We start from the raw sequence: 72,089 nt of genomic DNA, 5'->3' as shown, positions 1-72,089 counted from the left end.
GTTTTCACCTTCTGCCATGATGCCCTTGTGAAGTGAGCATAGAAAGATAATTCTAAACATATTCCTTCGGGTTTTTTTGTCCCTAACCATTTTAGGTTTGAAGCAAAAAGAATGAATGATGATGACTCAAGGTATGTCCAACCAATCATCATGCAACATTGAATCACATCCATCCAAACTTGACTTTGTCGTGCAAAATTCAAGCCTGGGGGATGGGCTTCTCTGAAAAATCTTATGTCATGTTGCTAATTCATCTTGGTTGTCTCTACCTTTAAATCATAACCATGATTTTTCACCTCCAATTAAATAAATCTCTATAATGCTTTCATTCTACCTTTGTTTACTATAGTATGCTTAAGGTTTGGAGTATGTTCATACACCTTTTTAATTAGGCATGGTGCTTAGTTTAAGCTATTTTGTTGAATTAAATTAGACATGGTGTCTAGTTTCATTCTTGAACCAAAAGGTGTGCTAATTTTACTTCCAAAGGTTTTTAAATTAAGCATGGTGCTTAGGTTAAAATGCCTTCCTAAATCAAATTAGACATGGTGTCTTGGTTGATTTTTGAGCCGAAAGTATGCTTTAGTAGATACTAGTTATTTTGTTGGACTAACCCCTACAAAAACTCTAAATTCAATTAGGGTAAATCATGAGATGAATTCAAATCAGAGATGAAGCAATGAACATGATGAACTCCAATAACATTGTGCAAAGAAGACAACTCATTCATGGTCATTCGCTTTGTCTTTAGCTGCAAGTTACCTTTGACTTGAGACATGCCTGTATAGAACATGATAAACAAAAACTATGCTAAAATAATTCTAACACCATCTTTTCATTAGCATAGAGGGAAATTACAAAATCTTGGACAAACAACCCGTGTTTCAAAATTATATATTCCTTCGGGTATGTATTGTCCACTAATCCTTTGCAGGCATAAAACAATGAGTGAGGAAAAAGGTCTAACAAGGTGTTAAAAATTGAAGAGTAGAAAGATGGCATGACAAAAGGATGAGAAAGAAATGGTGCAATCTAGGAGACAAGAAACTCATGAACAGCTCAAGATTGGAGGCTAGCCAAAAAAAGAAAACTTCAAGCAAAAGGGAAGGACCATCACGAGTCATATGGTGACATCACGCTTCAATGACAAAGGTAACCTCCTAAGGTAGATGGTCATCATTTAAGAAATTTTTTCCTTGATTCTGGTAGGCACACAAATAAGAAACAAACATGTTTGAGTTACAGTTCTACTTGATCCAACCTGATTAACTCAACGTGTTTAGTTCTTCAAGCTTGTTCCTAGCACCACTCTCTTATGACCATAGTCTTAACCAAATAAACTAAAAAAATGCACATCCTATCTCTGGAAGCTAATAGTCATAATCACGTAAAGATTGATACATTATGCACAGATAGACAATCCTTCCATGGGTTAAGCAACTCAATCTTTTCTGCCAAATGAACTTAAATGCTACATTCACGCTCAACCTTCTGATCTTACTACCTATGTTATAATTCAACATAGCACTTAACATCAACTTCATCTTGTTCAATGTGCCTAAGGTTAGAGAAGAATAAGTAAAGTTTTGGTTCTATTGGTGTTTTCCCACCAACATAGCCCATGCACTTGATCTCTACCTTGTTTTATAGCAGGACACACTTCAAGCAAAATGTGTTGGAGTTAGTCAATTCCCTAATTTCTACAAGTGAAGGTCCTAAACCTGTCAAAATCAAGATAGGTTTGGCGAAAGAAGGTGACATCACCATTAGAGGCATCATCATAAGAATCTTCGTCTTCAGAACAAACCGAGGTATCAATGAACTTCAGAAGGAGAAGTCTGGCTCGAAGGACTTATAATACTGAACCCTCACCGAAAGAGCTAGCTTGGGGGAGAAGCACCTCCGTGTATCTAGGTAAGTATTCTTATCCAGGTAAGTATTCTTTCCCTTTTTAGTTTTAGTTTCTTTTCAATAGTTAAGAAAATGATAAAAGAAACAAAATAAAAAGTTATCTTTATAATAAATATATATAGCTAAAGTAATAATGTGTGATCTAGTAAAATTAAAAACAAAATAAAAGGTGTGTCTAGTTTGCTTTAATTTATTTTTAAGAGTTGAATAAATAATGAGGATTCAGAATAATCTCTTGGATGGAAATGATGAATAGTTGCTCTGTTGTAATTCCTTTTAAGTACCTAGTTTTTAGCCTTGAATTCTCTCGAGTTTTGGATAAGATTGTTTTGATATAAGGATTTGCTCTGAACTTGAAACTCGTGGGTAGCATATGCTTTATCTAAATCTAGGTAATTGACGGATATGATACGAGAAGGTCTGAGCTGTTGTTTATCTTGTTCCAAGTGACACTAAAGTTCTAGAGATTTATCTTTTGAAAAACACAAAAATGCTACTTGATGAGTTCCTGTATCACAAAGCTTGAATTCCCACCAGAGCCATACATGTTATTTAGGCTAGGAAACTTCCACATATATGCTACTTGCTTTTGCATTGAGTTTTGTCAAGCTTTGTTGACCCTTATGAGAGGTTTATCATGCTCTTAAAATCAAGATCGTGTAAACACCACCCACATATGCACTACTCCTACACTAGAGGTAGGCGCAAAAACATGCCTTCCATCAAGATCCACCAGAAAAGTTCTACTCCTACACTGGGGGTGAACACAAAAACATGTTTATTAGGTTTTCCATCCACCAAATAAATGCTCCAAATTCTTGTTGCTATCTCTCAAAAGTTTTGATGCAGAAAAAATGCATGGGGCTATGCAAAAGTTATTCATAAAAAAAGGAAAGAAAAGGAAAAAAAGAGAGTTGAGAAAAAACGGACAAGTGTGTGACAGAACCACCCAATTTATACAAGATCACGTACAGCTGTCCCTGCTAATGCGTTGACACACGCATACTTTCACTTATATAAACCTAATAGTTCGCCGAGTGTCACAAAGGACCTCGGTAAATCAACATCACAACCAAGATCATATGATCAATCAAATACACATCACATATGCAGAGTTGCAGTAGAAATAATACTACAAATGAGTTCACAAATATTAGTACAAGTTTGGGGTTCAATACCGATTAGTGAAAACAACATAGCTTTCAAATGATTACATTAATATAAGTTCCAAATACATTGATAGCATAAGTGACATCTTCTGATAAAAGCATGTAGATGAGAAATAAATATAGAGTCACCGAGCCCACCGGCGGTTAGCCACCATCTTCAACAGGCTAAGAACTTCACCTACAACATGGTGGGACAAACCCTGAGTACTCGAATGTACTCAGCTAGACTTACCTATCATAAACCAAAAATAAAGTGACACCGAGGGGTATGCAAGGCTTTATAAGTGGAGGTAGCTTGGCAACTTTTTGCATAAAAGCGATTAACTCAGTTATACAATTATACTTTGGTCATCAAGTTAATTATAGCTATTCATCTCTAGATTAGCAACTATCATGTGCCAAACATGTGGTACATCATTTGATAACATACAATAGTAACCATAGCCGGTGTAGTAATTCCATGTTTATACGAACCATCATATTCCATAATACAATTACTATGATGTTGGAGCTAGCCAAGTTTCTCACTGTCCAGGAGAGACGATGATTTGAATCAATTTCAACCAACTGGGAATTTATTCCTAACATAAACCCAAACATACGTGCGCCATGGTAGTCTTAGGTCACCTTTGGTAAAACTCAGGTACACATTTCGTGGGTTCACCCAGTGCCGCACAATCAGGGACTGACGGTAGCCAGGTCGCTCAAGCAATGCCTGCCCACGGTCCTAGACTAGGTCGCTCAGGTCATGCTTGCCCATGGTCTATTGATCCGCTCCCCACACATCCTTACTTCTATCTAGAGTGCGGACTTTTATAGAACGGGGCCCGACATGAGTTGAGCTACTCTGCTTTGTGGTCAAAATGAGTTCTCCATACAGCTAAGTGAGAGGCATGCCTTCAATCTTGTCAGAACTTCCAACAATGGTACTATCCTTAACTGACACAGATGGGGATAGATCCACACCCAAGACCTCCATGTCTTGTTGCTTCTCTATTAACATCCCACCCGGTCTCCATTCATTATTAACACATGGTTATTTCCACGATAGCAAATATAGCCAATCGTGCTTTGGTATCCACCTATATCTCGCAGGTGATATGAAATCACCTGACTTCTACCGGTCTGAGTATTACTAAGCATACATTCAATCCTAGACCTATATAGGGTTCAAGGTATATTTCTGGGCAAGGTAGTTCTATGCATCAAGTGGTCCCAATCAACTCTTATAACCTAATTCATCAAACATAAAGAACTCAAGTGATATTTGTAAAAACATAGAAGGCTTAGAATGCTCTAGGGCTTACCTATGATCCAACACTAGGTTAGTGTTTGTTAGACGACACTCGCTTGGTGAATATCTTGCATCTTAGCACTTGTTCAGTCCTTCCATCTTTAGGATAGGTCCTCCATACACTATCTTTGGATTTGGCTCCAACATCACATCCTTCACATGGTTCATCTAGCGTACCTAGATGAGATGCAAGATGCAAGTGCATGAATATGAAGAATGGTAATATGAGATGCATCACATAATAGCTTTCAAGGTAAACATAAGATCATGCAAGACATAGGCACCTCGAGTTATTTAACTAAACATCACACAACATATTATAGAGGGATAGCAATCATATTAGGCATGGCACACAAGTGAACATAAGTTCAGATATTGCACACATGCATCGATCAAGAACTAACCAACATGTTTAGCCAAAACAAGAGCAAGCTAAAACAATCACCTAGCGCATGTATAGAAATCTGGACAGTAGCACATCAGTCATTTGTTTTAACCATAACTAGAGACATAAGCATCCAACATGGGTGATCCTAGACTTTCTGGAAAGTTAATGAAATTTCCTACAACATTGTTAGTATCACCAAAAGCTTATTCCAAAGCTAACCTGGTCAAACATGCCAACATTTCAGATCTACACAAAACTAGGATAGAAAAGTAGCAGCAATTTCAACAAAGCATAACTAGAGTTATGGACATCAAACAAGCATGAACCTTAACTTTCTAGAAAGCTTATTAAATTATCTAAAATGTGCTTATTATCATCACTAGGTGATTCCTCAATTAACAAGGTCAATCAAGCACAATTGAGAACATCTATCTAGACTTGGACAGATTCTGCCATGCAAATTCACAAGCTTATAACTACAGATTTAGACTACAAAAAGTTGTGATATTTAACAATTTAGAAAGCTCACAAAAAGCACTACACTTCTTTTATTATCTCCAAGACATGATTCAAAGCGTAGCTAAGTCAAACAACACAATCATTCAGATATGTACAGAGAGCATCCAAAATCTGACAATGAACTTACAAAATCTATAGCTCCTAAATTATCAAGCCTAGGGTTCTGCAATTTGAACACAAGTAATATTATGAAATTATCTACAACTTTGGTATTCACTACAACCACAGAAAACATTATTTCCACCATGAAAATAATTGCACAAGCAAAACTACACATGCAGCCCAAACAGCAGTGGTACAGAAAACTGATAGGAACTTCAGAGAAGCATAACTGGAGTTCTAGACCTCCAACAATCATGAATCATAACTTACCTACAACTCTATTATTATCATCTTAAGATGATTCTACAGCTAATAAGGTAAATTAATCCAATGAATGCATCTCTACCAAAACATGGACAAAATCTGACATGCCACTTTAAATAGCTATAACTAGAGTTATACATGTCCAATAAATGTGGTACTAGACTTTTTAGAAATGTTAGCAAATTCTAAACAACTTTGTTATAAACACCTAGAGCTAATTATACTAATAAAAAGGCTCCACAGTACCAACAAGTTAACCCTATCTAGGTTTGGGCAGAAACAACCACAGAAATTTAAGCAACAATAACTAAAAATCTACTGAACCAAAAATTATGCTATTTAGCTTTTTGAAAATCTTAAGAAAATTAACAACTCATGTATTGTCATCAAGGTATGATTCATAACATAACTGATCCAATTAATTCAAACATGCAGGCCTATTCAGAATAGGAGCAAAGCAACATAGGGTATTTGTTATTTTTATAGCTCTTAAACCATGACGCTTAAACTCCTAAAATTTTTACCAGACAACATCCATCACCTGATTAGAACTCCAAAAAAATTTCCCATTTATTTGAGTACCACAACTACAGTTATAAAAAAGACAAGACATAACTAGTATTAAAAACCTAACTGTATTTTTACAGCAAAAGCTTTATACTAAATTATGCCATATTATAGATCTACTGCATATATAATTTCACATTGATTCCAAAAAGTCCTCATTTACTATTTTATGACTTTTCTACTAATTACTATGAATTTGCAAATTTGATCATCCAAATCTGCAAAAAAAACCAAAGAAAAGGGATGTAGATCTTGCATCAGGGACCCTGCAGTTTTCACAAATTAAACTTGAACAAAAAGATCCTTTCTGGCACTATTCAACTGAGTCACGGTTTTGTACTTAGACCCTTCTCTTCTCTTGAATTCAAGCGCGAGGTCCTCCACGCGGGCAAAACAGAGGAAGCGGAAGGGGGGTCACCAGGGCCGCCCGGAGAAGGCTCATCGGTGGTGGGGGATGGGCGTCGGAGCACTAGGGGGTCCACGCACATCTGATAAGCCGCTCAGCCTAGCTCACGGTGGCCCGAGGTGGCTTGGCCATGGCAGCGGTGGGCTTGGCCCACCTCAGCCTTGGCGACAGCAGCCTGCTCACATAGGCATCCAGGAAAACAAGGACAGGGAAGCGAGCGAGTGGGAGGGAGAGAGACACAGCGTCGGTCCTCCATATTGGTGAGTAGGGGTGACCTGGCGAGCGGCGTGTGCATGGGAAGCCACGCAGTGCCTAGCTCCTGCACATGATCAACTACACCTATTGCTCAAGCTAGTTCAAAAACACCTGAAAAAACAACTGAACCCCCATTTTCTCGCCTCTCTATCTCCTAAACCGTTTAGTTTTGACACCTGAGGTAGTAACAAATGTTGTAGAGCTATATGGGGACTACAAATTTTCTTAAAGGTTCTTGGTCTAACTTGGATTATATTGGAAGATAGAGATCTACAAAGTACGGCTCATGGAACTAAAAATTCAGTTCCCAGACTTAGTAAAATTTTAAGTACTGAAAATAGCTGTAGATTCCAAGTTTGAGCCACCGATCTAGCTCTTGGTCCAAAAACAAAGTTTGTTCTACTACACTGAAACTTCAACTTTGATTTAAGGTGCAACTCCATGCAAGTACTGTAAGCGATTGGTCAACACAGGTCAAAGTAGCATCACGGTAAAGCTTAAATCAGAGTTTTAGACCGATTGAGGCATTTTCTTGACCTCTGTTAAACACGAACCCTTCATGACTTTTGTTGTAGAGTTTAGTTAGAGTCATTTGTGAAAGGTAGCAAGGTTTGATCTACATCTCATATTCCCATTTACTTAATAAAGCATTCCAAGAAAGATTATAACTTATCATTTCATGTGACTTCTTAATTCCAAACTTCATGAAACTTTTCTAGTGACCCATATAGATGGTAGAGGATGTGAGGCACATGGAATAAGCATGTTTAACATTACTCAATCACATGCTCAAAAAGGGCAATCACCATCAAATTAGCTTTGCTCATTGTCTCCCAAATAGTTGAGTTGGGCCTCATTTTTAGTGAGTTGAAGTTAACACCTTGTCACCTCTTGCAAGACTTGAACTAGAGCCCCTGATCATCATTAATATGTCATGATTGAGCTCACACCCACTGCTTAATTGGTGACAAACACCTAGGTTGTTACAACCTCCCCCCTTACGATAATCTCACCCCAAGATTCGGTGCGAAAGATTTTTAAGGGAAGAGAAGCATGTCATCCATTTTCCAACATCAGTGATATCCTTAGGCTACTTAACTCCATAGTATCAGAGAAGCTAATTTGGTCTAGACACTTTCTAATACTTGCTCTTCATAGTAAGTTTTGTCGAAAGAATTTCCTTCATTGACTTTCGTGAAGCATTGTTACTTTGGGAGGAATCCACGTCAGCACAACACTTCATTCTCGGGATATGGAGAGTACTATGGAGCATAAACTAATTACCCACAATCTCTATTTGCCTAGTGAATATAGCATGGACCATGGAAACTTTGCACTAGACTACAAGCTTCTGAAAACTAATCATTACAATGGTTTAATGTTCATTCACAAAATTCGAAAAGCAGTCCTCTACCAAAGTAGCTTGAGTACAACCTTTCAGAAGAGCGGGAAATCTATCAAGGTTTTATGGCACTCCACAAGTTAACTTAAGCTTGTGATTAGTGGCTCAAACATGGTTGAATTCACACCAAACTTGGTGATCTCATTCCTCGCTTAAGGTACTTCGATGTCTTAAGTTGGTTGGAGGATTGGTTGATTAAAGCATCGGAATAGAGAGATGTTTTGATAGTTTTGTCCTAAAATTTTAGAGCAAAGCAGTTTTGGTAGATGAATTGTTTGGATAGTCAAACAGTGTCCGTATGAGCTAAATTTTGGTCAGTCATTAAAGGACTCTTGGATCTAAGTATGTACCAAAATTTGTTCAAAATGGAGCAATAGTTTGCAAGATGTGAATGGATTACCGAGAGGTACAGAATCTATGATTTCTCTGCTGACTACTATCATCCCTCATATTAGAAGGTTGTGTTGTAGCTCAGGTCATGTTGGCAATGTAATAATTGTTAATACTTTATATACCCTAGAGAAGACTCCTTGAACCCCTTTTGTGCCTTACTTTTGCCCTCTCATATCAACAATACTAGAGCAGTCGAGGTGTTCTACAAGTTAATTATGCCATTACAAGCCAAAAACAATTTGAAAAGTGTCAAACAATAGATTTCAGATTTTGCTTATGAGTTGTTGATTGATAGTAGAAAGGAAGCCTCAATGTCAAAAGTAGTCCAACTAGGCTAATTTTGTGACAGTGCAAGTCAACCCAACTTACTACGCCACTACACCATGAAGGCAAATTGTGTTCAACCTGCTTAGTAGTGTACTATTTTTCTAGTCGATGTATACTTGCAACTTTTGTTGACCTTTAGACCTCGTTGTCATCCTTTTTCAGCAATGTTTTCCAAGGCAGACTTGTTCTTTGGTACCTTCCATGTGTTTTACCCAAGAGGTTGCCTCAAATTCAACCTAGATAATTGTTGCTGCTTGGATACAAAGATTCCCTCAAAATAATGCTCGTCAAAAACATTGAGTCAACAGAGTCAGCTATTACATTCACTGCTCACTCAATGGACTAAGACAATACAGTATTATCATTAGAGAAAGAGAACTACACATATGGAACATTATGTAGTTTTCCATTGGTTGGCATCTGAGTGTTTGAACGGTTATGACTAGCATAGATATTGTTTGTTGGTTACTTGGTTTCTCCTAATTCAGAGGATGTTTACCCTGTCTATGATCTCATCCCTTATGAAAGGTTGTACTCAAGCTATTTTGATAGAGGACTGCTTTTCGAATTTTGTGAATGAACATAGAACCATTGTAATGAGTAGTTTTCAGAAGCTTGCAGTCTAGTGCAAAGTTTCCATGGTCCATGCAATATTCACTAGGGAAATAGAGATTGTGGGTAATTAGTTTATGCTCCACAGTACTCTCCACATCCCGAGAATGAAGTGTTGTGCTGACGTGGATTCCTCCCAAAGTAACAATGCTTCATGAAAGTCAATGAAGGAAATTCTTTCGACAAAACTTACTACGAAGAGCAAGTATCAGAAAGTGTCTAGACCAAATTAGCTTCTCTGATACTTAAGTTAACTTGTGGAGTGCCATAAAACCTTGACAGATTTCCCGCTTTTCTTTGCTTCACGCATTTTGGAGTGTGTTCTGCACTCTCTAATTCTCTTTATAACCACGGTAGCTTTCTTGCTGAGGATGGAGGCTAGGGTTTTCCTTACATGCCTCTTAAGAAACAACCTCAACCATTGATTTAGACACCAACTCAACAATGCACAAGCACTAGACTTGTGGGCCATTTTGCAGGGCACAACGCATACTTCACGTGGAGGGGTAGTCCTACTAGATAAGGAAATGTCTCTAATTATCCTTCTATACTCCCTCTAATACAGTCCTGAACAAATCCTTTGATAGCACCATATACATAATGATGCTGGCCAAGACTAGGGACATGCTTTCTCTAGCTCTTTACTTAGCCGATACAACATCTTGCACTACCCACGCGATTGTCCAAGGTGGACTTGACTTGACGACACAGGGCCTAGAGAAGAAAGCAGTACTGGCATCGCTGACTGGCTTTGCTATTTCTTCGTGTACATTGTTTTGTGAGATCTAGGTTTCGTAGTTACCAAAGAGTTGTTACCTAACTGGAGACTAACTTTCCTACTAGCAACTAATCAGTTATCTTAGGATACTTAAAAAGCTTCAAAATTTCTTTTTGACGGCAACAACTATAGTGGATGTGCAAACAGACAATCACCTTGGAAGTCAGCAGAAAAGGGGCGACACCGAAGAAAGTCGGTTTGTCTACATGATCCTTATGCACCTAAAGATTGAGAACTTGGATAGGAAACTCATGAGTATCAGGTGACCTATTACAACACATAATATCCTAGTCCATTTATCATCCGACTGATAACTTGTTCAACCTTAAGTGTGGTGCACCTTTTTGATCCAACAAAAATGACATAAGTTGCTCACTAGTTTACTGATGTCATTATAGGGACAGTCAAGTAGGGTCACTTGTCTACCACCTCTTGTAGTCTATTTATGTTCATGTCAGTGACATGTTCTTCATTGTTATCCTTTGGATGACTTCAGAAGGGAGTCCTATTGCATCTGGTTTGACATATAGATCTTTTGACAAGATAAGGAGAGATAACCAAGGAAGAGCTCATGTGAAAATAACACCTTGGTGCAGTTCTGCAATGGATTATAACTAGAAACCTCGATACCAACACGCACCCACTAGACAGCCACAAGGAGGTCCTAGGTTCTATCGTGTCACCGTAGTTGCTACTCATAACACCATTACTGAACACACACCCAAGTGAAATTTCAAGTTGCACAGATTGGGTTGGATGACCAAGCACTATGCAAAGGAGGGATAGCAAGCAAAGGTGGTCACAAGGTTAGGAGTCAACAATCAGGTGATTTGAAGATCAGAATATAGTGCAAGAGAACATAGCCTAATTACCGAAGACAACTAAGTAGGAGACTCTTGCCTAATTTCCATATACGTCTTGTGTCCACCAAAGTGATTACTAGATAATGATTATCTTGTGATTTGGTCTTGCCGAGCAGCAACATGAGATCAAGACTGATAAACATCTAGAGACTTGAGAGAGTTGGAGACAAAACAAATGAGATTTGAGGGACAAAGCCAATGCACTGACTAGGGATTTAGTTGATAAAGCAATGACATGATCTGTGAGGAAAAGATTCTAAAGCCAGGGTAGATAGCAATTACTAGCTTGGCGCCAGATTATCAGTAGGAGAAGGAGTAATGAGGCCCGACAAGGAGTTTTGAGCAAGGTCCTCCCACACAGGAGCAAGACAACCATGACACATGCAAGCATTCAAGGGAACTAAGCTTGGGCCTAAGGTCAAGCAAAGGCATGAATAAAGGTCTTCATAGCGCAATGTTCAAGGGCTAACAACCATGTGTACAGGCTTAGGCCCCTAAGAGAGAATTTAATTGGAGACGACAACCATGAGATTATCAAAACTTAGACGCTATTCTAGGATAGCGCTCTTCAACACTCGTATGCTTACCGAGGTCAAAAGGGGTGGCAGCTATGGCACTACCTAGATAATGAGCATCCACACCCACATCATGGTCTTAAGCGAGCATTTTGAAATACTCAATCCAATGAGCTTAAGCAACTATTACTAAGCACAAAGCTCGCATCTAACAAGTAGTCACCTGTAGTAACACTACTACACATATCATGCAAAACATGGTAGTAAGGTACTGTTATCTTTTATTTCCTTTTTACTGAGTAGGCGGATATCTCTATAAAACAAGTTTTTCTTACATTTAGCAATTTAGTTTTCAAAGGGGAGAAGTTTTTGCTAACTATTAACTTGTCATCTGTTTCCTTTGGAAGCAAACATACAAAACAAAGCTAATCACACCCTATCCTGAAGCATAGCTATTCAAGCGGCATGGAACAAGGCATTTTGCCGAGCTTCACGCAGGGAAGATAGTAACATCACATTGATCACAAGTTACTTAGTATTAGAACAAAGTGAGGGAAGCATATTTATGCACAAGCATAATCATATATATACTTAAGTATCAAAACTACCTCTCCCCATTGACCACACGTTCACATCTTGTGGTCATGCCACTCATCAACTTACCTTCTTACCTGAGCGTAGAGGTATAGTGATCCATACATTACCATTCAAGCGAATGGCATCCATACAATAGCACACCGTATGGATGAAGAAAGTAAAAACTCCCATGTTATTACTTAGATAGCCACCTAATAGTCCTTAGCTGGGCATAAAGGAGGATGTCGCTAGCATAGTTTTGCAAATTAGTTTTAACAAATTTGCCTGTAGCTAAAGTTGTAGTTAAAAATAGGCTTTTTTAAAACAAAACTTTATTTTGAAAACTAAGTACATGATAGTATTATGCTTAATCTTGCTCTGATGCCAACTGTGATAGAACCGCCCAATTTATACAAGATCAAGTACGGTTGTCCCCGCTAATGTGTTGACATGCACATACTTTCACTTATATAAACCTGGTAGTCCGTAGAGTGTCATGAAGGACCTTGGTAAATCAACATCATAACCAAGATCGTATGATTAAGCAAGTACACATCACATAAGCAGAGTTGCAGCAAAAATAATATTACAAATGGGTTCACAAATATTAGTACAAGTTTGGGGTTCAAAACCGATTAGTGAAAACAACATAGCTTTCAAATGATTACATTAATATTGGTTCAAAATACATTTCTAGCATATGTGACATCCTCTGATAAAAGCATAAGATGAGAAATAAATATAGAGTCACCGAGCCCACCGGCGGTTAGCCACCATCTTCAGCAGGCCAAGAACTTCACCTGCAATATGGTGGGATAAACCCTGAGTACTCGAATGTACTTAGCTGGACTTACCCATCATAAACTAGAAATAAAGTGACACCAAGGGGTATGCAAGGCTTTATAAGTGGAGGTAGCTTGACAACTTTTTGCATAAAAGCGATTAACTCAGTTATACAGTTATGCTTTGGTCATCAAGTTAATAATAGCTATTCATCTCTAGATTAGCAACTATCATGTGCCAAACATGTGGTATATCATTTGATAACATACAATAGTAACCATAGCCGATGTAGTAATTCCATGTTTATCTGAACCATCATATTCTATAATACAATTACTACAATGTTGGAGCTAGCCAAGTTTATCACTGTCCGGGGGAGACGGCTATTCGAATCGATTTCAACCAGCTGGGAATTTATTCCTAACACAAACCTAGACATACCTACACCAAGGTAGTCTTAGGTCAGCTTTGGTACAACTCAGGTCCACATTTCGTAGATTCGCCCAGCGTCGCACAATCAGGAACTAACGGTAGCCAGGTCGCTTAAGCCATGCCTGCCCACGGTCCCAGACCAAGTCGCTCAGGTGATGCTTGCCCATGGTCTATTGATCCACTCCCCGCACATCCTTACTTCCATCTAGAGTGCGCACTTTCACAGAACAGGGCCCAGCCTAAGTTGAGCTACTTGGCTTCACGGTCAGAATGAGTTATCTGGCTAGCTAAGTGAGAGGTATGTGTTCAATCTTGTTAGAAGTTCCAACAATGGTACGGTCCTTAACTAACATAGACGGGGATAGATCCACACCCAAGACCTCCATGTGTTGTTGCTTCTCTATCGACATCCCACCCGATCTCCATTCATTATTAACACATGGTTATTTCCATGATAGCAAATATTGCCAACCGTGCTTTGGTATCCACCTATATCTCATAGGTGATAGGAAATCACCCGACTTCTACCGGTCTAAGCATTGCTAAGCATACATTCAATCCTGGACCTACATAGGGTTCAAGGTATATTTCTAGACAAGGTAGTTCTATGCATCAAGTGGTTCCAATCAACTCTTATATCCTAATGCAGCAAACATAACGAACTCAAGTGATATTTGTAAAAACATAGGAGGCTTAGAATGCTTCAGGGCTTGCCTGTGATCCAACACTAGGTTAGTGTTTGTTAGACGACACTCGCTTGGTGAGTATCTCCCATCCTAGCACTTGTGTATAGGTCCACCATACATCGTCTTTGGGTTTGGCTCCAACATCACGTCCTTCACGTGGTTCATCTAGCATACCTAGATGAGATGCAAGATGCAAGTGCATGAATATGAAGAATGGTAATATGAGATGCATCACATAATAGCTTTCAAGGCAAACATAAGATCATGCAATACATAGGCACCTAGAGTTATTTAACTAAACATCACACAACCTATTATAGAGGGATAGCAAGCATATTAGGCATGGCACATAAGTGAACTTAAGTTCAGATATTGCACAGATGCATCGATCAAGAACTAACCAACATGTTTAGCCAAAACAAGAGCAAGCTAAAACAATCACCTAGCACATGTATAGAAATCTGGACAGCAACACAATAGTCATTTGTTTTAACCCTAACTAGAGACATAAGGATCCAACAAGGGTGAACCTAGACTTTTTGGAAAGCCAATGAAATTGCCTACAACATTGTTATTATTACCAAAAGCTTATTCCAAAGCTAACCAGGTCAAACAAGCCAACGTTTCAGATCTGCACAAAACTAGGACAGAAAAGTAGCAGCAATTTCAACAATGCATAACTGGAGTTATGGACATCAAACAAGCATGAACCTTAACTTTCTAGAAATATTATTAAATTATATAAAACATGTTTATTATCATCACAAGGTGATTCCTCAATTAACAAGGTCAATCAAGCACAATTGAGGACCTCTATCTAGACTTGGATAGATTCTACCATGCAACTTCACAAGCTTATAACTAGAGATTTAGACCACCAAAAGGTGTGATATTCAGCAATTTAGAAAGCTCATGAAGATCACTACACTTCTTCTATTATCTCCAAGACATGATTCAAAGCATAGCTAAGTCAAACAACACAATCATTCAGATCTGTACAGAGAGCATGCAAAATCTGACAATGAAGTTACAAAATCTATAGCTCCTAAATTATCAGGCCTAGGGTGATGCAATTTGAACACAAGCAAGATTATGAAATTATCTACAACTTTGGTATTCACTACAACCACAGCAAACATCATTTCCACCACAAAAATAATTGCACAAGCAAAACTGCACATGCAAATCCAAACAGCAGTGGTATAGAAAACTGATAGGAACTTCAGAGAAGCATAACTAGAGTTCTAGAGCTCCAACAATCATGAATCATAACTTACCTACAACTCTATTATTATCATCTTAAGATGATTCTATAGCTCATAAGGTAAATTAATCCAATGAATGCATCTCTACCAAAACATGGACATAATCTGACATGCCACTTTAAACAACTATAACTAGAGTTATACATGTCCAATAAATGTGGTACTATACTTTTTAGAAATGTTAGCAAATTCTAAACAACTTTGTTATAAACACCTAGAGCTCATTCTACTAATAAAAAGGCCCCATAGTACCAACAAGTTAACCCTGTCTGGGTTTGGGCAGAAACAACCATAGAAATTTAAGCAACAATAACTAAAAATCTACTAAACCAAAAATTATGCTATTTAGCTTTTTGAAAATCTTAAGAAAATTAACAACAACTCATGTATTGTCATCAAGTCATGATTCATAACATAACTGATCCAATTAATTCAAACATGCAGGCCTATTCAGAATAGGAGCAAAGTAACATAGGGTATTTGTTATTTTTATAGCTCTTAAACCATGAAGCTTAAACTCCTAAATTTTTACCAGACAACACCCATCACCTGAGTAGAACTCCATAAAAATTTCCCATTTATTTGAGTACCACAACTATAGTTATAAAAAAGACAAGACATAACTAGTATTAAGAACCTAACTGCATAACTTGATTTTTACAGCAAAACCTTTATCCTAAATCATGCCATATCATAGATCTACTGCATATATAATTTCATAATGATTCCAAAAAGTCATCAGTTACTATTTTACAACTTTTCTACTAATTACTATGAATTTCCAAAGTTGATCATCCAAATCTGCAAAAAAAACCAAAGAGAAGGGATGTAGATCTTGCATCAGGGACCATGCAGTTTTCACAAATTAAACTCGAACAAAAAGATCCTTTTTGGTACTATTCAACTAAGTCATGGCTTTGCACTTAGACCCTTCTCTCCTCTTGAATTCAAGTGCATGGTCCTCCACGCGGGCAAAACTGAGGAAGCGGAAGGGGGGGGTCACCGGGGCCGGCCAGAGAAGGCTCATTGACGGTGGGGGATGGGTGGTGGAGCACCAGGGGGTCCACACGCATCCACTAAGCCACTCAGCCCGATTTGCGGTGAGCTTGGCCTGCCTCGGCCATGGCGGCAGCAGCCTACTCACATAGGCGTCCTGGCAGACGAGGACAGAGAAGCGAGCAAGTGGGAGGGAGAGAGACGCAGTGTCGGTCCTCCATATAGGCGAGCAGGGATGACCTGGCGAGTGGCGCACACATTGGAGGCCACGCGACGCCCAGCTCCTGCACATGGTCAACTACACCCAGTGCTCAGGCTAGTTCCAAAACACCTGAAAACTGACTGAACCCCCACTTTATCACCTCTATCTCCTAAACCGTTTAGTTTTGACACAAGAGGTAGTAACAAATGTTGTAGAGCTATATGAGGACTACAACTTTTCTTAAAGGTTCTTGGTCTAACTCAGATTATATTGGATGATAGTGAGCTGCAAAGTTGGGCTCATGAAACTAAAAATTCAGTTCCCAGGCAGTAAAATTTTGAGTACTAAAAACAACTGTAGATTCCAAGTTTGAGCCTCGGTTTGACTTGCTTACAAGCTGATCTAGCTCTTGGTTCAAAAACAAAGTTTGTTATACTCCACTCAAACTTCAACTTTGATTTAAGGTGCAATCCATGCAAGTAATGTAAGCGATTGGTTAACATAGGTCAAAGTAGCATCACGATAAAGCTTAAATCAGAGTTTTAGACCGATTGAGACATTTTCTTGACCTCTGCTCAACACGAATCCTTCATGACTTTTGTTGTAGAGTTCAATTAGAGTCATTTGGGCAAGGTAGCAAGGTTTGGTCCACATCTCATATTCCCATTTACTTAATAAAGCAATCCAAGAAAGATTAAAACTTATCATTTCATGTGACTTCTTGATTTCAAACTTTATGAAACTTTTCCAGTGACCCATATAGAAGGTAGAGGATGTGGGGCACATGGAATAAGCATGTTTAACATTACTCAATCACATGCTCAAAAAGGGCAATCACCATCAAACTAGCTTTGCTCACTGTCTTCCAAATAGTTGAGTTGGGCCTCATTCTTAGTGAGTTGAAGTTAACACCTTGTCACCTCTTGGATGACTTGAACTAGAGCCCTTGATCATCATTAATATGTCATGTTTGAGCTCAAACCACTAGTTAATTGGTGACAAACACCTAGGGTGTTACAAAGTGTCCGAGATATTTAAAACAATGGGTACTTAAATGCCCGCCTAAAAAAAGAGATGAATAAGATAGCCCTTGCTCTCTAGCAAGTGTTTCCAAGTTTCAAAAGAGAGATAAGTTTTCAAGGAGCAAAGTAGAATTAGGATTAGCCACCATATATATCCACCAAAGTACAAGGAGCATGTGTACTTTTGAGTCGTGAAAGCATTGTAGGAACTCCTGATCCATTGCTAAGTTTAGCTTTGCTCAGGGACTAACAAAGGTTAAGCTTGGGGGAGTTCATTGATGGTAGTTAACGACCATTATAAACCATCAATATAACAAGTATAAGGGCATAAATATAATCACCAACAAAGGTCTAGGGATTTAAACTAACAAATTCTACGAGTTTTGGTGAATCTCTATTTTCTGTAGGGTTTATCTAGAAAAACTATCAAGGCAGACCTATATGTCAGAATTAATCATAGTTATCTACCATGAAACGGACACTAGAATGTTCTAGAGGACTCTAGAGGACACCACACCGAAGCCAAAGCCAAGGGGTTGCCATGTGGGGCCGGCTAGCCCCACCTATAGGCTGCTCGGCCCGTTGGCCCACTTGTCAGCCTTCGCTTCATTATGTCAGTTCTCCACGGTCTCCTAGGTTGCATCTACACTGTTCTTTAAGTCAGTTTGATCCAAGGGCTCACGATGGATGCTCCGGCCTATATATATCAGCCCCTGCGCCCATCCCTCAATAGATCCCTGAAACCCTAATTCATATCTTTAGGATAAGAGCCAGCAATCAAGAGAAGCTTAGTCCTCCATAGGATCTAGTCTTATAAATAGATAGTGAGATAGAGGGTGAGGGAAGAGTTTGGAGGAAGTGCTGGCCTATCGCTGCTCACTCTACGGCTTGTACTTTGGTGGATCCAAGTTCTACTTGAGCTTGCTTCTGAGGATTCTCTGGTAATCAACTTCTAATTCTAGTAAGCATGGTGTTTATATTGCTCATCAGGTTTAGAACTCTTTGAGTGCTTTAATCTATAGGACGCTCTAGGTTAAAGTAGTAATTGTAGGTATAAGCGTGGTGCTTAGACCGGGTTACATGTGGATGTACCCTATATTTCGGATCGGTGGTAGCTCGTGAGGGTGACTCTTATAGCCTCATTGAATCATCTGTAGTCCACCTCTCATTTATAGGCCTAACAAGATTTAGTTACTATAGGAAACATACTCTGCTTGTGCTTCCCTTAGTAATATCCCCAGTTGAACAATAGAAGACATAGCTTACCAAAGTTAGAACTAGAAGACCTTTGTGATCTCCTCTATACTACTATTTATCCTAACCTTGTTGCTACCCCTAGTTAAGTTAGACCATAGTTAGTCTCACATGTTTCCCTGTGTTTATGATACTTGAAATACCTCTGGGTGAAAGCTACAGCGGTATCCATGCGCTTGTGGATTTATCTATATGCATAAAAATATACCAACAGCAAACAAATATATAATTAGAACAGTACACCAATAGTATAGAATCAAGATGAAAAGTTTGTAAAACAAACCTACGTCTTGCTATGAACACACGGACACGAGGATCATGAAAATCGGAGCTATAACGAAGAAGTTATGAATTAAACAAGATTTCCATTAGTAAAATAATAGATTAAACTAACCTCAAATTTCAAAAGTTCAAAACATGTTTAACAGTAGTACGAACATGTAGATTATGCAATTATGAATCTAACACAACTTAAACGGATCAAAATGGAGTTTTTATAAGCAAAACAAAATCAGTGGCAATTCTGTAAATAAAGAAAACATATTTAGAATCTAATAGAGGGGATCTATGCTTTTAGAAAGAGAAAATGTATTCTCGGAATACACCAAGGACTGCGGGTTCGAATATAGAAAATGCAGGGGCTCTTTATAAAGAATAGCAGCTGAAGGGGTATCGGCCGATCTGGTTCGTCGGATCCAATTTAGATGAACCAGATTAGATCAAGGTGGAGAGAGAGAGGCTGCTAGCCATCAACAGTGGCGGCGTGGTGGCAATTTGGCCATCGGCGAGAAAACCTCGCTGGCGTTCATTGATTCGGCGATACAGGCCACCATTTGATTCAGGACCAGTACGGAACAAAAGAGGAGGGGAATGGCCAACTCACCAAGGGCCTTTTTGATGTCAAAGATGAGGCAAGGTAGGGATGTGGCTCAGATCAGCAGACGGTGATCTCTTGCAAACATCAACAACGATGAGCAAGCAGTCAAAAGCAAGAACAAGGAAGAGAAAAGATTCAGTAACTTCACAACACGACCCAAAGCTCAGCAGCGGGCTTACGAAGGCCGCGAAGCGATCGAATGGTGGCTTGAACTCGGTGGTGGTAGGTTTGGACTTTGCGGTGGCTATGGGCTCAAGTGAAGGTGGTGACTTACGCTAGGGTTTGATGGGGAAGCGGTAGGCACAGTGGCTTTGTATTTATGGGGAAGTAGGTGTGGCATGCATGCCAAAATCCTAAGGATTCAGGGGCGTGTGGTGGCGGCATCAGCTCGGATAGAGTCTAGCTCAGGGCACAAGCTGGTGGTAGGAGACACCATTGACAAGCGGGCTCGAAGTGGTAGTGACACAAGGAGTGGGGCCGTAGTGTCGCTATAGCGCCCTATGTTAAGCATACATTTGTCACTTGCATTTCATGAGCACAAGCATTATCCAGCATTCATGAGCATGAACATATGAAGTTTCATTTCATTCACCTTCTCTTTATCACATGTGATGTGAATAATATACATGTATAGGCTTATGATCATGTGTGACCAATGTTAGAAATAGTTGTGAGGTCACAAAAACACCTTAGACATATCTAGGATGGTAAATGGAACAATGTTTGTATTCATGACATGGGCCCAATTGTGTTTTAAGTCCTAGTTTACTCTAAACTTCTATTTTCATGTTACTACTTGACCAAAGTTGAACTATATCATAGAGTGTTTTCATGGCAATGCACCCTTAATAAAAAGTTGTAGTTCTTGACATGGGTAACAAACTTTTGTTTTAGGGCCATGATCTAATTTAGTGCCTAACACATTAAAAAATAGCTCCAAAGTAGCAATGTAATGTTGTTTCTAGACTTAGAAATTTTTGCTAAGTCCAAAAAGCTGTTTATAGTTTCAACTGACCAACTTTGGGGCATTGTGTCTTGAAAATCATGGTGAATTAGAGGAAGCTTTCTAAAGAGAGTACATGTAGCTCTATTTCCAATTAAGGAGTTTTTCACCAACTCGAGCTTGTTTGCGAGTTACATGTGCTTGAAGTTGCTCCGTCAGTCAGACATTGCTAACCTAAAACTGAGCAGCAGCAGCACAGTAGTGGTCGACTGGTGCCAGGCCATGCGCACCACATGCTGGCCATACGCCGGCGTCAGCTCGGCCGATCAGGCCAACAGGGGGAGAAAAGGGAGGTGAAGCCACTACGCTCACTCATTCTCACTCTCTCGCTCTGCTCTCTCCCTCTTGCTAGTTTGTCGAGCGAAACCATGCTCGCTATCATCACCACACACCTCCGCCACACTTGCATGCCACAGCGGCAACACCGCCGTAAAATCCATCATGCCCAAAGCTCTGCCACCATCTCCTCTACCTCGCCAACCCGCTAGTGTCACCATCGATCTGAGGTAAAGCCACATTGTGCACACTGTCGCCGCCATTGCCACGGAGCGCTACTGAGCTCCAAGCTCGCCGTGTCCAGCTATAACACCGCTCCTCCTACCCTTTTGTCCATTTGTTTATCATCACCATAGGTCATAGATGCTCATGCTATAGCTGGTTTAAACCGCTACCGCACTGTGAGCTCAAGCTTGCCGTGGCCGGCCCTCGCTAGATCCCCGTCCTCCCCCTCCTATGTTTGTTTCTGAGCCACCATGAACCCTAGCCCTTATCCTATGATGGAGATCCATCACCCACCACCATCACGTTGGAACAGTAAGCACCACCGCATGCGCTGTGCGCCGCCGTGCCACCATGCACGTGGCCGGAGCTCACCGCTGTGCCACAGTAGCTCGATTTGCACCATAGAGCTCCGCTAGGGTTACTAAAAGCTATAGCCACACTTACCTGACCATGCCATCGATGGAGATAGTGAGTCCGTTGCCGCACATCATCGTCGAGCCGCCATGCTCGCCGGCGAGGTCGCTCCGATGAACTGCCAAGCTAACCATGGGTACCATTTGACGTGGGGTGTCGTGGGGAGCACGACGGTGAAAGACCTTGTCGTGCGGTGACCTCGTCGATGGTGAGTTCTTGCTGGTCAACGGCTGCACTCTATGCTAGTCTCGCTGACGGGTGGGACCCACTGACCGTGGGGCCTAGCTATCAGTCAGAGTTAAAATGATTTTCTTGATTTATTTTCACAGATTTGAATGCAAACTTCAAAAATTGATATCTTGAGCTAGGGTTGTCCAATTTGGGTGAACCCAATTTTGTTGGATTCATATTGTAGTGTAGCATTTGATAAAAATATGAAATCTACTATTTGGGGTATTTTTCTGGGAATTAAATTGAGCTAGATAAGTGCTTTTAAATTTGTTTCCATCTTGTAAAATGCATATCTTGAGCTAGGGAAGTGCAAAACTTGTGATTCCAATTTTTATGGTCTTGTGTTGACATTCTCTCTAGCTAGTAAAATGCTAAACTTATAGTAGTCATAATTGGAATATGTTTTTTTCTATTTAATCTTAATTAATTGCTAGTTTCTAGTGAAAAATAAATGGGGTAAAAATACATAATACATGATAATAGCAATGTTTACACTATGTTCGTTAAGCTAGGATGACAGTAAGAAAAATATGAAATCTGTTGTTTGTCACTTTTTCACTAGGCTAAACTAATTTTTGCTAAAATAAGCCTAGGCAACTTGTTATTTTGGTAGAAGTGGCTATGCATATCCAAATGGCATAAAATTTGTATAGTAGACTCTTGGGGTCATATGTAGGCTACTATCATTTTCTCAGAATTTATTGAGAATTGGAAATATTTATCATTTAATTCACCTTATTATATAAGGAAATTAATAAATAAATATAAATAAATTAGTTGGGATTAACCATGATGTTTTCTGTGGTGCTTGTGATGCACATGATCTGTTGGGATGAGTAGTTGTGATTAGAAGTAATTAGTTATAGGCAGCTAGATAATTATTACATTATAATTCAACTAGATAGCTGCATGAGTAGTTCCTGTTGAGGTTACAATTTCATGATGATAATGACCTTTTCTGTGGAACTTGATAATAACACAGTTGTAGATAACTTACTTATCTACCTTGTGCTACATTTTCATTGCTGTAGGTTTAATGGTTTAATAGTTTTAGCTGATTGAAGTTGCTGTCAGTTTTTGCTTATTCTCTGGATGGATCTGGACAACATTGAGAAACTGATTTGTTTGACCTTGTTAACTATTGAATCATCTGGAGATGATTATAAGGAAGTTATAGACAATTTCATAACCGTTCTAGAAAGTCTTGTGACATGTTTATTGGATATATAAAACTCCAGTTATAGCCAAAATAAGTAGCTTCTATTCGCAGTCCAAAAAATGACTAAGTCAAGTTGTAGTTGTTGCCTTGTGTGATGCTGGTGTAGATGCTTAGACTAGTTAAGATTAGTTGTTAGTTGCAGATTCTAAGACTCTCACTGATGATGAACAGCTATATCTTAGGTTGCTAGAACTTGGTGAGTGTATGTTCTTATACTAGAGAAGAGATATGCACCTACTATGTAAAAGAACATTTATCTTGTTATCACTTTAATACATTACTATTAAGGGCACTTATTAGTATGCATTTTATCATATCATATCATCCATGTCATTATCTATGAATCTATGAGATCTTATTTCATGCTCATACATATAGGATCGCCCGAAGGAGTAACCCTACTGGAATTCGAGAGGACAATCAACAGACACCCCAACCCGCAGCTCCCGAAGGAGAGGAGCCGCCCACTGATGAACTTTGGGAGTGCCCTGACCACCGACCCACTTCTTTCCTGGAAGGCAAGCCCTAAAGCATTATAAGCCACCTATGTTTTATAAAATATCACTTGAGTCCTTTATGTTTGATGCATTAGGTTATAAGAGTTGATTTGGAAACACTTAATGCATAGAACTACCTTGTCCAGATATATACCATTAACCCTATGTAGGTCCAGAATCGAACATATGCTTAGCAATGCTTAGACCAGTAGAAGTCAGGTGATTTTCTATCACCTGCGAGATATAGGTGGATACCGAAGCACGGTTGCCTATATTTGCTATCGTGAAAAAGAACCATGGGATAATGTGACTGGAGGTCGGATGGAGTCTGTGTAGGTTGACTCATGTGATTCTATCTATGCCAATTATGGACAGCATCATTGGAGGCCCTCTTGTCATTTTGAACGCATGCCTCTCACTTAGCTGGCCGGATAACTCATTCCGCCTGTAAAGTCGAGTAGCTCAACTCAGGTCGGGCCTCGTTCTATCAAAAAGCAACCACTAGAGGTAGTAAGGATGTGTGGGGAGCCGGTGTGAGGCCAAGGGCAGGTTAGAGTCCTAATCGACCTGGCATCCGGTAGCGTCCCTGAGGATGCAGCGCTGAGCGAACCTGTGAATTGGACCTGAGTTGTAGGTGACCTAAGGTGACTGTTGATCTAGTCTGCCTGGGTTTGTGTTAGGAATAAATTCCTAGCTTGTTGAAATCGATTCGAATCATTGTCTCTCCCAAATAGTGAGAACTTGACAGAGCTTCCTTCCTCATACTAATTGATGGAATGTGATGATTATAAGGAATATGAAAAATGTTTCATCGGATATGGTTACTATTGTGATAACTTAATTGTACACATGTTTGGCACAAGTTAGTTGCTAATCTAGAGATGAATAGCTATAATTAACTTGATGACCAAATTATAAAATATATAGCTGAATTAGTGGCTTTTTATGCAAAATGTTGTCAAGCTAGCTCCACTTATAAAGCCTTGCATGATCCATAGAGTCACTTTATTTTTTTTTATGATGGGTAAGTCTAGTTGAGTACCTTCTTATACTCAGGGTTTATTTCCCACTTGTTGTAGATAATACCGTGTATCATGACTACTGTAAGAATTGCTTCTGTCCCATTGTGGACGAGGAGTAGGCCCCGGGCAAGGTGCTTCTATTGATATATCTTATCTATGATGCTTTTGTGGGTGGTTATCATGAACTGGCTTGTATTAAACAATAGTGTGAGATGTTGGTTTTAAAACTACTTTGCTTCCGCTACTACTACTTTATTTGGAACTTGGGTTCTAATAACTGTAATCGCACTCTGATGTATGGCAATGTATTTGTGAACCTTATGTAACATGTGGCATATATGTTGAATAATGTACGATCTTGGTTGTATGTTGGCAATAAATCAAGACCCTTCGTGGTACTCGACGGACTACTGGGTTTATATGGGCTCAAGTATGACAGTGCGACCGCTTGCGGGCTACCATTGTACTTGTGCTCTTATAAATTGGATAGTTTTGTTACATCAGTCGGACAGAGAGTGTGGAAGAGGGGAGCACCCACATGGTTTGCTAGGCCGGCCTGCTACTGCGGGCCATGGGAGGTAGGCTAGCTGCTGGGCTGTGAGGAGGGGAAAGGCAGAGCAGGCCAAAAGAGAGGGAGAATGAGGGAGGAAAGGCTTCACCTTTTCTTGTTATTTTCATAACTTTTCCAAAGAAGTTTTCAAATGGATTTTGAATTCCTTTTTAATTTTGAATCAAACCACTCAATAAAATAATATGCAGCAGCATGTATGCACAAACATGTAGCTAGACTTCATAGTTGCTTTTAATTTAACAAAAGTTATTATTTCTCTAAGTTAAAATGCTCACAAAAAAGCATAAATAAATCAAATTAACCTATTTTTAAATGATGCAAATTTTAGGGTGTTACAAGGATGATTCAAAAGAAGGCACACATTGAAAATATGCCTTGGTGAGGAAGACACTTTCAAATTTGAGTGACATGAGAGAATCATTCAAGGAAGATAAGCTATCTTTACATTTTCAAAAATCATGCAAACAAACCCAAGTTTCTAAGCAAGGATAGAGTAAGGAGATTTGATTCCAAACTGTTCCATTTTTCAATTACCCAAGATATTTTGGTAGACACTCAGAAGTTCATAGGTTCAGGTAAACTTGGAATAACTTATATGCATATTTCAAATCAAGGAGATGAACCAGTTTAGTCCTTAGAACTTTACTCGAGGATGAGAAAATGACTAAGTGTGGGGAAGCTTGTTGGTGGTGCTAACTCATAAATCTTACCGCCAACATTTAAATAAAATAAGCAAATGTGAATACCAAAACATAGAATTAGGAATTTCAACTCACATTCTCCATAAGTTTTGGTATTTATAAAGTTTTGTAGGAAGAATACATGAAAGTACATCAAAATGTGCAAATCATAAGGTGCATTCAAACAAACAAGAGCAAGGCCCATTCATCTGAAGAATCTAGGGGTCACACCCATGGGAAAGAGGCCCAGGCCCATCCAGCAACTGCCCCCGTGAACCACACCCTAGAGGCTACCAACCGGGCCCACCTTTTTGGGAGGTGGTTCAATGCCCCTTAGTATGGTTGGATGGGTATCTCCCCTGGAATATTCCCCCAAACTATCCTAAGAGAGCTAGATAAGCAAGGGGAGGCCTCCTCATTTCAACACACAAGTATAACAAGAGAAGAAGAAGAAGAAGAGCTCCACTCATATCTTTAGCTTCTAGCTAGAATAGTATAGGAGAGTAAGAGAGTGAAAAGTTGGAGAAGTACCAGAGTTATCGGCTACCTCCACTAGTGTTCTCGGTGCACTTGTACACTTAGCAGAACGAGTGCCGAAGCTAACAGCTCCTCCACACTTGTACCTCTATGCTCGTCTTACCACTTGAAGTAAGAAGTTCATGTTCATCTTTTGGTATGTGATTCCTTAAGTAAGTTATCATTATTCATTATAAGCTTGCGGGTTCATCATCCGTCCCCATGGTAGATACTCTAGTAGAGGACTCCTGATAAAGATGGAAGTTCCTAGGCAATGCTAGAGTAGTAACCAATAACGTAGATGTGGTGTCTGAGCTAGAAGTTACCTTTGTTTGCCTTATTCCCCATGGTTGAGGGGTAGGCGACAGGTGGTGACTGCCCTGTCCATCCCTTGTAATCCCCCATGTTTGGGTTTGGCATAGTAGCTATAGCCGGTATCGCTTGGCAGACCAGGTGTACTCCGGTACCCGAAGCAGTCGATAGTGATAAGGTTATCTTCATTTAGGAAATCTACCTTTAGAGAACCTCACTACACAAGTTATCCTTCTTCTTGTTTTCTTAGGAGAACTAGCTTAAGAGACCATACACATCTAAGAAAATATGATACCCTGAATACTTCTGGGTGAAGTGCTACAATGGTATATCCATGCGCTTGTGGATTCCTTCTACCTACGCTAAGAAACACCAACAATCCATGGCTGAGGCGGCGCCATCTTAGACCTTGCACTGGCTAGAGGTTGAAGGTGAAGCTGACATGTGGGACCCACACGTCTACGAGTGGAGGTAGAGAGAAGTAGCAGGGTATTTGGTCCATATGGAAGATACATAGACGTATACGATCTGACAGTAGGCCTAGGCATCCGAAAGATGTAGAAATGGCAAGGATTAAGTAGAAGAAGAATTGTAATGGCAAGTTTCAGAATAGGTGAATTGTAATGACAGATCTCCAAAGTTCAAGAATTGTAATGGCAGGGATCTAAAAAAACCCTTGTATCAAACACCTAGTTGGTAGGTAACATTTTATCCATCTTGGCAAATCATTGTTATGAGCATCTACCTGACGGTGCTGCTGCTTGTTCCATGGGACAAAGGTGGAGAAGAAGAGGGCGAGTATCCAAGCCAAGTCACGGCTAGGGGAGAAGAAGAGGCGACATGTTGCCGCTGCCCTAGCCGGTCGCCGGGGAGAGGAAGAGCAATGTGCCAGATCGAAGGCAGTTTGTGGCGAGGCCGTCCGTACGGGCATAAATAAGGCAACGATAACATGGTTTACGTACTTATATAGCTGTATTAATCTTTATAGATTAGCTAACTATGTTGCCGTTGTTAACCGCCTTTATTATCAACTCGATTAGAAGCGTATTGCATTACATTTGTGCATGTATAACTTTACCTAATTTACTAATATCTCAATCTTATTCTTTTGGTTAGTTGGAGCTTAAACTTTGAGTGGGAGTTTAGAATCAAGCAAGAACATAGTTGAGCTTGCATTGCCAAGAAGTTTGCAAGTGATGTAGAGATGCTAGGAAGTGCTTTAGTGCTACAAGTTTCTCATTTTCCCATAAGTCCTAGTGTATTGTACTTTCATTTGTGATTTTAGATACTATTTAAATGGTTTGTCTATCTAATGGATGATTGATTGAATTAATATATGGGTGTGGAATTGATTCTATTATGGTCTAATTCTTTTTCAACAATGATTTATTAATCACATATCAAATGCTATGTGCGTTGCAACAAAAATTGTTATTGTGATAAACTCTATTGGAACGACTGTGCCATGTTTCTATTGTCATCCATTGCCCACGAAAATGTTTTGATGGCAAGAGATCCTACTACATCAAAAAATCATTTGCGTGGCAATACAAACTATGCCAATGAACTACCTTATGTGGCAATTTGATCAATGACAACGAATAACATTACGTGGCAATAACGTATGATCTCTTGCAACAAATAAAATTACGTGGTAAGTGCTACTATTGCCATGACATGATTGCCGTGGCAATAACCCCTTTGGCAACAAAATCATGGCATAGCAACACAAATTACTGCCACGATGTTGTTCGTGGCAATAGTCTGTATTACGACGTCACTAATCATTGCATGTACAACCTCTTCTAATGGAGACTGGCATGGCAATTGCTTATATTGCCATGATCATGAACGTTGCAAGAACGTCCTATTGCCATGCTTGGCAACGAACCACTATGGTTGCGATAAACCCTAATAGTTGAAATGCCAAACTAGCAACGGTTGCAATACCTTATTGCAACCACTGGCAACGAACATGATTTGATTGCAACATGTAACTTTTGCAACCAAATTGGACCTATTGCAGTGTTTTCTTGTCATTGTGCTGGAGTTAGAATTTAGTAGTGGATGAGGTCCACATGAGTTAGGGTTTGCTACCAAATGTGGTGATCAAGGAGCCTGGCACCAGGAGCTTTGCCACTGACTAGGTTGCAAGATACGATAGCCATTCTGTTATTATTTCTATGTAACTAACTAGGAAACATTTATGTAAATCTATGTAACCCTACCACCTCATAGTATATAAGGCAGAGTAGGGAACACTCGATCGGTACTTGCAAATACTCAACAACCCCTTATAACTCGAGAACACAAGATAAAGAGATATACTCCACACTAGAGTAGTGTACCACATACCTAGCCAAGTATAAATATGTGTCTCGGGTTTTACCTATCTGATTCATTGTGCGCAATACACTGATCTTCATTGCTTGGGTCGAAACTCTAACATGTAATGATTCCAGATAATAGAAAGAACTAAGACAAAAATTGTCCCAAAGTTCTTCCTAATTGTTGTCAATGCCCCCTATGGTATGAGTGTTACATTATTTTGTCCTCTCACAAAGAGAGATTAGAATAACTTCCACTTTAATGTTTCTTGTGTTCATGCCCAGAATCACCAGACAAAACACAACTGATCAAACACTCACAGCTGGTTGTAAGCATTTTCATTGTCTAACCCAGAGAATGTTTGTTTGTGAACCATGGCTATAAAAGCTAGGTGGAGTTCATAGACACATGGTAGGGTGGGATTTGAAAAAGACTGTTGGCTGCAAGGATTCTTATAGCCTATCTCTCAGCTTACCCATATAGTAGTTAGCTCTTCAGTACTAATACATGACCTACTTGTCTCTCTCACAGAGTTTCTCGGTTCTTGTGTCTAAGCCAGCTATAAGCATATAGCCCGCTTCTACTCTCTCTCCTCTTCTCTCTCATCCACCTCAGCATTTAGCCCGCTTAGAGCATCTCCAAGAGTACCCTATATTTTCTTCCTAAAAATGATGTTTTCCAACTCCTAAAACAAAATCGGGAGGAATAAATTAAAGGCAAATTTTGCTATTGGACATGCCAAATGACGCGTCTTTGCTGGCGGACACTGTGTTTTCCATCTTTTGCCGTGAGACACTCTGGTTTTTGGAAATACTGCCAGTGGGCACCGCAACCTAGTTGCACCCGGTTTTGGAGAGAGAAAACTTTGTTTTGGACATCGGGTGCCCCTGAACCAGACTTGGTGCCGTCCCAACCTGGTCTGGTTTGACCCAGTTGTAACAGCCGACCCGCACCCGACTCCATGCATAGATGGCTTCCTGCATAGGTGCCCCTGAACCAGAGTGGGAGATTGTAGATGAGAAGAGAAGATTCAGTAGGATGTTTGTCACACTGAAGCCATGCATAGATGGCTTCCTACAAGGTTGCAGACCTTATTTAGGAATTGATTCCACAATTTTGACAACAAAGTGGAAGGGACAGTTAGCATCAGCTGTAGGGATAGATGGCCACAGCTGGATGTTCCCAGTGGCCTATGGAGTATTTGGCAGTGAGACCAAGGAGAATTGGAAATGGTTCATGAAGATGCTGCACAAGGTATAGGTCCGCTCTCCTGTCGACGACGCTCGCCAACCTACGCCGCGCCGGCACCCCCCGCCCGACCGGCCGCCGTAGCCTATGCCGCCGCCGCCTCTACGGTGAAGAGGGGGAACAAGGAACAGACCATTGTAACGACGGAGTCGGGTGCGGACCGGCCGTTATAACTGGGTCGAACCAGACCAGGTTGGAACGGCGCCAAGTCTAGTTCAGGGGCACCCGATGTCCAAAACGAAGTTTTCTCTCTCCAAAACCGGGTGCAACTGGGTTGCGGTGCCCACTGGCAGTATTTTCAAAAACTAGAGTGTCTCATGGCAAAAGATGGAAAATGCAGTGTCCGCTAGCAAAGATGCGTCATTTGGCATGTCCAATAGCAAAATTTGCCTAAATTAAACCATCTCCAAGAGTACCCAATAAAAATAATAATTCACTTCTAAAAATTAAAATTTGGTCGATGTCATCTACCCGACCGCTGCTGCAGGACCTCCACGTCGTGCCCCGCATCCACCACGGCCGCCATCAGTAGCTCGTACTCTAGCAGGTTGATGGTCATGCACACTGGCCAGGATCTCCCCGTGGCCGGAACCCATGCATCGCTGCCTGATGGTAGAAGCCTACAATGCTTCTTTGCCGATCGATCTGCTCTGCAGCCGGCGGCAGCTACCGCACACTACTATGCCGAAGGGGAGCGCGCTGTCGGAGAGCAGCAGGTACATCACCACGCAGGTCACGCACTCTGGCCGAGATCTCCCCCTGGCCGGGAAGCTTTGTAGGCTTCTGATTCGTAGTAGTGTACGTTGGTGACAAAGTAGTCCCAGCAGAGCCCGCCCGTGGCCATGTCGCGGGTTCACACACGATTGCTACTCCGTGTAAAGATAGCGTGGAGGGGTGAGTTTTTGCAAGTGGTAAAAGTTTAGGTGGAATTAGGAGGGCTGCTAGGGTGCAGCCGCTCGGACCGGACCCCGCGCCGGCCAGCTGCACGCGAAAGTAAAAAGCGTGGGAAGCGCGCGCGTGAGGGATCCTGGTGCCGGTAATTATTGCGCAGATATGACCACCTCACCCAAGTCTCTCAACAGTGACCTTAAATAAACTAAAAAATCATAACTACTAAAGTAATCATCCAAACTAAATTCTGATTACACCATTGAGTTTCTTGCAATAAATTCTTCAAAACAAGATCCCACATAAATATATTTAGACAAAATTGTGTTAATGAACATTTATCTTATAAAGATAAGAACACTTTCTTTTATTGAGCAGAGATGATGTTCTAGGTTCAGAGAAGAATGTTCTATCTTCGTAAGAAAAATGTTCTCGATTTAGAAGAACAATATTCTGCTTTTAGGTTCATGATATTGGTATTATAATATACATAAAAATAAATAAAATGCATAACATAAATAAAAAATAATAAAATCTAGAGCAAAGCATAAGAAAAAAACGCGTAATAGAGAAAAATTTAAAAGAACATCACATGGATACTTTTCAAACATTCTAAAATATACTATAGAGCATCACATGTATACTAAGTAAACATCACTACATACACTATATAACATCACTAAATACATTATAGAACATCGCATATATATTACGCGAACATCACTGAATAAATCATAGAACATCACATTTTTACTAAGTGAACATCACAAAAAACATCATAGAACATCACATTTATACTGCGAGAACATCACATATAAATTACGTAAACATCGCAAAGTACATTATAGAACATTACATGCCTACCACATGAACAATAAAAAATACAGAACATCACATGTATAACACGTGAACATAAAAAAACATAGAATATTACATATATACTACTTAAATATAAAAAAAACAACATAGAACATAAAAAAAAGAAAAAAAGAAAGGAAAAAAGAAATAAAAGAAAGGTAAAAAATATAAAAAAAAGAAAATAATGATAAACACATAAAACATGAAAGGAAAATAAAAAATAAATGATGCACAAAAAAGGAAAGAAAAGAAAAGAAAAAAGAAAAAAATTAAAAGAAAGATTAAAAATAAAAGACATGAATCAAAGAAAAACATAATTAGAAAAGAAACAAAGAAAATAAATAAAGTGAAATCAAAAGAAAAAAAAAGATAAAAATAGAACGTCACATGTACAACATGCGAACATAAAAAAATAATAAGAAAAGTAAAAAAGAAAAAAGAAAAAGAAATAAAAAATATTAAAACATAAAAAATAAAATAAAATAATAAATATCATAAAAGAAAAAATAAAATAAACATAGAAAATGAAGCACGAAAAGAAAAAATATAAAGAAAAAAGAAATGAAAAGGAAAAGAAAAAACTAAGAGAAGAATAAGAAAAAGAAAAAAAAACAAACTAACGCTGCGACGTACCTGTGCTCCCGGCCGTCGTTTTGCTCCGTAATCCCGCACGTGTGGTTTCCCACGCAACCTTCGGCGCATTTTCTGTGCTCCCTTCAGTGTGTGCATCCGGTCAGAATGTTCGGACCGCAAGATTTTCGGGGACTAGGAGCTGATGGAGATGTGTTTATCACAATCTTGCTAAAAATCCTAGATTAAGAGGGTCTTTTGGAACACTTGGAGATGCTCTTACAACCTATTATTATACTTGCTCTAAGCAAAAGATATTTCCATAATTATGGCCTGTTTGGCACGGCTTTGGCTCGTGAAAAAACAGCTCTAGCTCTAGCTCATATGGAAAAGCAGCTTTTTCTGACTCTGGCTTATTTGTACGAAAACGTTTGGCAAAACGGCTTCTCCTAGTTGTAAAGAATATGTCAAATATCCAAAATACTCTTATATTTTTTTTTCTCTATTTTCATTTTTCTTTTTTCTCTTTATTTTTCTTTTCTTTTTCTTTCTTTTTTTCTTTTTCTTTCCTTCTCCCCTTATTTTCTTCTCCTTATCCGAACGGCCACACTCCTTATCCTGTCACCCACTCCCTCCCTCCCCTCTCTCTCTCTCTCTCTCTCTCTCTCTCTGGCGTAGCAGGAGGCTGGCGGGGGAGCTCGAGGCCGGTGGTGGGGCGGAGCAGGGAGGGGCCAGCAGTGGGGCGGAGCTGGAGCTCGAGGCCGGCGGGGCGGAGCTGGGAGCTGGCGGTGGGGCGGAGCTCGAGGTCGGCGGTGCGGTGCAGGGAGATCAAAGCCGCGCGGGGCGGAGCTCGAGGCCGGCACGGCGGCGGCCGTCGGCGTGTGGCGTCGGGGAGGAGAGCAAGCTGAGGACAAGGATGGAAAGTGTGGAAGAGGAGCTAGAATAAGCCCCTTTTTTTGGCTTCTAGCGGGCAGAGGAACTGTGTCACCGCATTTTGTGGGGCTTTTGCTGGCTCTCGGTCGCAAGCCGTTTTGGGCTCGAGCATTTGGCACGGCTTCATCAAAAGCCGCTCTACAAGCTGCTCGATGAGCCGTGCCAAAGGGCCCCTTAATAAAGGGTTACAGTTTCACCAACAATCTATCCTAATAAAATTCTTAAAATGCCTTGTATTTTAGGACCAGAGAAGTAACTAATTATAAACCTATACGGCTATACCGTTTGGTGACTTTCCCATACTTCGATAATATACAGTGAATACAGCTTGATATCCATTGGCAAGAAAATTTGATTCAGTGAATACAGCTTGATATCTATTGGCAAGAAAATTTGATTGAATGCGTGTCAAGTGTCATGTTCCTATTGGTTAAACAAAAATCAACAGTGATCTAAGAGATATATTTGCATGTCACTATATCGGGTATGCAGTCGCTCTCCAGTTCGATTAATTCGGAAATTGTTTGGCAGGCAACAAGTCATGTATCGTTTTCACCGAGTATCTCCCGGCTGAATCTGATTATCTCCGACTCAAGACATGATTAGCAATCCTAAACCTTGTCACTCTCCGGTAAGTGACTCGTGCACGCTTGTAGTCCGCCGCGTGCTACTCGGAATCGTAACCGCTTGCTATAATAGGAATAGGCGCGGTCCATGAACGTAAGAAGGACATCGACCAACAACAGACTTCTGCTATCTCCTTTGATCCTCGAATAGCAAAACCACTAGCGACGAGTCCGCCTCCGATGGTACTGGACATGGCTGCCGACGGCGGCTCCGCAGTAAAGATGGTCGTCAGCTACGGCGGGGAGATCATGAGCTGCTCCGACACCGGTAAGGCTTGGTACGCCGGGGGCGAGAACCGGATCGTCCGGGTCGGCATGTCTGCGCGCCTGAGCGAGCTCCGCGCACGGTTGGCGGCGCTGGCCGGCTACTCAGACGTTCGCATCCAATACGCGGTTGCCGGCCCCGGCGGGGACGGACTGGACACGCTCCACGACGTGGCGGACGACTACGACCTGTGGGTACTCGTGACGCGCCTCTACTGCTGCAATGGCCTGGCCTCCAGGGACGGCCGCGTCCGGGCATTCCTGTTCCCCATCAATGCACCGCCGCGGCTCACACCGGATGGCATCCCACGGCCAGCGTCGTCACCGTCGCTTCTGGAGAGTTCAAAGCAAGGACGCGGTGTGGCAGCAGCGAGAGAGACGTTCACGCTCACAAGGGCGCAGAGCGCCATGGCGCTTTCCACTTGCACGCCGGCTTCATCGATGGCATTGTCAAGTGATGAAGGCTCCGAAACCCAAGTTGATAGTGGATTCGAAGCCCTTGCAGAAATCGCGGCTGCGCAGCGCTCAGCTACGGGGAACGCAGCCTCTTCGTCCGCGACATCATCGTCAGGTGTTGCTGCTTCGACGGGACAAGCTGATAGCGGATTCGACGCACTGGCAGCGATTGCGGCGGCACAGAGCTCTACGACGGAATACACAGCACGTGGTGCCGCTTGTGTTGCCCAAGCTGATAGCGGATTCGAGGCGCTGGCAAGTGTGGCAGTGGCACGACAGCAGAGGGTCCAGGTGTTCCCTCCGCCTGCTACTGCTGTATTCTTGTTCTTGGTGGTGCCAGTACCACCGGTGGCCGTATTCTTCCATGCGATCCCAGTGTACGGATGCTTAATCCCCGCCGTTCTGTAGAGTGGATGCTGGATGCATGTGTATATATTGGCATTGCTCGTGTCAGCACACTTCTATGAACCGTAGCATTGCATTGACACATTCGAAAAATAGTGTTATTTTAACTTCATATCCTAAGTCAATAACCATATTCAAGTTCGTGTTTACTAAGCCTCTTAAGGTGCTGTTTGTTTGGTGGTGGGATGCGGTGGTATGGAATGGGGATGATCTCCCTTTTAGAGCTTTTTGGTTTAGAGTAAAGGACGGGTGAGACGATCCCACTAGGGTATATTCCATTAAGATTTGGGATGACCTGCCCCCAGAAATTGGGTGGACAGAGTAACGCGAAGTGGGATGGCCGTTGCGGCTCAAGCGCACGCATGCATGGTCAGAGGAAAAGAGAAGGGGAGGGGCGGCTGTTGAGGAAGAAGAGCATCGCGCGAGCTCTGGCTCTGGCCTGCCGCCACTGTGTGATCACCAAGTCCGGCCCTGCGAGCACACGAGCAGAGGAGGAAGAGGAGAACCGAGCATAGGGCTCCAGGGCATGGCCTCGCACAGGGCGAGGGTGAGGGCTTTGGTCACCAGCGGGTGGCGGCACGAGGGGTCGCTTACGGGCGTCGGCAGCGCGAGGAGACGCGTGCGGGCGGGCGGGGGGGGGGGGGGGGGGGGGGGGAGCACGATGGGCCGCACACGGGCAAACCAAGCGAGGGAGCTCCGTCATCGCACTCCTCATCCCGGGAGGTCTGCACGGTGTTGGGCTGCGGTTGTGGACAAAGGAGATAAGGATAGGAGGGAGACAAAACAAAAAAATAAAATAACTGACAAATGGGCCCACTTGTTAGTACCTAGTCCCACTTTTTGATGTCTCCATGCCAAACACAAAATGGGTAGGTCACATCCTTCCTCAACCAAAAAGAAAATGGGCTCATCCCATCCTACAAACCGGAAACAGGATCATCCCACACCACAATGTCTCCCAACCAAACGCTACCTAAGTGTATTTTGGTTTATGGGACCACGAAGGATGATGTGGGGCGGTCCTCGTTCCAAAGGTGTTGTTTGTTCATAGTCGAGTGGGATGAAGTATCCCTCTAGGGAATATTTTTGGGATATCCTCTCAAATTTGGATGCCCCTGTCTCCAGAAACGAGGGTATGGTTGGATGAGGTGGGACGAGTAGGCCTCACGAGTTGTTGCAATCCTAGAAAAGAGGCCGACAGGTAGACCCCTCATGCCAGATTCATCTAAAACCTTTTGTTCCTTAACCAAATAGAAAACAGGGACCGTCCTATCCCCTACAACGAAACATAAAACATGATCAGTCCTATCCCTAAAAGATAAATGGAGTCTGTTCTATCCCACCGTGACTCTGAACTAAACACTCATGTGATCATTTGACTCCATCTTTCGCTCAACGTCACATCTTTGGCCTTTATCTAATCCCTTATATCACGTTTAACTCTCGTGCATATATATATATATATATATATATATATATATATATATAGACACACACACATACATACATGATAAAGATATGGACACCCAATTCCAGGAGCATCCCGAAGCCATTATGGCACCACTCAAGTACCAGGTAGGCACCAATTTATTCGAATCCACTTTAGAGTTTTGGTTTCTTACCGTTGGATCTCTCACTTGTGCATGAGCATAAGAAAAGTTAGTAGATCGCACTTGTGACATATTCCTCCCTACCTTTAGGACAACTTATTATATCAAAAGTATGCATATTAGTATTGGAAAATTTAATTTATTGTAGCCATCTTAGACACAATAGAGGTCGAGATGTTGCAATGGCATGCTATATGCGAACTGTTAATTTCCACTTATGGTTATTATTGATGAACTAGAATTTGAACCATGATCATGAATTCGATCATGATGGAGATTTGATCGAGTAAAGGGTGGTCTCACTTGAGTCGACTAAAGATGGACCCGTTGGTCCTTTTTTCTCGAATGCGTGGGAGAGTTGTGCATCTTTGTATTACAGGGAGGAAAAAAAGATCGGCCCTTACATGAACACCACCACCTCACTCCGGGCCGAGCCATGAGGGATTGAATGAAAAAAAGTTTGCACTGATAACAAAAAACAGAAAGATGAGGCCTGACCAAAAACCCTTACAAACTAGAATTAACTAACCCAAGCCATGACCTAGACCGAGAGTCCATGGGCCTCGTGCACTAGCGAGATGCCACAACTTCTCCTCATCTTTGAAAGCATACATGAGGCTAGAAATTCTCAGTGGAGCTCCATCAAAGACACAAGCATTGTGATGCTTCCAAAGGATCCATGCCCCCAAAATAATGACGGTGTTTAGCCCCTTCTTGTTTTCCTTCGGCAGGTTCTTTATAGCTTTGCGCCACCAATCACCGAAGGAAATTTCATGAGAGCTAGATACTCGATCTTGTAGTCCCAACGCGGATAGAATCCGGTACTAGAAATCCCGTGCCAACACACAGGTGGTCAGGAGATGCTGGATGTTCTCCTCCTCCTAGTCGCAAAATGGATAGTGACTGGAATGTGGAAGTCCTCTCCTCGCGAGTCTGTCAGGCATCCAACACCTATTCCTTATTGCCAACAAGGAAAAGTTTGCATTTCGCTGAAGCCCATGATCTTCAAACTCGACGCCAAGAGTTGAATGTAATAGAACCATTAAAAAATGCCCGATAAGAAGACTTTGATGAAAACAACCTGATGCTTCTAGCCTCCAAAGGTGGACGTCTGCATCCTGGGTCAGTATTGTCTCCTAGAGGATATCCCACGCAACCGAAAAAATTCAAACAAACCAATCAAAGAGAGTCCTCCTGTGATGTCTGCTGGCCAGTCATGAGCTTTTAAAGCTTCTGCTACAGTGCGATGTGTGCCGGTATTCTGTGGAATAGCAGCCACCACAGTTGGTGCAATTTCTTGAAGTGAGCAGCCAATAAGCCATCAGTCTGACCAGAAAAGTGTGCTACTCCCATCCCCGACATGAGTCTCCATCCAAATGTTAAACATAGCCGTGGCATTTGGGTGCACCTGTATGTCTAGACCAGCCCAAGCTCTATTGGGCTCTATCTTTTTGAGCGACAGCGACTGTGTCAGGATTATGATCCCCGGGTGTCTTAAGCCTTCGACTAGTTAGTAGGCCGAGCTGGCCACGATACATAGCTAGCAAGGGCCCGAACGACCGAGGGCCAGCTGATCCAAGAAAACCAGGCCAAGCACTAAGGCCAAAGTCGTCCATGACCCGTTCATCAGACTTAGCCGCACGACGCATAAGAAAATCACGACCTCTCCACCGTCCCGACCCCTAGGAGGAACGAGGAGAGGTCGGACCCAGCCAAGCGTGCCTGCTCTGACAAGAGTGAGAACGTTGCATTGATCCCGCAAGGACCGAGGGGACAACGGTCACCTCGGTCCGGTCAGACGCCATCCCTGCACCACGTAGCACAGACAAGACAACACCGCACGACGGCGATGTCCAGGTATGGTGCCCACCGTCCAGATACGGCCCAACAAAGGTATGGTGCCCACCGTCTAGATACGGCCCAACAAGATGCATGTACGATTCTACCCACTATGGGATGGGATCCACGATGGAGGCCTTGACTTGGAGGCCATCTAGACTAGCGGAAGCCACGACCCCGGAGGTCAAGATCATGGCCACCAACTCTGGAACATGACCAGGCAATCGGTGACCTAGGGGCAGCTAGTAACTCCTGTACGATGCCCCTAGGAAACTAGGAGGCGATGACGAAGACTACAACGGAGACCACATCGAACAGGATGGCTGGTGAACCACCGCCATGCCTACAGTGCCACCATGGCCGGCATAGTGGCACCACGCCACACCTTACTACAACGTGGGCACAAGACCATAACAACAACCATGCTCAAACGTGCACCACAAGATGGCGTAGCTTGCATGCCAAGTTAGCTAGGTTCCTCCCTCAGGCTCACGATCCCTCGGTCGGGAGAACCTTCTTCTTTGTACATGCCCTGACCCTGAACTCTATATAAGGGTAACTAGGGCACGATCCCAAGGGGGAGACACACACTCTCATTTTCTTCACACCACCTGACTCCTAAAGCTTCCCTTCAGGCAGCTCATCTCTTAGCTCTAGCTCTCCTACCTCTTCCACCATTCTTGCACCCTTCATTGTAAGAACTTTAGAGCATTCAAGTGAGGAACACGCACTCGATCATCTCTGAGACTAGACATAGGGCTTCGGCCTGAACCAGTATAAATCCTCATGTCTTTTGGATACTACCATCGTCTTTCTAGAGTAGCTCGACAATCATATAAATTTACTAGTCCAGTTTACAAAACACCGACAGTTGGCACGCTAGGTAGGAGACAGTCGCTCACTCTCGTTTGTTGAGAAGAAAGTGATGGCTCCTCGCACCAACAGTGGACTCGCTCACGAAATGGCCCACGGTAGCCACATCTGCCACGAAAACTATGAGTTCACTAGCGTCAAAGGACCAGCACCCGTGTCTGCCTTTAGCTACGGGCCAGACCTCCGCATCGGAGATCTGGACCCCATGGTCTACGACGGACACTCTCAGAACTGCATAGGCTTATTTGCATGATCATAATTTTTCTTACCTTAATGACAAGTTGCATAGGCTTATTTTATCAAAAATAGTTTAGCCAAGTGAAAAGTGTTAAACAATAGATTTAATATTTTTCTTACTTTAATCCTAGCATAAGAACACTGTGTAAAAGTTTGCATGATCATATGTTATATATTTTTACCCCATTTATTTTCACTAGAAACTAGCAATTAATTAAGATTAAATAAAAAGACCATATTCTAAGTATGCCTACTATAGGTTTAGTATTTTTTTCTAGCTAGAGCATGTTAACACAAGACCAGCAAAATTTGAATCATAATTTTTGCACTTCCCTAGGTCAAGATATGCATTTTACAAGATGGAAATAAATTTAAAAGCACTTATCTAGCTCAATTTAATTCTCCTAGAAAAATATCCCAAACAGTAGGTTTTATATTTTTATCAAATAGTACACTTCAAGATGAATCTAACAAAATTTAGTTCACCTCATTTGGACACTCCTAACTCCAAATATGATTTTTGCAAGTTTGCTACAAAATCTATGAAAACAAATAAAGAAAATCACTGAAAAAATCTGAAATATACTACATACACCCGGTCTATACACCCATTGCGGCTGATAGCAGGGGCCCGCGGTCAACGTGACCCCATGCGATAGACACACAGAGCAGGGGTGTGGCTTGACCGGTGGCAAACTCGTCGACGACAAGGTCACCGGCGGCGAGGTCACCGACATTGTGTTCCCCACACTCTTGTGCATCGACTGATACCCTTGGTTAGCCCGGTGGATCATCGGAGCTACCTCACCAGTGACAACGGTGACATGGCAGAGGTGCTCTATTGTGGGCTCGTTGTCTCTGGTGACGATACGATTAGGCGAGTGTGGCTACAGCGTTAGGAGGTCCTAGCAGAGCACTAGCGTTAGGTCTAGGTCACGGTGGAGCGGTAGTGTGCTCTGACCGCGTGCATGGCGGCATGGTGGTGCATGGCGCATGACAGTGAGGTCACCATTCCGACAAGACGGTGGCCAAAGGTAGGTCTTCATCTTCGAGGAAGATGTGGAAGTTCTAGACGACACGGTAACGGGCATAAGAGGGAGCTAAAGGCAGCCAGTGAGGTCGGTGGTAGCGAGCTCGTGCTCACGGCCATGGCATCTATATATGAATTTAACAAAATTTGGTTCACCCCATTTGGACACTCCTAGCTCTATATATGAATTTTTGAAGTTTGTAACTAAATCCATGGAAAAAATTAATAAAGAAAATCAAATTTCAAATCGGGCACTATAGCTAGGTGCACCCGGTGTATACACCTCGCCGCAACTAACGACTGGGCCCTACAGTCAACTCAGCCCCACGTGACAGAGAGACAGAGCTGAGCACTGGCTTGATCGGTGAAAAGCTCACCGATGGTGAGGTCACCGACGATGAGGTCAGCACCAACATGTTCCCCATCCTATTCCGCACCTATAGGTTTCCTAGATTTGCTCAGAGGATCACCGGAGCTAGCTCGCTAGTGAGCATGGTGGCTCATCAGTGGCTCGCGGTGGCAGACTCGCCGTCTCCAGCGATGGCATGTCTAGGCGAGCGTGGCAACAACATCAGTAGGTCCTAGCGGAGGTCTAAGGTTAGGTTAGGGCGATGGTGGAGTAGCGGTGAAGCTTGGCCACGTGCATGGTGGCATTGCGGCATGAGCACAGCGGTGGCACGGTGATGTTTCAGTGGGAAAGGTGACACAAGCGTGTAGCCGTATTCCTTGCGAGCTTCGCCGTCCTAAGGCTAAACCCTAACGCCTAACTGAGAGAGAGAACGACGATCAGACAGGCATGGCCATGGTGACGTGCATGGCGATAGCGCTCTCGGCTCATGGTGGTGCGGCTTGTGTTCCAGCACTGACGACATGGTAGCAGCTCAAGGAGCTATGGCTATAGCTTCTAGGACCTACGACAAAGATGAATCAAGAGAGAGAGATTGGAGGGGTGGTGGATAGGGCTAGCAATGGCTAACTCGGAGCTCGGTGGCGCTCTATGGCCATGGCGGCAACGGCGACGCGCAAAGTGGCCTTACCCTTGCTCGAATGGCGGTGCTAGCGACTCTATGAGGTGAAGCACATCAAAGTGGAGCTATGGGAGAGATGGATTGGATGGTGGTGTAGTGAGGTTGGCGTGCGAGTGTGACTGAGGCGCGTGGTGGTGACGATGACTTGCTCTGCTCGGCTTTGAGCGAGAGAGCGAGGCAAGGTGAGGCAGAGAGAGTGAGGGCGCGTGGAGAGCAAGCGGGGATGTGGCTCCCTTTGTTGTCTGCCCTGGCCTAACACGCGGGCCTAACGCCGACGTATGGCATCCGCACGACGGACACAGCCTGTGGCCAGTCGGCCATAATGTCGCGTTGTTCCGGCCGGTTTCAAGCCGTAACAGACGACTGATAGAGCAAGTTCATGTACATGTAACTGCCAAACGAGCTCGATTTAGCAAAAACTTCCCTAATATGAATTGTAGGGTTATCGGAGATCTACAACTTTGCTTAAATGAGTTTGGCCTAATTCGAGCTGGTTTACAAGTTACAATGCTCTAATGTGGGCTACATTGAAACTAAAACACAGCTTCAAGACTTTGTGAAATTTCAAGTTTTGAAAACAACATTTTGTTGATACTTGTGAGCTCTATTTGACCATGTTAGACACTAAATCAGCTCATGACCCTTAAATAAAGTTTGTTACCCTTGATGTGAACTACAAATTTTATTTAGATCACACAACCATGCAAACACTCTAAGATACTGTTCAACTTCAGTCAAACTAGTATCATGAAAATGACATTTCAAATGAAACCAACACTTAGAAACAAATTTGGTTTATGTCATGAATATAAACATTATTCCAATTATTACTCTAGATGTGTCTAAGGTGTTTTCATGACCTCACAAACATTTCATACACTGGTCACATATGATTACAAGCATAAGCATATATATAAAATCAACATTTCATGTGATAAGGTATAAGAATGAAATGAAATTTCATATGCTCATGCTCATGAATGCTTGGATGATGCTTGTGCTCATGAAATGCAGGTGCCAAATGTAAAGCTTAACACTAGGGTGTTACAACATAAATAGTTCCCTCCATCCGAGCTGGTCCCTTACCTCATTCTCGCCTTCTACCGCTGTTCCGTCAATCTGAAGGGGAGACAGAAGGAAAGGGGTCAAATTTGTGAGGTTTACCTCTAGATTGTGTGTGTTGCCGCTGTCGCCATCTACTTCACCGCCTCTGCCCCTTCTTTTGCTTGGGTCACAAGATGGGAGAGTGGGTACCTTCATCGGTGAAGGAGGCCAAGTTGCAACGCCTCATGGCAAAGGGTCTCCTTCCATTGAAGGAGGTCACCGGATGGAGGGCTCCCACTGGTGAGGTGGTGCCCCATCCGCAACCTAGGGAAGAGGTGTCGTTCACCAACTTCCACAAGCACGAGTTTGTGGTCCTGGTGTCTGACTTCCTCCGTGGCTTCCTTCATGAGTATGGAGTCTAGCTACAACACCTTCCTCCCAATGTGTTGTTATAGCTGGCGGGCTTCGTCGTCATGTGCGAGGCCTTCCTAGGGATAGTGCCCAACAAAGACCTATTCTAGAGGGTTTTCAAGGTGGAAACCCACAAGGTGCATGGTTCTGATGGCAGTGTGCTTGCTCTCATGGGCAGGATGAACCTTTAGATGCGCCATGGGGTCTCTTGTAGTTGTCTGTGCTTGCCGCTAAAGTCTTTGAACTTTGGCTGGTACAGACACTGGTTCTACATTTGGGATGATGTAATTGCTCCCTCCCTCCCTTCTCCAGCATCGTTGTTCTGCGGACCATGGTGGCTTGGATGGCATCACTGTTCTATGGACCATGGTGGAGCAATGGGTTCAACCATTGAAGCGGTGGGCAACCCTGTTGTGTGACTATTCTAGGGTCAAACACTTGACCTGTGAGACCATGGAGATGCTCAAGGTCTCTAAGATCACGAAGCAGGTCAGCGGGCTAGTCTCTTCTGGGACCGTTGTTATGGCTGAATGCATGATGGAGGCATTTTCGATGGACATTTGACCTAATCTAGTAGGCCACCTCAATACGTTCTCCTTTCTTTTTTGAAAGTTGTTGGCTAATTAGTTTTGTTTTCATAGCCTACGCCCTCGTTTAGCTCCCTTTTCCTAGAGGCGCCAAGCGTGCCGCTTAGGAATAGGTGGCTGCTAAGGAGAGGAAGCACCTTTGGAGGGAAAAGGCAATGAAGCACATGGAGCGTTAGAAGCCTAGAGCATCATTGTTAGATGATGAGGAGGAGTGCTCTGAGGGAGAAGATGAGGACTTGGCGGCTCTTCAGAGCGCCCTCAATGTCTCGCGCAGATCCGGCAACGGCGTCGGGCCGAGCCATGTAGACCACCTGGTGTAACACCCTAGTGTTAAGCATGCATTTGGCATTGGTAGTGCACGAGCACAAGCATCATTGAGCATTCATGAGCATGAGCATGTCAAATTCTATCTTCAATATCTTGCTTATATCACTTGTGATGTCTCTTAAATTTATACCTAGGCTAGGGTTTACATGTGATCAATGTGTGAAATGCTTGTAGGACCTTTGGAGTACCTTAAACATGTTTATAATGTCACAAGGAACAACTTTGGTATTCATGACTTGGACCAATTTGGCCTCTAAGTCATGATTATAATGTAAGCTACCATTTTCAAGTTGCATGTTTGACCTAAGTTGAATTGTAGCATAGAATGTTTGCATGGCAGTGCACCCTTAACCATACTTTGGAGCTTTGTATTTTGAAAACTATGGAGAATTAGATATTGCTCCCTAAAGCAAAGTAGGAGTTTACATGTAACTCTATAACTTTTAGTAATGGAGTTTTTGCTAACTCGCCACGGATTAGGAGATAGAGGTGGATGAACTTGCGCTGTCAATCATTTCATCAGGGCAGATGGCTATGAATGCCGCGCCATCAGTGGCCGACCGACCACAGGCCACGTGCGCCGCATGGTGGCCGTACACTGGCGTTGGCCTAGCCAGTTAGGCTGCAGTGTAGTTCAAAGGTCCTAATGGCTAGCGAGGGGTGAATAGCCTATTAAAAAGTTTCTACAACAACACTTAGCAAAACGGTTAGACAAATATGAGGCAAAGCGAGTGTTGCGCTAGCCTACTAAAAATGCAAGCCACCTACCACAATTCTAGTTTCTATAGTCTCTATCCACACAATGTCTATGTCACTACACTAAGTTAGTGTGCTCTCAAAGGCTAACTAAAGAGCCACACTAACCAAACTAACAAGCTCTCACGACTAGCTACACTAAAGAGCTTGACAAATAGTTTACGGTATTGTAAAGAGAGAGAGAAAGATGGTTATACCACTAAGTCGAGAAATGAACCAATCAATCACAAGAATAAATACCAATGAAGACCAATCACCTCAGAATGAAATGATGACACAATGATTTTTTACCGAGGTTCACTTGCTTACCAGCAAGCTTGTCCTCGTTGTGGTGATTCACTCACTTGGAGATTCACGTGCTAATTGGCATCACACGCCAAACCCTCAATAGGGTGCCGCACAACCAACACAAGATGAGGATCACACAGGCCATGAGCAATTTACTAGAGTAAATTTTGGCTCTCTGCCGGGGAAAGGTCATGAACCCCTCACAATCACCATGATCAGAGCTGGAGACAATGACGAACCTTCACTCGACGATCGTCCCTGCTCTAAGCCATCTAGGTGGTGGCAACCACCAAGAGTAATAAGCCAAACTTGTAGTGAAACACGAATACCAAGTGCCTCTAGATGCAAACACTCAAGCAATGCACTTGGATTCTCTCCCAATCTCACAAAGATGATGAATCAATAATGGAGATAAGTGGGAGGGCTTTGGCTAAGCTCACAAGGTTGCTATGTTAATGCAAATGGCCAAAGGTGTGAGCTAGAGCCAGCCACATGCCTTAAATAGAGCCCCCAATGAAATAGAGCCATTGGCTCCTCAATCCTCTAAAATTTAGGCTGACCAAACGTGCCAGTCAGATTGACCGAACGCTGGACCCCTATGTTCGGTCACTTGATGATCGCCACATGTCATTAGCTTCAAATGCTGAATGCCCGATCTCAATGGCTAGTCTACTTCATGCCACGTGTTAAATTATGACCGGATGCACTATAGTGTAGGACTAGACGCACCCTCGTCAGGCATCCAGTCACTTCCAGTAAGGTTCCAAAGGTGGAAATTCGCGACTGAACGCGTCCGGTGGCTCATGACTGAACCTAGGCCTACGTCCGGTCAACTCAACCTCTCTCTATTGCTTGCGTTAGCGTATGTCACTAGGTGACCGAAGGCACCCCCTACACGTCTGATCCCTCTCTCTTCAGCATCCTATCAAGGGACCGAGGGTGGCCTTCACTGTGCGCCACTGACTGAACATGGGGTTAGAGTTTGGTCAATACGAAACTTCTCCTTTTGACACCGAACATCACCACCCTTGATCAAATGTTCCAACCACCAAGTGTATCACCTTGTGCACATGTGTTAGCATATTTTCACAAGGATTTTTAATGGTGTTATCGATCCTAAATGAGTTAGAGCATCTAGTGGCACTTTGATAACCGCATTTCAATATGAGTTTCACCCCTCTTAATAGTATGGCTATCGATCCTAAATGTGATCACGCTCACTAAGTGTCTCAATCATAAAAACAAAAAAGCTCCTATCAAGTTTCACCTTTGTCTTCAGCTTTTTGTTTTTCTCTTTCTTCTTTTCCATGTCCAAGTATTTGATCATCACCATGCCATCACCATCATCATGATCTTCACCATTGCTTCATCACTTATAGTAGTGCTACATATCTCATAATCACTTTGATAAACTAGTTTAGCACTTAGGATTTCATCAATTCACCAAAACCAAACTAGAGCTTTCAATCTCCCCCTTTTTGGTAATTGATGACAACCCTTTCACAAAGATATGAATTGAAATTCATTTGAATCCATTTTGCTTGTCCAAGCATATTAACCATGTGTAAAAAGATATGGACAAGTTTCATGAATCCCATATGTTAGCAATTGCTCCCCCTACATATGTGCTAAGAGTTTGGATTGTAGCTTGCACATATGCTTAGATAGGAAATATAGGAGACAATGTCTACTAAATGATGCTAAGGTATAAAAGATGGACCTTTGAAGCGTGATACCAATCGGAGTGCACCAATATACCATCCTTAGCACCATTAGTAACTAGACATACACAAAAACTAAAATACCCAATGAGATCAACACTAGAAGCAAGGGTCTTGTTCTCATAAAATGAACATAAGTCTAGTTTCTTAACCTATGCATGCTAGTTTTTCATTTCATCATTCAATCCTATAACTAGCATATACCACGCAAGCATAAATATTGAAATTTAAAACTTGTGCTATGCAAGCAAACATATGAAATGCACATTCAAATGCATCCACCATGTTTATGAGCTTGCTCCCCCCTACTTGTGTGCTCAAAATTTTAATTGATCCCTTACTTTGTCATATCTCCCCATATGTCAATTTCTCCCCCTTTGTTATCTTTTTCACTATCTTTGTATACTATTTCTCTCCCTTTGTCATCAATGACCACAAAGGTTTAATTTTAAATAGGTTGAGATTATCAATGTCAATCAATGGGGTGAGGATCATTTTCTCAAATTTGGTCCAATCTAGATCACTTGCCAAAGATATTTAACTTGGTTTGATCCGAGGACAAGCTTCTTCACACCTTCAAATAAGGGTTATCTTGTACCTTGTTGAGTTAAACACTTATGGCTCATTCTATAGATCAAACACTAGGTTTACAAGCCCACAAACATGTCATATGCTACCACTAGACTAAATTAAGCATAGAAGTAATAGTGGTACCACACAAACATCAAAACCATTTGATTTTCATAAATGAGCCTATTAATTGTGAAAGATGACTAGATGCACTAAACATGTCCTTAGCAAGGATGTATGCCATGCCAATCAACTTTTACCTTGGATTGCTCGAAGGAGAGGCATGTCATATAAGTGGGGGGTGCATCAACACATATTTGAGAAATCCAATATGCTCATTTCATTCCTTAGCATGCAAAACCTTTTCTCATCTAACGGCTTGGTGAATATATCGGCAAGTTGATCTTCGGTGACTACACTCTCAATGCAAATGTCCCCTTTTTGTTGGTGATCTCTTATGAAATGGCGGCAGACATCAATGTGCTTTGTTCTTGCATGTTGAATCGGGTTGTTGGTTAACTTGATTGCACTCTCATTGTCACATAGCAATGGCACTTTGTTGAACTTGATTCCAAAGTCATTCAAGGTGGCCTTCATCCAAAGTATTTGTGCACAACAACTACCAGTGGATATGTATTTGGCTTGGGCGGTTGATAATGCAACACTATTTTGCTTCTTTGATCACCATGAAACAAGTGATCTTCCCAACAATTGACATGTGTCTAAGGTGCTCTTTCTTTCAACCTTGCATCCCACATAATTCGAGTCGGAGTAACCAACTAGTTCAAACTTTGCTCCTTTTGGATACCACAAACCAACATTTTGTATATGCTTCAAGTACCTCAATATTCTCTTTGTAGCCTTCAAATGACTTTCTCTTGGTGAGGCTTGAAATCTTGCACACATGCATATGCTAAACATGACATCCAGCCTTGATGCGGTCACATAGAGTAGGCTTCCAATCATAGACCGATACAATTTTTGATCCACCATATTGCCACTTATATCACTATCCAAATTGCCATTTGTCCCAATTGGTGTGCTAATGGCTTTGCTATCACTCATGCAAAACTTCTTGAGCATGTCTTTGATGTACTTGCCTTGACTCACAAATATACCATTCTTCAATTGCTTGATTTGAAGACCAAGGAAGTAACTTAACTCTTCAATCATGGACATTTCAAACTCATTAGCCATCATCTTTCCAAACTCTTCACAAAAGTCTTGATTGGTTGATCCAAATATGATGTCATCAACATAGATTTGCAACACAATTAAGTCTTTGCCAATCTTCTTGGTAAAAAAGAGTGGTGTCAACCTTGCCCATCATGAACCCTTTAGAGGGTAGGAAGTCCCTCAATCTCTCATACCATGCTCTAGGTGCTTGCTTCAAGCCATACAATGCTTTCTTCAACTTGTACACATGGTTGGGCTTCTTATCATCTTCAAAACCGAGAGGTTGCTCAACCTATACTTCTTTATTGATGTAACCATTGAGAAATACACTCTTGACATCCATTTGATAGAGTTTGATGTTGTGGGCACAAGCATAGGCTAATAAGATTCTAATTGCTTCCAATCTAGCAATCGGGGCATATGTTTCTCTAAAGTCAAGACCTTCAACTTGTGTATAGTGTAACAGAACCGACAAATTTATAAGAATACAAGTACAAAAGCAATCACCGGAGTGATCAAACCATCATACTTGAGCCCATATAAACCTGGTAGTCCGCTAAAACCATGAAGGATTTAAAACCAAATCGCATAAAACCAAGATCATACATGATTCAAAATAACAAGCCACACGTTACATCCATTTTACAAGTAGTTCACAAGTATCTCATGTACATTGGAGTTCACATAGTTATTACAACACTTGTTTACAAATAGTGGAAGAAAAGTAGTTGGAAACCCTCACACACACTTAGTTCAAATACAAGCCAGTTCCATAGTCATATTTAGCAAAAGCATCATGATAAGATAACATAGAAAATCATGCCCATGATCTAGTCTTCATCACCAGTAGGGTGGAGACAATACTTGCAGTAACTGTTATAAAGCACGTCATCTGCAACAGGAGGGAATAAACCATGAGTATGAGAATGTACTCAGCTAGACTTACTCATCGTAAACCAAAATAAATGACACCAAGGAGTATGCAAGGCTTTATCGGTGGATCTCGCTTGACAAATATTTTGCATAAAAGCTTTAATGATACAAGAGCATAATTTAAATTTTTAGTTAAGCAGTTAGTTACCAATATTAAACCTGTCATCTAGATTAGCACCTATACTAGAGCAAGCACTTGATTAGAATCCAAACATTAGTAACCATATCTGGTATAATGTTCTAACATCATCATTATAACCATCAAGTTCAACTAAGTGTCTCTATGTTGCCGTTGCTCAATCAAGTTTTCACTATCTGGGAGAGACGGCGACTAGAATCGATTTCTACCTAGCTGGGGAATTATTCCTAACACACACCCAAGCAACCTAATCAGTGGTCACCTTGGGTCACCTTTGGTATAGCTCAAGAAGTAAATTTGTGGGCCCAAGCAGTGCCGCACTCTTAGGGAGTCCACTCTACCAGGACATCAACCTGCCATCGAACTTACACCAATGGCTCCCCGCACATCCTTACTACCGCCAGAGTGCGCACTTTCACTTTCTAGCTTCTGGCCTGAGTTGAGCTACTCAGCTTCATGGTCAGAACGAGTTATAATAGTACCGTGGTGACCATGCGGACCTACCGAGGCTACCTAGGGTTTGGGTGGAAGCACCGGCGAGGTTCGTCCACGTGCGCGGCGGGGCAGTGGAGCTAAGCGTCATTTTCCACTCTGGTGAGACTACGGTTCGCCGTAAGGTCACCACTAAGGATAGGTTACACCCATAGCTAGTGCTAACGTGAAGAAGAAAGGAGAATGGGTAAGGGAGTAGAGCAGCGGTGAGCTCGCCATGATGGTGGCCATGTTGACAACGACTCCTACGAGGACAAGAACGGCGAATTCGCCCTCACCGTGGTTTGCCTGGTCCAGCAACTATGTTGAGGAGTTAGAGAGGAAGACGACAAAGCTATTGGCTAGCTGGAGGCAGCAATGGTGTGGTGGCGAGGGAGCTAGGCGGTGCCAGGGATCTCGGCGGCAATGGCGGTGGCGCTGTTGCGGCTCGCGCACGGCTGCAAGACAATGCAGATGGAGCGATTGAAGGCAGTAGCGCATCGTGGCATCTTTGCTGCTCCTCCGGTCTGATCGGTGGACCCAGCGCCAGCGTATGGATGACACATGGTGCCAGCGGCCAGCGCCCGGTCGGCCACGATGGCCAAGCCGAGATGGCCATCAGGCCCATCATCAAGTGTCTAACAACGTATTTTCTCTCCCTCCAAACTCGAAAACCGTGACGAGTTAGCAAAAACCCCCATTAATAAAAGGTGTAGAGCTACATGTAAACTTGAACTTTGCTTTAGGGAGTAACATCTAATTAATCATGGTTTTCAAATTATAAAGCACCAAAGTACCCTACACAAAATCTGAAACTCATTAGAAGACAAATAGTTTTCAAGTTTCAAACAACACTAAATTGATTTTTGTGACCCAATTTCAAGCATGTTGGGAGCTGAATTAGCCTATGACCCAAAAATAAAAGTTGTTACACTACTCAAGTACTACAACTTTGCTGAAGGGTCCACTGCCATGCAAATAGTCTATGCTATAGTTCAACTTAGGTCAAACATACATCATGAAAATGGTAATTTACACTAACCATGACTTAGAGGCCAAATTGACCCAACTCATGAATATCAAAGTTGTTCCATATGCCATTCTAAATATGTTTAGGGTACCCCTAAGGTCCCACGAGCATTTCATACATTGGTCACACATAAATACTTCTTAGGTCAAACTAAGCATGTCATCACTTCAGAGCTTAATTAGGTAAGGTGATCCACATGAACATTGTTCCATTAGGCATCCTAAGTGTAGCTAAGGTGTTTTAGTGACCAACATCAACCACTTGCACTTAATCACACATGATCATAAGCATACACATAAGGAAAACATAGAATAACAAGGCATGTTTCACATGTTTCAATTGTATGTTTCACATGTAAAAGCTCATATATGAATGCTTGATGCTTATGCTCATGCAAATGCAAGTGCAATTATGCAAGCCTAACACCTAGGGTGTTACATATAGCCTTGTGCTACCAATCTTGCTTTGTTACTTACTACTATCCCATCTTGATCTTGCTTGTTTCTAAAGACCCATTTGGTTATAATCACATTGTGTCCCTTTGGTCTCTCTACCAATTCCCATACTTGATTTCTTGTGAAGTTATTCAATTCTTCATGCATAGCATTCACCCAACCAACATCCTTCAATGCTTCATCTATCTTCTTTGGTTCAATGAATGATACAAATGAGAAATGCTCACAAAATGAAGCCAATCTTGATGTTATTTGTACACCTCTAGAAATATCTCCAATTATAGTGTCCAATGGATGATCCCTTGCAATATTGGTTGGTTGGAGGATTGAAACTTGATTGCATGCACTTGCTTGATCATTGGGTTAAGATGATGCACTAACCACTTGATCTTGTTCATTATCATGAGAGCCACTTGTACTAGCTTGATTTGTATCATCTTGCACATTTGAGTTAGAGAGCACTTGCACTTGATCATCTTCATCATCATTCACTTGCCTAGGCTTCAATTCACCAACATCCATGTTCTTCATGGCATTTGAAAGTTGAATGCCTCTAACATCTTTCAAGTTCTTATTCTCTTCTTGTGATCCCTTGATTTCATCAAATTCAACATCATGAACTTCCTCAAGAGTACCACTATCCAAATTCCAAACTCTATATGCTTTGCTAGTAGTTGAGTATCCAAGTAGGAATCCTTCATCACATTTCTTGTCAAACTTGCCCAATCTAGTGCCTTTCTTCAAGATATAGCATTTGCAACCAAAGACCCAAAAATATGCAATGTTGGGCTTTCTACCATTCAAGAGCTCATATGGTGTCTTCTCTTTCAATGGATGACAATAGAGGCGGTTGCTACAATAGCAAGCCATGTTGATAGCTTTGGCCCAAAAAATTGACTCACATTGTACTCACTAAGCATAGACCTTGCCATATCAATGAGTGTTCTATTCTTCCTCTCAACAAGGCCATTTGATTGGGAAGTGTACTTGGCCAAGAATTGATGTCTAATTCCAAATTCATCGCACAACTCATCAATTCTAGTGTTCTTAAACTCACTACCATTGTAAACTCTCTTGATGGTTGTTTCAAACTCATTATGAATACCCTTGACAAATGATTTGAATGTTGCAAACACATCACTTTTGTCCACTAGAAAGAATACCCAAGTGTATCTAGTATAATCATCCACTATCACAAAGCCATATTTGTTTCTACCTATGCTAGTGTATTATGTTGGCCCAAAAAAATCCATGTGTAGTAACTCAAATGCTTCACTAGTGCTCATCATGCTTTTCTTAGGATGGGTGTTTCCAACTTGTTTGCTGGCTTGGCAAGAGCTACAAAGCTTATCCTTCTCAAACACAACATCTTTCAAGCCTCTAACTAAGTCATGCTTAACCAAACTCTTCAATTGTTTCATTCCAATATGACCAAGCCTTCTATGCCATAACCAACCCATGCTAGACTTAGTGAGCAAACATGTTGATGGAAATAGGGATCCTGATCTTCCATCAGGTAGTGATAACTATCGTTGTGGCAGAGAATGACACACCGATCCGGCTTCAGATCAAAAGATCAAACCCTACAATCTTAGCACCACAACTCCTCTGGTTATCAACCGAGACACAAATCCGGTTGACATCACCAAGAAGGCTAATTGCTGCCTCCACAATGAAGAACACAAGCAAGAACAAGAAAGAAAGCAACCAAATTGTAGATGAATGATTAATATCACGAAGTTGGGGTCTCACAAACCGATGAACGACAAAACTGTTCTTGACAGATTAATCTAAGCAAAACCCAAAACCTAATGACAGTGGTGGCGTATGATTATAAAGGTCTTAAGGTCATCGCCTACCCTAGACACACTCCCTAATGGGCCCAAACATGATACATGGTCCAACGGACCAAAAGACGGTGTCACAGCACCCTGGCAGATTCTGGACACTGACTTGTTTTGACGATTCCTATTGATTCTGAAGGTCTTTTGACCTGAGACCACTTGAATTGGCTTTCTTATCAAATTAGCTTTCCATCCATATATGGATCGTCGAAAATGGAGTCCAGATGCGTCCTAGACGACTAGTTTAAGGCAGACTGGTCTTGGAGGCCTAGGCAGACTCAAAATCATGTTGGACCAGGCCTTCGGTTTTTGTTGAACGTCCTTGCTAGTCATCAACGCCTCCACCTCTTCCTCTAAGTCGCTCATGACCCTCTCCAATGTTCCTAAGCAAGATAACATCATTAGGTAGTAGTATATTCTCAAATGTATGAAAATGATCGCTTAAGAACAAGCTCACCTCTAAATTGAGTTGACGCATTCGAGCTCGGGTCATTGGACCTTGCATGACGGTGGAGGATCAGTGGGTACATCCGAATGAGTGATGTCCTCATCACATGTAGATAATTGAGATTCACTAGCACTAAAAATCAGCCAAGTATAGATTCTCATATCTAAAGCCTTTGAAGATCAAGTTAGAGCCATCTACACTTATGATCTCTACATCATCTACTCCAAAGATGCATTTAAATCCAAGATCACAAAATTGAACCACGTATAGCAAATTAAAGTTCAAGCTTTCTATTAGCAACACATTGGAAATGCTCATGTCATTGGATATTGCAATCTTACCAAGCCTATGATAGAACTGCCCAATTTATACAAGATCAAGTATGGATGTCCCCGCTAACACATTGACATGCGCATTCTTTCACTTATACAAACCCGGTAGTCCACCGAGTATCACGAAGGACCTCGGTAAATCAACATCACATCCAAGATCGCGTGATTAAGCAAATACACCTCACATACATAGGGTTGCAGCGGAAATAATATTACAAATGGGTTCACAAATAAAAGTACCAGTTTGGGTTTCAAAACTGCTTAGTGAAAACAACATAGCTTTCAAATGATTACATTAATATAAGTTTCAAATATATTGCTAGCATAAGTGACATCATCCGACAAAAGCATATAGATGAGAAGTAAGTATAGAATCACCGAGCTCACTGGCGGTTAGCCACCATCATCAACAGGTCGAGAACATCATCTGCAACAAGGTGGGATAAACCCTGAGTACTCGAATGTACTCAGCCAGACTTACCCATCTTAAACCAAAATAAAGCGACACCAAGGATTATGCAAGGCTTTCTTTAGTGGGCTAGCTAACTCGTTTGTGAAAAGCATAAGCTATCATGAAGAAACCATTTTAAGTACTTTGCATCATCTTTATTATGACCTATCCATCTAGGTAAGCACCTGTACTATAGCAATCACTTGATTAACCAATAATGATCCAGTTACCAATTTAGATTTAGCACATCCCATACCATCCATATAACCATCATTGTTCCATAATAATTACTATGATGCCATAACTCGAGTCAAGTGCTCACTATCTAGGAGCGATGGCGATTCGAATTGATTCCTAACCAGCTGGTGATTTATTCCTTACACAAACCTCACTCACCCGCTAAAGTGAGGTATCGGTCACCGAGTCAACTATCCAGGAAAAATCTTGAGTTTGCTAGGAACCACATGTACCCGGGGGCTGACCGACTGCCTTTTGGTCTTATCATCGTGCCCCTGTGTCCTACCACACCTGCTCCGGTATAGTGCGCTGCGGGCAATCTACTCAGCCCAAATAATCTCCCAGCTTCACGGTCAAAAGGTACTTTATTTGGCCAGCTAAATATAAGGCATGTGTTCAACATGACAAGAGGGACGAGCAATGATCGGTCCTTAATCGACACAGATGGAAACTAACAGCACCCCAGAACCCTGTCTGGTTGCCTCCAACTTTTTCTGTCCGGTCTCCAATTATCCATCACACATGGTTAATTCCAGGATATCATTCTTTCCATAGCTAAATTCTTTCAGTAACCACCTATAATGTAGGTGACCAGATATCACTGATCGCTACCAGTCTAAGCAAGGCTAAGTAGTATTTCGATCCCGATCTAACAGGGTAAAAAGGTAATAAGGTAGGTAAGGATAGTAATAAATGCATCAACGGTTTCAATCAACTCCTACAACTTAATGCAACAATATATAACTTATATATAGAAAGAATTGCTTTTATAAAGTAGAGACTTAGAATGCTCTAGGGCTTGCCTAGGATCCCACAAAAGTCAGTTCAGTTAGCTTGCACCGTCATGGTGACATCTTCGGTCATAGCACTTGCTTAGTCCTTCCATCTTCGGGATAGATCCTCCATACATCGTCTTCGGGTTCGGCTCCAACATCACGTTTGGTTCATCTAGCGCACCTAGATGAGATGCAAGATGCATGTGTATGAATGTGATGAATGGTAACACAAGATGCATCACATAAGCATTCAAGACAAACCAGTTATTCACGGCAATCATAGAGTCAAGGCTGCAAACAGCAGCAGCTAATTTTACTCATAACAGGAGTTGTACTAATCCAAAAGACATGCAACAAGACAATCTGGAAAGCTTATGAAATTTTCTACAATTCATCTTTAATTATCTTATCATGATTCTTGAGTTAACTAAGTCAAATATACCCAATTACAAAACCTGGTCCATAATTGACAGAAAGCAGCCATTTCTGAAACTCAACTTTAAACAGGCATAACTCACAAACCACAAGGCCAAATACCACCAACTTTTAACAGAAGCTAGATACATGAATTATCTACAACTTTGTTATTCTCATATTAAGATGATTTTACAGTTAGAAGGGTCAACTAATCCAATAATTGCATCTCTGTCCAAAACTTAGACAGAAACTGACATGCCACTTTAAACAGCTATAAATGGAGTTATACGTGTACTATAAATGTGATTCTAGACTTTTTAGAAAGATTAACAAATTCTAAACAACTTTGTTGTAAACACCTAAAGCTAATTATACTATTAAGAAGGCCCCACAGTAAGAACAAGGAAACCCTGTCTGGGTTTGGGCAGAAACAACCACAAAGATTTAAGCAAGTATAACTCAAGATCTACTTTGCCAAGAATCTTGATATTTAACTTTTGGAATGCTTAAGAAAAGTACTACAACTCATGTAATTTCATCAAGTCATGATTCATAACTTAACTGAGCCAATTAATTCAAACATGCAGAACTATTCAGAGTAGGAGCAAAGCATTACAGGGCATTTGTTTTTTTATAACTCTTAAAATATAAATCCTAAACTTATGAAATTTTTACCAGACAACAACAATCACCTGATGAGCATCTCATAAAAATTTCCCATTTATTTGAGCAAAGTACCTTCAGTTATAAAAAAGACAAGTCACAACTAGTATTACAAACCTAACTGCATAAATTGATTTTTACAGCAAAAACTTTAAACTAAATTGTGCCGTATTATAGATCTAGGGTCCTCATTTGCTATTTTACGAATTTCCTATGAATTACTATGAATTTTCAAAGTTCATCATTCAAATCTGTAAAAACAAAAGAAAAGACATGTAAGTCTTGCATCGGGGGTCCCTACGAAAAACTGAAATAAAAGATCAGCGATTGACCCTTCTCGACACTATTCACCAGAGTCACTGCTTATTCACTTAACCCCCTGGAAAAGATCCTATTCATGCACGTGGTCCTTCTTCTTCCTCTCACCGGCAGCGCCTGGAGGTTGGCCGGCTCGCGGCTCTGACGGCCGTGGTCGTCGACGGCGGCGGTGGAGTGGCGGGGAGGACCAGGGGGACCGTACGCACACGCTGGGTTGCCCAGCTTGGCTCGACGCGGCCTATGGCGGCGCGGCCACAGTAGCCACAGCGGCGACAGCAGCTGCTCCGACGGCGGGGAGCAACAGCGGCCAATGGCGCCGGTCAAGGAGGTCCAGAGGTGTGGCATGAGCTACGCAAGGATGTGACACTGTTAGTGGGGAGCAGTGGAGCGCAGAGGCGATGGGGCACAGCGGCGCTGCAAGCTCGGCGGCGGCGGCGAACTGAGCAGGCGACACCGGTGGCCAGGAGGCTCTACGTGAGGTGGGAAAGGAGAAGGGAGCGGCGGGTGGAGTGAGCATCAAGGCATGGCGCAGCAGAGGGACAAGGCGGTGGTTGGGAGGAGCTTTGTCGCTTGGCAATGGCAGCCATGGCCATGGCGAGCAGCCGCGCGGCAGCAGGGCGTGCGAGCACGCTGGGAGAGCGAGGGAGGCCAGAGGAAGCGAGTGCGGGATGCCAGGGCAGCTCGGGCATCCGCATTTGGAGGCGCAGGGAGCAGGGCGGCGCATGGCGTGGAGGTTGGAAGCATGGTGACAATGAAGCGCGTGCTCTGCTGCATGGCTGCCACGGCGCCCTTTCGTCGAACACGTGGTGAGCGTCACTGTGCCCGCCTTGGAGTCTGTTTTTGGGCCAGCTCTGCTCCGAACTGGGCTATGGGCCTTGAAGCAAAATTATTCTTCTTCTGATGCTCTACAAACTTGATTCAGGGGCCATAGCCATTGGGGTAGCATATTAGTGGTTAATGACACTCCAAGACAGCATTGTCACTGCATTAACGGTGATTAACAACTTCCAAAAATTGATAGCCAAAATGAAGTCAACTGAGTGCCATCTTTATACATGCTCTTCGCCATCATGTACACTCCAACTTTTATCTTTGGACCAAATTGAGTTGCTTAACAAAATTTAGAGAACATGAGATGCCAATGCCGATGTCAATGAATTTCTAGACTTAAAATATTTCTAAGTGCTGAAATCAGCAGCAGGTTCCAACTTTGAGCCACTGCTAGACTTGATTCTGAGCCGATCCATGGTATACTCCAAAAACAAAGTTTCTTCTACATAACATGAGCTTCAACTTTTATTTAATGTCCAACTTTAAAACAGGTGCAGAAGCTATAGTTCTACTTTGACCAAAGTAGGATCACGATAAAGCTTAAATTATCCTTTGTGACCCATTGGAGCATTTTCTTGGCATTTGCTCAACATGAACCTTTCATGACTTTTGTTGTAGAGTTCATCTAGAGTCATTTGGGCAAGGTTGCAAGGTTTGGTTGATGACACATGTTCTCATTCACTTAATAAGGACATTCCAACAAGGATATAACTTGTCATTTCATGTGACTTCTTGATTCCAAACTTCACAAAACTTTTCCATGGATTAATATAGATGGGTATTGATGTGAGACACATGAAGATATTCCAATAACACCAGCCAAGCATATATCTTGAAAAGGGCCTATATGTAAAGCAAGGTTGCAATATCCAAGTTTAGGTTGGGGCTCATTTCCATAGGTTTGACCTTGACATCTTCATCATTACTTAATATGCCCTATTTGAGCTCAAACCCATTGCTTAACTAGTGGCAAACACCTAGGGTGTTATAGCCCTCCCCCTTAAAAGAATCGCGTCCCAAGATTTAGGATGAAAGACTTTTATGGAAGAGAGACATGCTACTAGTTTCCAATATCAGCCATAGCTTTAGGCTACCTATCTTCAAGCATAAGAGAGGCTAATTTGGTCAAGACACTTTCTGATACTTGTCCTTTGTAGTAAGTTTTGTCTGAAGAATTTCCTTCGTTGGCCTTCATGAAGTATTGTTACTTCGGGAGGAATCCAAGATAGCAATGTCCTACGTACTTCGTCCTTGATGTACGAAGAGCAATACAAACGTAGACTAAATACTTGCAGCATCTACTTCCCAAGTGGATATAGCATAGACCATATGGACTTTGCACTAGACCACAGCCTGTTGATGGATATTCCTTGCAACGGTGCTATATTTGTTCCCAAGGTTTGAAAAGCAGTTCTCTACAAAAGTGGCTTGAGCACAACTTTTCATAAGGGATGAGATCCTATACGACAAACATCCACTGAGGTTATGGAAAACCAACTAACCAATAGACAATGTTTATTCCGGTTGTAACTGTCTAGTCATTTGATGCCAACTAATGGAAAGCTACATAATGTTCCATGGGTGTAGTTCTCTTTCTCTGATAACAATATTGTATGGTCCGAGTCTGCTGAGTGAGTGGTAAATGTAGTAGCTGACTCTATCGGCTCAACGTTCTCGATGATCATTCCTTAGGGAGCCTTTGGATCCAAGTTGCAACAATGATCTGGGTGGAATCTGATGCAACCTCTTGGGTAAAAACACATATAAGGTACCAAAGGCATGTCAGCATTGGAGAACCATTGACGCAGAAGGATGTTATCGAGGCTTGGAGGACAACACAAGTTGCAAGTAATCACAAAACTAGGTACTAGTTCACTACCAAGCATGTTAAGTACAATTTGCCTTCGTGGTGCAGTTGCACAGCAAGTTGGGTTGACTTGCATCGTAGCAAAACCAACTTTCTTACTACATTTGTCGTCAAGGCTCCCATTCTAAGGCCAATCAATATCTCAAAAACCATAATCCAAAAATCTACGGTTTGACACCTTTCCAATTGCTTTCGAATTGCAAGGGCACAATTTTGACTTCTAGAACACCTTGACTGCTCATGCATTTCTGATCTAAGAGGGCAAAGGCAAGGCACATAGGGGTGCAATTAGTCTTCTCAAGGGTATGGAGGGTTGTCTAACAGCAATACACCTACAAGTTGTAATTTCTTGGCAGGAATGATAAATACAACCGTCTAATGCAAATGATGATCGCAGTCACAATGAAATTACAGATTTTGTACCCTTTTGTTTTCTATTCATATCTCACAAACTAATGCTCCCATATGCACAAAATTTGGTGGGCATGTGGATCCATGGGTCTTCTAACTACTCACCAAAAATCAACTCAACCGGAAACCGTTGACCATCCAAACAATTCATCTACCAAAACTGTTGTGTTCTGAAATGGCAGCAAACCGAGCCGACAAGATATCTCTCAAATCCGATGTTTTACTCAACCAATACTCAAACCAACTTAAGACATTGAAGGGTCCTAAGCGAGGAATGAGATCACCAAGTTTGGGGTCAATCCAACTTCGTTTGAGTCACTAACCGCCGGCTTGAAGATAACCGGTTTAGTGCCACAAAATCTGGACAGATTTCGTGTCCTCCCTTTTTTTCGCTCCACACGTTGAGGTGTGTGTTTTGCACTCTCTAACCTTTCTCATAGCAGCAACAGTCTTTCTCTAGCTGAGGATGGAGGCTAGAGTTTTCCTCACATGCTTCTCTGGTAACACTTCAACCATCGTTCTAGACACCAACTTGACTATGCACAAGTATTGGACTTGTGGGCTATTTTCGTAGGGCACAAAGTATTATTCCACATGTAGGGCATTCCTACATAGACAAGGAACTATTTCTGAATATTCTCTGGCACTTGGTCCAATACAACCTTGAATAAATCCGTTGGTGGTAACTAGGGGCACAATGATGCTGATCGAAACTAGGCACATGCTTTCTCTAGCTCCTTACTTAGTTGATACAACATCTTGCATTGCTGAACGCCCTTGCTGTTTCTTTGCTTAACATCGTTCTATGAGACATAGTCTTCATAGGTACCAATAAGTCACCACCTAGCTAGAGATTAACCTTACTATGGGTAACTAATCAGGTGTCTCTCAACACTCAAGGTTCCAAATTCTTACTCTTGACCACAACAATAATTGCAATCAAGGCACAAACAGACGGTCGCCATCGAAGTCAGCAGAAAGGGGTCACACCAAAGAAGGTCGGTTCGTCTACGTGATCCTTATGCACCTAAAGATTGAGAACTTAGACAGGAACTCATATATACCAGGCGACCTATTATAGCACATAATATCTTGGTCCATTTATCATCTGACTGATAACTCATTCAACCTTAAGTGTGGTGCACCTTTCTGATCCAATGAAAATGACATAAGTTGCTCACTAGATGATCGACGTCATTACAGGGACAATCATGTCGAGTAGAGTCACTTGTCTACCACCTCTTGCAGTCTATTTATGTTCTTGTTAGTGACCTGTTCTTCAAAGGTTAACCATTGGATGACTCTAGAAGGAAGTCCTATTGCATCTGATTCAACATACAGATCTTTTGACAAGATAAGGAGAGATAACCAAGGAGGAGCTCACGTGAAAATAACACATCGGTGCAGTTCTGCAATGGATCATGTCTAGAAACCTTAATACCAGCGCATGTCGAGCAGCACAACCTTGTGTGTGCACCCACAAGAGGCTCTCAGTTTCATTGCGGCACCATAGATCGCTAATTATGGCACCATTACTAAACATATAACCTACAAGAAATCTCACATGGCATAAATTGGGTTGCATAGGAGCAAGCACTATGCGAAGGAGGGACATCAAACAAAGGTAGTCACAAGGTTGGGAGTCAACAAACAGGGGATCCGAAGATCAAAACACAACGCAAGAGAGCATAGCTTAATTGCCAAAGACAACTGAGCAGGGGACTTCTTACCGAATTTCCATATACGTCTTGTGTCCACCAAGTGATTACCCGGTCAAGATTAACATGCGATTTCGTCTTATCGAGCAGCAACATGAGATCAAGACTGATAAATGTCTAGAGACTTGAGAGAATTGGAGACAAAATAAACAAGATTCAAGGGACAGAGCCAAGGCACTGACTAAGGATTCAGTTGATAAGGCAACAACATGATCTACGAGGAAAAGGTTCCAAAGGCAAGGTAGATAGCGATTAGCGTTGCACTAGATCATCAGTAGAAGAAGTAGCAATGAGATCTAACAAGGATTTTTGAGCAAGGTCCTCCCACATAGGAGCGAGACAACCACAAAACATGCGAGCAAACAAGGGGGCTAAGCTTGGGTCAAAAGTCAAGCAAAGGCATGGATAAAAGTCTTTGTAGCGCAACGTTCAAGGGCTAGCAACCACATGTACAGGCTCAGGCTCCTAAGAGAGAACTTAATTGAAAATGACAACCATGAGATTACCAAAACTTGGACGTGGTTCTAGGATAGCGCTCTTCAACACTCGTATGCTTACCAAGGATAAAAGGGGTGATAACTATGGCACTAATTAGATAACAAGCATACATACCCACCACTTGGCTAAACTAGAGGACATTATAGGTTTAAGCATGTAACCACAATTATTTCTAGCTAGGCTAAGCACACACTTTTCTTAAGCACTTCCTATTCAAGCAACATGGAACAAGGCATTCTTGTTTAACTCCACACAAGGAAGATAGTGCAATACATCAATCACAAGTTACTTAGTACTAGAACAAAGGAAGGGAAGCATATTTATGCACAAGCACAATCATGATGCATGCTCGTCCTATCCGTCCTTACAAAATTGCTAGCCTAAGGCGGCAATCACGTTCTACATCGGTGGCATAACACGTACTCTCTCGATATATAGCTAGTCGTCAGCTATATTCCATCTACGCATTCATGGTTAGCATAATTATAGGCAAATTCATTGCAGCCCATCCCCACAAGAGATAAATAAGCACACAATGAAAATAGTAAACTAAGATACCCTCCATATACACATCCCTAGATATATATACTTCGGTATCCATAGCTACCCGACAGATATACCAACAATTAAGTACCTTCATATATACATGTGTGTACCATGTAAATATTCCAGTAACCACAGCTAACTCTCCCCTAGACCGCTAGTTGGACGGTCATGCTCTCACAACTCACACTTACCTGGGTGTAGAGGCAGTTGATCCATACATTACCATTCAAGCGAATGGCATCCATACAATAGCACGCCGTATGGATGACAAAAGAAAAATTGCAATAAAGTACATCCCTCAAAGTTAGTACTTAGATAGCCACCTAATAGTCCTTAACTGGGCATAAAGGAAGATGTCGCTAGCATAGTTTTACAAATAAGTTTTGACAAATTTGTCTGTAGCTAAAGTTTTAGTTAAAATAGACTTTTAAAACCAAAATTTGGCTTTTAAAACTATGTACCTGATAGTATTATGCTTAATCTTGCTCTGATACCAGCTGTGACAGAACCGACCAATTTATACAAGATCAAGTATGGCTGTCCCCGCTAACACGTTGACACGCGCATACTTTCACTTATACAAACCCGGTAGTCCGCTGAGTATCACGAAGGACCTCGGTAAATCAACATCACAACCAAGATCGTGTGATTAAGCAAATACACCTCACATACACAGGGTTGCAGCGGAAATAATATTACAAATGGGTTCACAAATAAAAGTACCAGTTTGGGTTTCAAAACCGCTTAGTGAAAACAACATAGCTTTCAAATGATTACATTAATATAAGTTTCAAATATATTGCTAGCATAAGTGACATCATCCGACAAAAGCATATAGATGAGAAGTAAGTAAAGAATCACCGAGCCCATCGGCGGTTAGCCACCATCATCAACAGGTCGAGAACATCATCTGCAACAAGGTGGGATAAACCCTGAGTACTCGAATGTACTCAGCCAGACTTACCCATCTTAAACCAAAATAAAGCGACACCAAGGATTATGCAAGGCTTTCTTTAGTGGGCTAGCTGACTCGTTTGTGAAAAGCATAAGCTATCATGAAGAAACCATTTTAAGTACTTTGCATCATCTTTATTATGACCTATCCATCTAGGTAAGCATCTATACTATAGCAATCACTTGATTAACCAATAATGATCTAGTTACCAATTTAGATTTAGCATATCCCATACCATCCAGATAACCATCATTGTTCCATAATAATTACTACGATGCCGTAACTCGAGTCAAGTGCTCACTATCCAGGAGCGATGGCGATTCGAATCGATTCCTAACCAGCTGGTGATTTATTCCTTACACAAACCTCACTCACCTGCTAAAGTGAGGTATCGGTCACTGAGTCAACTATCCAGGAAAAATCTCGAGTTTGCCAGGAACCACATGTACCCGGGGGCCGACCGACTGCCTTTCGGTCTTATCATCGCGCTCCCATATCCTACCACACCTACTCTGGTACAGTGCGCTGCGGGCAATCTACTCGGCCCGAATAATCTCCTAGCTTCGCGGTCGAAAGGTACTTTATTCGGCCAGCTAAATGTAAGGCATGCATTCAACATGACAAGAGGGACGAGCAACAATCGGTCCTTAATCGACACAGACGGAAACTAACAGCACCCCAGAACCCTGTCTGGTTGCCTCCAACTTTTTCCGTCCGATCTCCAATTATCCATCACACATGGTTAATTATAGGATATCATTCTTTCCATAGCTAAATTCTTCCAGTAACCACCTATAATGTAGGTGACCGGATATCACCGATCGCTACCGGTCTAAGCAAGGCTAAGCAGTTATTCGATCCCGACCTAACAGGGTAAAAAGGTAATAAGGTAGACAAGGATAGTAATAAATGCATCAACGGTTTTAATCAACTCCTACAACTTAATGCAACAATATATAACTTATATATAGAAAGAATTGCTTTTATAAAGTAGGAGACTTAGAATGCTCCGGGGCTTGCCTGGGATCCCACAAAAGTCAGTTCAGTTAGCTTGCACCGTCATGATGACATCTCTGGTCCTAGCACTTGCTTAGTCCTTCCATCTACGGGATAGATCCTCCATACATCGTCTTTGGGTTCGGCTCCAACATCACGTTCTTCACGTGGTTCATCTAGCGCACCTAGATGAGATGCAAGATGCATGTGTATGAATGTGATGAATGGTAACACAAGATGCATCACATAAGCATTCAAGACAAACCAGTTATTCACAGCAATCATAGAGTCAAGGCTGCAAACAGCAGCAGCTAATTTTACTCATAACAGGAGTTGTACTAATCCAAAAGACATGCAACAATACAATCTGGAAAGCTTATGAAATTTTCTACAATTCATCTTTAATCATCTTAGCATGATTCTTAAGTTAACTAAGTCAAATATACCCAATTACAGAAACTGGTCCACAATTGACAGAAAGCAGCCATTTCTGAAACTCAAATTTAAACAGGCATAACTCACAAACCACAAGGCCAAATACCACCAACTTTTAAAAGAAGCTAGATACATGAATTATCTACAACTTTGTTATTCTCATATTAAGATGATTTTACAGTTAGAAGGGTCAACTAATCCAATAATTGCATCTCTGTCCAAAACATAGACAGAAACTGACATGCCAATTTAAACAGCTATAAATGGAGTTATACGTGTACTATAAATGTGATTCTAGACTTTTTAGAAATATTAACAAATTCTAAACAACTTTGTTGTAAACACATAAAGCTAATTATACTATTAAGAAGGCCCCACAGTAAGAACAAGAAAACCCTGTCTAGGTTTGGGCAGAAACAGCCACAGAGATTTAAGCAAGTATAACTCAAGATCTACTTAGCCAAGAATCATGATATTTAACTTTTTGGAAAGCTTAAGAAAAGTACTACAACTCATGTAATTTCATAAAGTCATGATTCATAACTTAACCGAGCCAATTAATTCAAACATGCAGAACTATTCAGAGTAGGAGCAAAGCATTATAGGGCATTTGTTATTTTTATAACTCTTAAAATATAAATCCTAAACTCATGAAATTTTTACCAGACAACAACAATCACCTGATGAGCATCTCATAAAAATTTCCCATTTATTTGAGCAAAGTAACTTCAGTTATAAAAAAGACAAGACACAACTAGTATTACAAACCTAACTGCATAAATTGATTTTTACAGCAAAAACTTTACACTAAATCATGCCAGATTATAGATTTAGGGCATAGATAATTTCACAAGGATTCCAAAAAGTCCTCATTTGCTATTTTACAAATTTCCTATGAATTACTATGAATTTTCAAAGTTCATCATTCAAATCTGTAAAAACAAAAGAAAAGACATGTAAGTCTTGCATCGGGGTCCCTACGAAAAACTGAAATAAAAGATCAGCGATTGACCCTTCTTGACACTATTCACCAGAGTCATTGCTTATTCACTTAACTCCCTGGAAAAGATCCTATTCATGTGCGTGGTCCTTCTTCTTCTTCCTCTCACCGGCGCCTGGAGGTTGGCCGGCTCGTGGCTCCGGCGGCCATGGTCGTCGACGGCGGTGGTGGAGTAGCGGGGAGGACCAGGGGGACCGTACGCACATGCTAGGTTGCCTAGCTTGGCCTGACATGGCCTGTGGTGGCGCGGCCACAGTAGCTGCGGCGGCGACGGCAGCTGCTTCGATGGCGGGGAGCAACAGCGGCCAATGGCGTCGGTCAAGGAGGTCCAGAGGTGCGACGTGAGCTACGCAAGGATGTGCCACTATCAGCGGGGAGCGGTGGAGCATAGAGGTGAGGGGCACAGCGGCGCTGCAAGCTCAGCGGCGATGGTGAACTCAGCAGGTGACACCGGCAGCCAGGAGGCTCTACGTGAGGTGGGAAAGGAGAAGGGAGCGGCGGGTGGAGTGAGCAGCAAGGCATGGCACAGCAGAGGGGCAAGGCGGTGGTTGGGAGGAGCTTTGTCGCTTGGCAATGGTGGACATGGCAATGGCAAGTAGCCACACGGCAGCAGGGCATGCGAGCGCGCTGGGAGAGCGAGGGAGGCCAAAGGAAGCGAGTGCGGGATGCTAGGGCAGCTCAGGCATCCGCATTTGGAGGCACAGGGAGCAGGGCGGCGCGTGGCGCAAAGGTTAGACGTGTGGTAGCAATGAAGTGCGTGCTCTGCTACATGGCTGCCACGGCGCCCTTTCGTCGAACACGTGGTGAGCATCACTGTGCCTGCCTTGGAGTCCATTTTTGGGCTAGCTCTACTCCGAACTGGGCTATGGGCCTTGAAGCAAAATTATTCTTCTTCTGATGCTCTACAAACTTGATTCAGGGGCCATAGCCATTGGGGCAGCATATTAGTGGTTAATGACACTCCAAGACAGCATTGTCACTGCATTAACGACGATTAACAACTTGCAAAAATTGATAGCCAAAATGAAGTCAACTGAGTGCCATCTTTATACATGCTCTTCGCCATCATGTACACTTCAACTTTTATCTTTGGACCAAATCGAGTTGCTTAACAAAATTTGGAGAACGCGAGACGCCAATGCCGATGTCAATGAATTTCTAGACTTAGAATATTTCTAAGTGCTGAAATCAGCAGCAGGTTCCAACTTTGAGCCACTGCTAGACTTGGTTCTGAGCTGATCCATGGTATACTCCAAAAACAAAGTTTCTTCTACACAACATGAGCTTCAACTTTTATTTAATGTCCAACTTTAAAATAGGTGCAGAAGCTATAGTTCTACTTTGACCAAAGTAGGATCACGATAAAGCTTAAATTATCCTTTGTGACCCATTGGAGCATTTTCTTGGCATTTGCTCAACATGAACCTTTCATGACTTTTGTTGTAGAGTTCATCTAGAGTCATTTGGGTAAGGTTGCAAGGTTTGGTTGATGACACATGTTCTCATTCACTTAATAAGGACATTCCAACAAGGATATAACTTGTCATTTCATGTGACTTCTTGATTCCAAACTTCACGAAACTTTTCCATGGATTAATATAGATGGGTATTGATGTGAGACACATGAAGATATTCCAATAACACCAGCCAAGCATATATCTTGAAAAGGGCCTATATGTAAAGCAAGGGTGCAATATCCAAGTTTAGGTTGGGGCTCATTTCCATAGGTTTGACCTTGACATCTTCATCATTACTTAATATGCCATGTTTGAGCTCAAACCCATTGCTTAACTGGTGGCAAACACCTGGGGTGTTACAAAGCTCTTTGACTTTGCCCTTGCCATTGTCACCAAATGTGATACTATCATAACAATCATTGCCATTGGTATTGATTGAGTTGAACATTCTTGCTTCACCGGTCATGTGTTGAGTGCACCCACTATCAAGAACCCAATGCCTTCCTCCAGCTTTGTAATTGACCTACAAAAGAAGATCAAATCTTTTTAGGTACCCAAACTTGCTTGAGTCCTTGAAGGTTAGTGACCAAGCTCTTTAGCACCCAAATGGCTTTCTTCTTTGAGCCCATCCATGGTGTACCAATGAACTTAGCTTTCACACCATTTGTACCCTTAGTAAGCACATAGAAAGAATTAATATTAATTGAGGATACATTAGCATTCTTGCTCTTGTTCTTGCACTCATGCTCTTTATGACCAACTTGCTTGCAACTAGTGCAAAACCGACCATTGTTCTTCACAAAACTAGTCTTGTGACAAGCAAAGGCCGCCTTGCCTTTCTTGGGGGTATAGCCCAATCCTTGTTTGTAGAGAGAGGCTCTTTGGCTACCCAAGCACATAAGCAAGCGGTCCATAGCGCCATAGGCCTTAGCCAAGGTGTGAGTGAGCTCATTGACCTCTTTCTTGGGGGTCTCATTCTCAACCATTAGCGAGGAATCATATGTGAAACCATCACTACTAGATGAGGTGGAAGTGGAAGTGCTACAAGAAGGGTTAGTGGGAGCAACAATGATAAGCTTATAGAATGATTCATCAATTAAGTTACAAGTTAAGCCTACATTACATGTCTCAACATGCTTCTTCTTATTTTGCTCATCAAGCAAATAGGAATGAGCTTTTTGAAGCTTCTTGTGAGCCTTGCCAAGCTTCTCATGGGCTTCCTCTAGCCTCTCATGAGATGCATTGAGCTCATCAAAGGCGTGCTTAAGGGCTTTTAGTTCCTTACGCAAGCTTTTGTATTCCCTTCTCTTAATGTCAAAGTGTTCTTTATTATCGCCTAGCATGTCAAGTAGTTCATCCTTAGTTGGTTCATCATCATCACTATCACTTTCATTTTCATTCTCATTTTCATTTTCATGTTCCTCATCACTTCCATCATCACAAGTTTATACCTTAGTGGCCTTAGCCATGAAGTATGATGGAGGGTCAAAGAGAGAAGGCTTCTCATTGATAGCAATGCTTGCAAGTGCCTTCTTCTTGGTGGTCTTGTCATCATCACTATCATCATCATCACTTGAGGAAGCATCACTATCCCAAGTGACCACATATGAACCACCCTTCTTCTTCTTCTTGAAGGTCATCTTGTCCTTCTTCTCTTTCTTTTCCTTCTTGTCCTTCTTATTCTTCTTGTCATCATCATTGTCACTATTGTATGGGCATTGAGAAACAAGATCATCCTTGCTTCTACAATTGAAGCACCTTCTTGACTCTTCCTTGTTCTTGGATGAAGACTTCTTTCTTCTAGCATGGTAGCCCTTCTTCACCATGAACTTGCCAAATCTCTTGACAAAGAGAGCCATCTTCTCATCATCATCATCATCCCATGAACCATCATCTTCACTAGATGTGTCTTGCTTGGCCTTGCCCTTGGATGATGTGGCTTTGAATGCCATACTCTTCTTCTTTTCATCCTTCTTCTCATCTTTCTTCTCCTTCTTTTCTTCCTTCTCATCATCATCTCTATATGTATCATTAGTTATTATATCTCCCAACACTTGGTTTGGTGTCATGGTGTCCAAACCACTCCTCACTAGAAATGTGCCAAATCTTGAAGGTAGGCATCTTAAGAACTTATGGGAGAAGTCCTTGTCCTCCACCTTCTCTCTAAGTGCTTTTAGATCATTGACAAGCACTTGAAGCCTATGAGACTTCTCTAGGACAGTCTCATCCTCCTTCATCTTGAAATTAGCAAACTTCTCCTTGAGGATATATGCCATGGCACCCATCATGGCTTGAGTGCCCTCAAATATTTCCTCCAACTTCTTCCATGCTTCATGAGCCATCTCAATGTTCTTGATTTGCTCAAATGTTCTCTCATCAATAGCATCATGAATGGCACTAAGAGCAATGTTATTGTTTTGGAGAAGCACTTCTTCGGCGGTGGTGGTGTTCTCTATGTAACACCCTAGGTGTTAGCCTTGCATAAATTGACTTGCATTGCATGAGCATGAGCATCAAGCATTCATATTTAAGCTTTTGCAATTGAAACATGTGTTTGAAACATTTGCAACATTGCTTGTTATTTCATGTTTCCATGTGTATATGCATATGATCATGAGTGGATACATGTAAATGGTTTATGTGAGTCACTAAAACACATTAGCTACACTTAGGTTAACAAATGGAACATTGTTCATGAAGGTCACCTTTCATGATCAAGCACTTAAGTGATGTTATGTGTTAACCTAGACAGCCCTATGTGTGACCAATGCGTGAAATGAGTGTGTGACCTTGCAAATAGCTTAAACATGTTTAGAAGATCATTATGAACAACTTTGGTATTCATGGCTAGGGCTAAATGAGTCACTAGGTCATAGTTCATGTACAAGTCATCATTTGAATGTAGCATGTTTGACCAAGTTTGAACTAGGTGCTAGAGACCTTGCATGGAGGTGGTCACTAAAGCAAAGTTGTAGTATTTGATATGGGGAACAACTTTTATTTTTGGGTCATGAGATGATAAGGTGCATAGCTTAGTCTTTTGGAGCTCACAAAAATCACTAATGCACTATTAACTACACTTAGAAAAATTTTCTAAGTCTGGATGCTTGGACAGTCTGACGAGCTGACTTTGGAGATGATTTAACTCAGTCTCGGTTGAGAGTTGGAACATGATCCTTTAAGAACATTTGAAACTGGTACAAAGAGCTACAAGTTTGTTATTGACTGTTTTCAATTTTTCTACACGGTTTAAGAGAACGGGCGTCACCAAATCTTGCTATTAGGCTTAGCATCGCATGACTAACAAACTGAATCGACTGTCTTTGGTAGCCCACCATCGCAGAGCATGTGCGCCATGTGGAAGCGAGCACGGCCGCGCGTCACCGGTGCCCTACCCAGCGCGGCCATGACGGGCCAAAGCACACTACATCAAGCCCCGCGCTTGATCGCACAGCCCTGTGCTCCCATTTCATGTTCGGCTTCCTTCTCCGCCCCAGCGCAGCCACTACAGCGTCACCAGCGCCATTGCCGCCGCAGCTGCTCTATCGACCTCGCTAGCGCTCACCGCCGCCCAGTTTCTAATCGGTCGTGCTCGCAGCTCTGCCTCAACCTTCTTCACCGTTTCCACCTTGCAGCGCCCTCATTTGTGCCCTAGGTGTGCCTCTGTTCGCTTTGCACCATCGCGGGTACGCCCTCGCCGGAGTGCCGCCATGGCCGCTGCCGTGGCCATGCCTCGTCGAAGCACCTCCAGCCGCCTAGGTCGCTTAGTCATAGTCGCATAGTCGCCGTGATGCTATTGTATGCTTCGCCGGGCTTCGCCGTGGCCAGAGACGGCCGGCACACGTAGAGCAGCGCCGCCGTGCCGCCATGGCCGGCGACGAGCCCGCTCCACAGCACCTGCACGGTCTTGATGGTGCCCTTGGCTTCGCCGGAAAAACTCACCGATGGTGAGCCAAGGAAGGAC

General features: G+C 42.1%; 1 protein-coding gene across 1 annotated transcript; it reads left to right on the top strand.

Annotated features, from left to right (window-relative positions):
* The first annotated feature begins 34,467 nt into the window (after positions 1-34,467).
* Positions 34,468-35,403, top strand: LOC136491698 (uncharacterized). The gene has a single exon (XM_066487958.1). It carries the CDS (start codon positions 34,468-34,470, stop codon positions 35,401-35,403), a length of 936 nt encoding a protein of 311 aa, XP_066344055.1.
* The last annotated feature ends 36,686 nt before the right edge of the window (positions 35,404-72,089 follow it).

This window comes from Miscanthus floridulus, chromosome 11 (genome assembly GCF_019320115.1).
Source record: "Miscanthus floridulus cultivar M001 chromosome 11, ASM1932011v1, whole genome shotgun sequence".
NCBI lineage: Eukaryota > Viridiplantae > Streptophyta > Magnoliopsida > Poales > Poaceae > Miscanthus > Miscanthus floridulus.
This window is presented reverse-complemented; position numbering and strand designations above follow the sequence as displayed.

Excerpts from the sequence above, each read along its gene's own strand:
- LOC136491698 (XM_066487958.1), top strand. The coding sequence starts at position 34,468 with ATGGCTGCCGACGGCGGCTCCGCAGTAAAGATGGTCGTCAGCTACGGC.